The sequence below is a fragment of the Nesoenas mayeri genome (genome assembly GCF_963082525.1).
Source record: "Nesoenas mayeri genome assembly, chromosome: 2".
NCBI lineage: Eukaryota > Metazoa > Chordata > Aves > Columbiformes > Columbidae > Nesoenas > Nesoenas mayeri.
In genome coordinates this window covers 117,044,961-117,105,908 of record NC_137543.1, presented here as the reverse complement: position 1 = coordinate 117,105,908, position 60,948 = coordinate 117,044,961, and the positions used below count along the sequence as shown (strand labels likewise).

The 60,948-nt window shown below is 38.3% G+C and overlaps 3 protein-coding genes across 3 annotated transcripts; 1 reads left to right on the top strand and 2 right to left on the bottom strand.

The window, feature by feature from the left end:
* Window positions 1-993: 993 nt before the first annotated feature.
* On the bottom strand, window positions 994-8,357 carry TMEM42 (transmembrane protein 42). Its single transcript, XM_080339065.1, has 3 exons — window positions 7,847-8,357; window positions 2,395-2,541; window positions 994-1,580 (listed from the first exon to the last, which is right to left on the bottom strand). Exons 1-3 carry the CDS (start codon window positions 7,955-7,957, stop codon window positions 1,437-1,439), a joined length of 402 nt encoding a protein of 133 aa, XP_080195191.1. The 5' UTR covers window positions 7,958-8,357; the 3' UTR covers window positions 994-1,436.
* A 1,165-nt stretch (window positions 8,358-9,522) lies between these two features.
* On the bottom strand, window positions 9,523-44,352 carry KIF15 (kinesin family member 15; the record flags this gene model as incomplete). The annotated part of the gene is made up of 35 exons (XM_080340566.1): window positions 9,523-9,650; window positions 9,957-10,088; window positions 10,499-10,664; window positions 12,208-12,245; window positions 12,835-12,907; window positions 13,607-13,713; window positions 14,158-14,322; window positions 14,573-14,677; window positions 15,638-15,784; window positions 17,890-18,012; window positions 18,872-18,976; window positions 19,947-20,033; window positions 20,292-20,367; window positions 20,803-20,888; window positions 21,906-22,056; window positions 23,383-23,548; window positions 24,117-24,222; window positions 24,968-25,075; window positions 25,973-26,167; window positions 26,478-26,619; window positions 28,979-29,120; window positions 29,546-29,723; window positions 31,080-31,289; window positions 32,286-32,377; window positions 34,075-34,198; window positions 34,923-35,045; window positions 36,449-36,574; window positions 36,686-36,895; window positions 37,583-37,762; window positions 38,153-38,250; window positions 39,184-39,221; window positions 40,349-40,425; window positions 41,515-41,698; window positions 42,982-43,024; window positions 44,334-44,352. 35 exons carry the CDS (start codon window positions 44,350-44,352, stop codon window positions 9,588-9,590), a joined length of 4,185 nt encoding a protein of 1,394 aa, XP_080196692.1. The 3' UTR covers window positions 9,523-9,587.
* A 477-nt stretch (window positions 44,353-44,829) lies between these two features.
* Window positions 44,830-57,373, top strand: KIAA1143. Its single transcript, XM_080339370.1, has 3 exons — window positions 44,830-44,978; window positions 47,199-47,346; window positions 54,166-57,373. The coding sequence occupies exons 1-3, from the start codon at window positions 44,871-44,873 to the stop codon at window positions 54,375-54,377; spliced, it is 468 nt and encodes a 155-aa protein (XP_080195496.1). The 5' UTR covers window positions 44,830-44,870; the 3' UTR covers window positions 54,378-57,373.
* Window positions 57,374-60,948: the final 3,575 nt, after the last annotated feature.

Sequence of the window (60,948 nt, the reverse complement as noted above, 5' to 3'; positions counted from 1 at the left end):
GCTCGTCCCTTGGAGGGGAGGACTCTTGGGCATATGGTGTGGAGAGGCAAAGGCTTCGCCCCTCTTGGGACATGGCTGCCAGATGTGATGAGCTAGGGTGCTGTCCTTCTGGGGGCACTGTCTTTTCATCTTTCTGATACAAAGAAGGAAAAGGCATGAACCCAACTCCAGTGGCATTTCCAGCCGTGAGTCTAGTTTTGCGCTTCTGCTGGACACGGCACAGATCTGCCAGTCACGACAAATCTGACAGGTTCACAGAAATGTGTCCTTAGGTTTTCTGTGCATGCCACAGCCGTGATTCATTTTCTGTGGTTACAAGGAGACAGAGACAAGCTGGCAAGCCCAGAGCAAACAAGTGATATCACCAGCATGATGCATACATCTATAGGCATCATTATATTTGTTGATTAGGGACGCAATTAAAAAATTCCCAAGTAAAACAAGATGTGCGGGCAGGGGCAAGAAGTCAATACCTTAGAAGTGATGATTCCTGACACACGCGCCGTGTCGACAGGCATCTCATCCTGAACACAGAGTAATCACTGACCCAAAATTTAGTATGTGTGGGTAATAGTGATATGGTTGGTTACATCACACAAATGGGAATTGGCATCATCCAGAGCTGTACGAAAAATGTTGTCTGAGAAACTCAATTCTACCAAATGTTGAAGCAATTGCCAACTTAAGTGGGGCAGGGGGGATGTGCTGAACATGGACACTCTCAGTGAAAGCAGCTGTTCATAAGCAGTCTGTTGTATTCTCCCAAAATTACAATGGTGATCAAAACCCCATCCTGGTTAAGAGTTTAAAGGAAAGAACAGAAACCTTAGAGTGAGTAACATGTCAGGAACAGGAAAGTGGGAATTATAACAGTCAGATACAAATGGCAAGTTAAAAGGTGTGTGTGACTGATACGGGAAGCTGAAGGAATTAATGAAAGGCCCCACAGCCTTAAAGGCAGCAAGAGCTCCAGGGCCATTTAAAGAGGCAGAGAGGAACATCAGGAACAGCAGAGCAGAAATATCAGCTGCCTTCAGTGTCTACTTCTGATTGCTCTTCTATTTCGGGACAGGTCCTCTGATGGAAAAGTACTGATGCATAGGCACCTTCCACAGCCACCATGTTTACTTTTAGCCTTCCCCAAACCGAGAAAGCTCTGCAGCCACAGGGTGTGAAGAGGAGGAGCAGCTGATAAGCCTCTGGCCCTGATCTCCAAAATACTGACTCAGAGCAGACCAGCTCCCTCCGAGGCTGTCACTGCCACCACACCACCAGCCTGCTGGGACAGACGCTATCAGCGTGACTTTGCAAATTCAGCAGGTGAACGGGGCTCAGCAGGTCCATGGCTGGTGCATTCAGAGCTGGCTGGGGCCCAGGGCCACTGTCATGAGGCAGCAATGAGGGGTGCCACTGTGCCATGCCCCCTCCCGCAGCCATCACGCCGCCTTCTTCTCCGCCGGGAGCTGGGCTGGCCAGGGCGCAGCGGTGTGCAGCAGCACGAGGCCGCAGAGCGTCACAGCGAGGCCGACCCACCACAGAGGCGTCCACGTCTCCCCGAAGAGAAGCTTGCCCAGGATGGCCTGAAAGGAAAAGACAAAGTTTTGTTAGGCCAAGTTGCCCCAAAGCCTCCTGCACTATCAGAGCTGCAGGGACTTCTGCTGGGGGAGCCGGCCCTGGAAAAAACTCCTGCTAGGACCACCAAGAGAAATGGCTGCTGCAGGTGATGCCAAAGACAACCTGCTCTACAATCCAGCCGGGAAGCACAGCCATATTGCAGACCCAAACCAGGATTCTGGCAGGTGCAAATGTGTTTTGCTGCCTTCCAGCACCTCTCAGGAGCCACATGTCCAGTCAACTGGGTGACTCCAGTTGATAAAAAATGGCCCCAGTGTCTTAGGTTTTGTACACCACCATGAGCTGGCTATGAGTTGTTGGAGCACAGGAACAAAAGTGGACAGCTGCCAAGAGTGGAAAGTGAGCAGAAAAAACCTGCAGGTCAAAATGCTCTTGCTGTCACTAGAGGTAATGCATCTTCACACCCAGATAGGGTGGCTTTGGCTTGTCACAGGTGAGGTGTTGCGATGAAAAAGCAAAACGAAGCAAAGCTCCCAGCTCTGGCTCTCACTGGCAATTAGAAAAGTTCAGTAAACTGTACAGCTGCTGCAAAGCACTGCACTGGGCAGCAGCACCCTTCCTCCTGCACCAGAAATAATCCTACAGCCTCTGCCAGGAACAACAAGCAGAGCAGCTGAGGCCTGACACAATCATTTCACATCCGCCTGTATTTGTACCTCTTCCTTTACAGCCAGCGATGCTGGTCACGCATCCAGCTTGACTGTTCCCCCATCGCTGTGCTCCTCCAGGCTTCAGCACCTGGGGAAGGGATCTACTCACCGAAAAGATGAAGTTGGAGGCCGTCGTTGTCACAGAGGCAGCGGCTGAGGAGGAGGAGAGTCGCAGGGCTTTTGCAAAGACCGTCCACATCACCGCGTTGCACACAAACACCAAACCAACCCCGCCAACGCGAAGCAGCACAGGCGTCTGTAGGACAAAAGGGAAAAACCCGTGTGTTTTCACTGACCGTTCATCCACCTCCCCTATTTCACAGGCATTTTGGAGCAAAACCTAATGGCTGGTATTACACGAAGATGAACATATTAAATCGCAGAAGGAAACAGAAGTGAAGATGCTTCTGCGAGAAGCTCCTGGATGGAGCATGACCCTGGCACGTCCTGCTGTGAGTCCAGGCTCAGACTATGAGCCGGGAAGTTGTGGGACAGTGTACAGCAGCTGCCAGAAGCCAAACTCCAGAAAGCTCTCAAGCTCTAGATGTGGTCCACACACAATCCAGTGAAATGCCCTTTGCTCATCACTAGGTGTATGGAAAATGGCAGAATTTAGCCCTGCCAGAGAGGTTGTCAAAGCTGTATGTGTTGGCACTGCCTGTGGTACAAGACCTGTTGGTTGTGAATCTGGGCTGAGACCAGTGTGGTCCCAAAACACTGGTCCTCACCACCTCCCATGACCTGGCCTGCCTTACTGCTGCAGCGACAGCAGAGCAGGGTCCTCTGGGACAAAAGTGAGAGCTGAGGGGCTTCGTGCCTTTACTTTGCAAGCTCGCTGCAGAGCAGATTTACTGAGAGCTCACAGGCGGAACGATTCACAAACACTCAGGGAGCACGGGAGGGCAAGGGAAAGCAAGGCTTTATCTAAGCCCATAGTGATCATGCCTTCACGGTCCGTCACCTCTCTCAGTCCGTGGTGAAATCCATCTTGAAGCAGACAGAAAAGTAGGTGTGAAGCTACCAAGAAGCACAGCTGAGAGGTGGCACCTGCCCTGCAGGAACGGCTGCACCGCAGCCCCCTGCCAGCAATCCAAGTCAATGGAGGCCACCAATCGTGCTCTGCTCCCACTCAGAAGAAGAAATCATAGAATCAGAGAATGTCCTGAGTTGGAAGGGACCCACAAGGATCGTCGAGTCCAACTCCTGTCCCTGCAAATGACAACCCCACAGTTCACACCAAGTGTCTGAGGGTGTTGTCTAGACTTACTAAGTAATCCCTCAAGTCCTGAGTCTAAGTCATTTATAAAGATATTGAAGAGTGCTGGCGCTAAGATGGATCCCGGCGGAACCCCGCTACTGACTGGTTGCCAGCCCAACATAACCACATTTACTAGAACCCTTTGAGCCGGGCCCATCAGCCAATTGCTCACCCACTGTACTGTGTGTTTACCCAGTTGTGTGCTGGACATCTTGTCCAGGAGAATACAGAATACTGTGAGAAACAGTATCAAAGGCTTTACTGAAATCCAAAAAGATCACACCAACAGGCTTCCCTGGCCAACTACGTAGATAACCTTGTCACAGAATTAAATTAAGTTTGTTAAGCAGGACTTTCCCCTCATGAACCTGTGCTGGCTGGAACCAATGGCTGTGTTGTCTTTCAGGTGTTTTTCAATAACTCCCAGAACAATCTTATCCATAATTTTGCCAGGCACAGAAGTGAGACTGAAAAAAATTATTAACCACAAGCTAGGGCAAGCCACAGGGATTTCTGAAGCAAGTGATACAAGGTTAATAGGAAAAGAAAAGGAAAAGGGAAAAGAAAAGGAAAGGAAAGGAAAAGGGAAAGCAAAAGGAAAAGGAAAATACTGTAAAGCAAATCCCTGCTTGATGGCTGGCACGAGCTCTCAGAGGCTAACCCCTTCCCAGTTATGGTGTTTAATCTCATTTTGCCCCACTTGTGGCAAAAGCCTCCAAACTATCAGGACAACAGTAAACAATCAAAACCAGTTCCCATCAGTGAAGCACTTTGCTTTCCAACTGCTGCCATGGCAAACTCTGCAGAGAGGGGCAAGAAGGACATCTATCCCCCACTTGCTACTGGCCTTCTATAGAAGAAACCTGCTCCCATGTTAGAGCTCGTGGGATGAGGTTTGCCTCCCAGCTTCACCCTCTGCCTGTGTGACCAGGCAGTTTTACCTTGCTCAGGGCAGCTGGGTACATCCACATATGCCTCTAGTGGGTTGGCAGACTTGGGAGTCAGGAGATGAGAGGGGAAAACAATTTTCTGTGTTTCACCTAAATTCAGTATATTATTTCTGGATCAGAAAGAGCTTACTGAGGTACTCTGCTAGGAAAAAAGGGCTTAAGAAAAAGAGATCTTGCCACTGTTGTTAGCCACCCGCCCAAAGGTATAGAGAGGATGGAGCCCAGGCTCTTCTCCAACGTGCATTGGGAAATAAGAAGATGCAGCAAATGAAGATTAGAACAAGTGAAGTCTTGATCTGAAACAAGGGGAAAAAAATGTGATCGAACAGAGGTCATGTGCTCTCAAACCTTGGAGATATTAAAAATGTGACCAGAGAAGGTCACAAGCAACCTGTTGCAGAGCAGCGGTTGGACTAGAGACCTCTGGAGGTCCTGCCCAACCAGAATTAGTCCATCAGTCTACCAGTGCTGGAGCAAAGCTGGTTCTCACCATCACAGCAGCTGAGCTATCTTGAAAAGTGACCCTGAAACCATGGGTTCTTCTTCTATTGCAGAGCCAGGGAAATCAGCTGCAGTGAGCTCGGGAGATGGCATATGCCCAGAAGGAAGGTTTTCCAAAGAGAGGTCAAGTCCCTCTGTGTCCTGGGCAGAGGGGCAGTCATCGCAGTGGCACGTCAGTAGAGAGATAGGAACACCCCCAGGTGTTCCCCACAAGGAAGGAGGGAGGTATAAATTCCTCTCCTGCCAAGGGCTCAGCCAAGTCAGTCCAGTGAGTCAAGTATTACTGTTCTGATTGCTTTTCTAAGAGATTAATTTCAGTGTACATTTCAGATAATCTAGAATCACTCCTGAAGTGGCAGAAGTAATTTTAGATGAAGTTGGGCAGGGGAGAGAGGAAAGCAAAGGAAAACTTTTGTTCGAGTGAAATGACCCCTCCTGGTTAAGGCCACTCTCAGGCTGGACTGCCATGACACATCCTTCTGGCCAGGAAATCCATCTTTGTTCCACTGTTGAGCATCCTGTTACCCTACGTCATAACCTCTTAGAAGCGTCAATACACTTTTAACATTTGCTGCTGCATTCCACACTGCAAAAGTGTTGGCTGCTCTCTTAAGACTTATTTTTGTATTTCTGTTGTTCTTCCTCAAGCACAAAATTCCTTGAAACTCTGTCACCTTGTAGCTGCTCTGCAGACAGGCCTTTGTAGCGAGGATGCAGGATTCAAAGAGCGAGCCCTCCGAAACACTTAAGTGCAATTTAAACTACTAAGATGATTACGGCATTTACTTAGAACTGTTAGTTTTCAAAACCATTAGTTTTACAGTTAAACTGATTTAGTTCACAATTATCACCTAGAATGGACTTGAAGGAAGTAACTGGAGGAACCAATTTGTTCCAAAAAAAAGAAGAACACAGAACCAGAGCATAGCTGAGGTTGGAAGGGACCTCTGGAGATTATCTAGTCCAGCCCCCAGCTCCTAAAGCAGGTTGTCCAGGTCTGTGTCCAGACAGCTTTTGAATATCTCCAAGGATGGAGACTCCACCACCTCTCTGGGCAACCTGTACCCTCATCATGAAAAAGTTTCCTGATATTCAGGGGAAACCGTCCAGGTTTCAGTTTGTGCCCATCGCCTCTGGTCCTCTCACTGGGCACCACTGGAAAGAGCCTGGCTCTGTCCTTTGTGCATCCTCCCTTCAGGTATTTATACACATGGATGAGATCCCTCTGAGCCTTCTTTGGAACAGGCTGCCCAGGGAGAAGGTTGGGTTAACATCCCTGGAGCCGTTTCAAAGGCATATAGATGAGTTTTTCAGGGATGTGGCTTAGTGCTAGAGTTAGGTTATGGTTGGACTTGATGATCTTGAGGGTGTCTTGCAACCTAAATTATTCTATGACTCTTCTCCATGCTGAACAGTCCCAGTTCTCTCAGCCTCTCCTCACAGAAGAGATGCTCTGGTCTCTTCATCAGCTTCGTGGCACTTTGCTGGACTCTTTCCAGCAGCTCCATCTCTTTCCTGTACTGGGGAGCCCAGCACTGGACACAGCGCTCCAGGTGTGGCCTAACTAACTATTGCTGAGTAGAGGGAAAAGATCACCTCCCTTGACCTGCTTGGCAACACTCCACCTCAATGACATGACACTTTGTCACAGCACCTTAAAAAAAAAAAAAAAAAGTGGCCCAAAAAACCCCCAAAGAATGGGCAATATTTCTATGAATTTCAAAGGAGAAAGATTATGCAGAAAATATGTCAACATTTTCAGTAATTCCATGCTCTGCTTTTCTGGCAGTAGAAAGCACAATCTTTTTGGGTAGGATTGGGAACAGTATCAGGATTTTTTAAATTCTCCTTCCTGCTACCTTTTCTGATGTATCAGAAAGGATCAACAGAATGGGCAAGTACTGAGTTTTCACTTTTTTAACCATCTCTAATAACCACAAAAGTTGATTTTCTTTTTTCCCTGATGCAAGGATGGATTTTTTTTCAGATCCATTTTCTCTTGTGGATTCTCCTTTGGGTTTCAAATCCAAATGTACATTTGCCATTTGAACATCAACCCCTGCTCTATACCTAAATGAGTCTCCCCGATGCGTTTTTATGACACGTGTGTGCTGTCTGCCTCAGCATCTCCCCATTCACAGCCCCTGTGCAAGAATTCACCTCTCCAGGTGAGGAGAACATTGTTGCATGAGGTGAAGGGCCAGCAGTCCATTGTAACTTTCAGCACAATGAGGTTTGAGAAACACAACTGAGCTAAGGATCCTTCACAAACACCCAAGAACTCACCAGATGAGCACATGGGCTCAGCAGCACAATGGAAATCAACCACTCCACCTCTTTGCTCGTTACGAGTGAAAAAGAGAACAAGAGAGGGAGCAGGGCAGCATTATTAGCAAAGCGGAGGGCCAACAACAAGCTTTTGATACTTAAGTGTACTGACATCCTGCTTTTAAAACAGAGCTGACATAAAACCACTGTGAAGGCACTTTCAGAGTCAGAATTGGCTTCAGGCGTTCCCATACCACGCTTGGTTTCTTCTGTTTCATATACCAGCAGACTCACTCCAGTCTGCTCGCTGTCTGTTTACATTAACACCGCACATTAGTCAGCCCTGCAGCAGCTACAAGGCCAGGCTGCCTCGACAGGTGACTCACGGCTGGGCTCTCCGAGACCGCCTCAGTTTCCCAGCAAACCCCTCCGAAGGCAGGTGCAGGGCGGTCCCCGGAAGGGCACCGGGGAGAACCCGCCTGTTTCTTCCCCATCACGGAGGCAACACGCAGCGAAGCCGCCCACAGAACACGCGTTAACTCACACGGAAGCCGCTTCCCTGCTCTGATTTCCCCGTTCCTTACCCAGCCTCCGGCCGCCTCCCCGCCTGGCCCCAGCGCCAGCTTCGCCGCGGCGGCCGCCGCCGCCCCCAGCAGCCCCGCGGCCGCCGCTGCCGCTCCGCCGCCCGCCCGCATCCCCGGGCCCCGCCGCGTCCCGCCGCCTTCCGCCTGCGCGGGGCGGGCGGGACGGGAAGGGGCGGCCCTGCTGGGCTGCGGTGCTGGAGGAGGGGGAGAAAAGGAAATGCATCTCTGCAATGTTCATTTATATACAAAAGCTTTATTTTAAAAAAAAAAAAAAAAAAGAGTATGAGGACAAGAGGTCCTGTTGTAGACAGAACACAGAGTAAGGTTCACGGGTGAGCAAACAGGGATCGAGCCTCCCCTTCCCGGGAGCGGCAGAAACCCCTGTCTGCGTGGAAATAGTCCAAGAACAGTCACACAAACAGGCTGAGGAACATTTATAAATGCAGAAGATGTCAATAACAACAACGACAGCAAGCCAACAGGAAACAAAAGCTTTGTGGTCCAAGGCAAACCCCTCTAAACTGCTATTACAGTAATTGTTAATTACTTCTGATTTCTATTGTTGTCTACAGAAAAAAAACAACTCTCCAATTTAAGGGTTTTTTATGTCTATACTCCACAAAGTGGAAACACATCCACACAATTAGGTAACTTTAAAAGTCCTACATAATCTGGGGGAAAATCTGCTTTCCCTCAGCTGAGTACTGAAATACACACTAGGAATATGCTGCAGTTAACACCTTTCTCTTCATTCCCTTTCGCCCCATCGCTTGCAGGCAAAAGTAGTACTGTCCAAAGTAGCCAAAAAAAGAATTATGGCATTACTGACAGTAAAAAAAAAAGGGGGGGCTAAACTCACGAGTGTGTTATATTAGTATATAAGCCAATGTTTTTGTGTCCCACTAAAGAAGTTCCAGTTATTTGCAGTAAATCTTAAGTGCGATTACATAAACTTATGGTGTACTCGTAAAATGTCCTGCATATTTTCAGATCTTGTTTGTTAACATTTCTAACTTGAGTTTGATAAGAAAATGATTGCAAAATACTTTGAAAAAATTTCCTATGATGCCAATGTAGAAGTCTGCTATAAATTTATACTGGGGAAAAAAATGTTTAAAAAGCATGTTAATTTCAAACAGAGAAAGACTACAAAGCCAGAATATATTTATAGTACTATTTACAAGTCTATTACTAAATTCACATTCATGCTTTATGAACAAACTTCAATATTAAAATTATTTTTAAGCAATCCAGTAAAATTGCCCTATGTTTTAGCTAAAACAAAACAAAAAACAAACAAAAACAAACACACTAACTCAAAGAAATTGTGCTTTTAGAAATTTGGCTCTGGTGGAAAATGTAGCGTTTCAGAAGAGGCTGAAACCTGAACAAAAGCACAAAAGGAAACAAGAACGCAAGTGTGTTCCCAGTGAGAAAGCTTTTCCTTAGCAAGGTACCAAAGGGTAAAAAAGTTTCAAGGAAGTATCTTCCAGCACCTACACAAAATCAGTTTTTAAAACGTTATAGGAAGGCGTTAATATTTCATTGAAAGCTGCCAACTTAGCTGGAATAAAAATTCTTCACTAAAGATATTGCCAGTAAAAAAATCCAGAAACTACTTAATTATTACAGGACTACAGCAAAAGTCAAGTTTGATACCTGGCTTTTGCTTATTCTGTACACTTTAAAAAGATGGCTCTGCAGTTTCATTTGTGTCATTATAGTTGATCATTCTGTCTACCTATGTCACATTTTTTTTTGATTCCTTCAAAAAAGCATTTTCAATTCGTAGTTTTTCAGTCTCCTGTAAAACAGAAAAAACACGCGTGTATTAAGGAAATCATACTCACTTCTTTCGTATTTCTAATTAAGTGGTATCTACACTTGTTCAAGTATTTTATACACTATGTACCTGAGGAAATAAAACAGGGTGATTCTTGTCTGGGGCCTGTGAGGAGGCAGACCAGCCATGACCACCAAACTACACAAAATCAGAAATATCTACTAATACTCTCCAACAGAAGAGCAAGAATTTTAGTTTCCATTCTCAAAGCTTATCTCTCTTCTATGTCAGGCCATTACTCCATCTGTATTCCACTCGGCAACTTACCTCAGTAAGTTTAGCGTAATCTTTCTTCAGTTTCACAAGATACTGAATCTTCTGGTTTAGGTTTTGATGACCAAGTAATTTCCCATTCTCCTCGGTAAGAGAGTTAACTCGCTTCCTCAGCAAGTCCATTTCCTGTAATAGATACATTGTGTACCTCTTAACTGCAGCCCCTCCTCCTTCTAGAAGAAATAGCTTCTTTACAACTATTGACATGCTAAGATTTAAGTTTGTTGTAACATATGATGCAAGAGTTTGTTCATTCAGGACACACATATTTATCTTATGTCTCCTTAAGTACTACACTAGATCCCTCTAAAGGACAAAAGCATCATTTGATTTGTACTACAAATTGCAACAGTGATTTCCATACCAAGAGTTCCACTAGTGCAGGAAACAGCGTTACAAATATCACTAAACTGCAAGACAAAACATTTTCAGAGGCAGTCTTTGATCACTGATTAATTCAGATTATCCAATTAGCAACAGCTCTACCTCTGCTGAATAAGATTCTGCTGTAAAGACAACAAAAAAAATTATAGAACCTTTCCAATTCTGTCTCTCTCTTCATACATTTCCTCCAGTTTTGATCTAATTTCTTCTTTTTCATCAAATGCTTTCAGCTCCAAAGCTCTTGTTCGTTCCATCTCCAGAGTCATTTCAAGACAAGTATTCTCTTTGATTTTGAGGGTGTTTTTGGTCTCTTCTAATCTGCCAATACAAAAGCATCATATAATATTAAACCCCAACATAAATGGCATACAACTGAATTAGTAAGTCAGCCTTGGACATGTAGGCAGCCTCTTCTAAAAACATCCTTTAAAGACAATTTATTTTCCCTAGAACTCAGTGCTAACAAAAGGAAAAACTACATTCTGCTTCACAGCTTGTTTGATGCAATATCTTAATTGGTTGGTGTTTTGGAGTTGCTCTTCTTTTTGGAAGCATGCTGTTTCCATACAAGTCCACTCATGAAAGAAAACAGAAGCTTCACCTACAAGAACACTCAGAATTCATCTAAGGCAGGTAAATGTGCCAGATGAATTCTGCTTCTCTTCCAGTTTCTCCTAAATTGCTTGTTTGTATATGACTTTTCCCCAACAGCCTTGTTGCTCAGAAACATCTCTGAACAGCTCAGAGGTGACCTGAGCCTGTTTGGCCCAGTTACAGAAGGACCACCACTTCAGATAAGGTCTTGTCTGCTGAAAATGTTTTAACTCTATCACGCTCACAGAATATTAAACCATGCCAAACTTAGCAGTCTGTCTACTGATCATAGGAACCTTAGTAATTTTGCATGTCTATTCAAATATGACAAAAATATTTCAATTTATGCAATCTTCTTTTTTTTTTCACTGAAGTCTAGTGTTAAAGACCCCCTAAATGAAAACAGTATTCGCTTGCTGCATTTCTCAAGACATTTTCTTGGTGACAAAAGTGTCTTTTTCCTTTTTGTACAATATTTGTTTGTATAAGACACTGTGGCACTGTTATAAAGTGTATTTCAGAGACCAGACAGGTATGAAAACCCCAATGAACTGAACAGCAAAATAACCCCTAATTAAGTATTGGGTTTCCGGAGAACTTAGTTATTTTAAAAGTAATTTATATTATGTGCATAAAAACGGTTTTCATCCTTAAAAAAAGTTATTTACATTTAATGGAACGCTTTCTACATAAGTAACACAAATATTAGGAGATTCAGCCACTGTGAATCCTGAAGCAATACAGATTAGGAGAAGAATAACAGGAGCAACATTTTCTCTAACAATAAACAATGCTTATTATTCAAGTTGAAGAACAAAAACTAAAACAAATATAGCATAAAACCCTCAAATAATTAGATTAAGTTTAAAATTATAAAATATTTATGATATTAATAAAGAACAGTATTTAAATTAATTCAGATACAGAATGTACTTAGAATCAACTGCATATAAAATAATCCAAAAATGATAATTTTCAATAATTCAACATGTCCCTTCCAATTTAAGATTCTTATGGTTCTACCTATTTCAGAGCATTTTCCTGATAAAATGCTGCCCTTTTATAAAATAATAGATAGTAATAGATGCTACTACCATCTACTGATGAGAAAGAGTAAGAACTCAATGTGTCTTGCAGAAGTGTAAACATTTCCAAATTACATCTTCTATAGTTTTAGATCTTGGACTTCTATTGTTAAATATACCTTTTTTTCGTATTAATGAGTTCAATACAAGCCTCCAGTTCAATGAACAATATTTAAACTTACTCTGCTTTGATTTTCAGCATCTCCTCCATTGCTTTGCTCTGTAAAAGTTCAAAAATATTAAATTCTTAATGTTTAATGTTTTGATACATATATTTAAAATTATTTGTCACTTAACTGGTGCTATGTATCTCATTCCAGATCCTACCCTAATCTTCCTACTGCCCGGTAACCCTCATCTCTAACATTCACTGTAAGTTCATCTCTTTGCTATATGCACACATTTCTAATTTCACACCAGTACAAATGACCCACGGCGATATCTCTGCCCATTCGTACACAGCAGAGCAAAGGGTTGTAACAGGGGGTTGTTCTTCTCTTTGGGAGATCTGTGGCAAGCTCTGCTGCAGCTTTGGCAGAGCCTTGACATCAGTAAGTGACACAACCTTCACTTTCCAACTCTGTGGAGATGAGTCAGGTTTAGGGATCTGAATTGGCTTTTGCTTATTGTGCATTCTGACACCCAGTTCATTGCTGTTAGACCAAGACAGAAACCTTAAGTTTCAGGGTCTGTGTCTGTTAGAATTCACTACAAATCAGTGTTTGTTTCACTGCCATGAAACAGAAGAAAATATGTTAATGCCTCACAGTGGGGAAACAGCAACTAACATGAGAAGGGTAATAATATACCTTGGCCAGTCGTTCTTCAGCAATCTCCTCCTCTTTCTCTTTGAGATACTGAACATCAGGATGTTTCTGATCACTAGGAAATCCAAGAATAAGGAAAGTTTCTCACAAACAGAAGAAACCAGTTGTAAAAACATCATCTTATCCAGATCAAACCAGTAAGTGTGTGTAGCTGTCTTGATACATGGTCATACTCAGAATACTAAACATCATGAAACAACTCTGGAAGGGTTTAAACTTTTATATTCCAAGAACATCACATTTACCTTTGTTAGAGTATAGAGAAACTAATGTTTTAATGCAGACAATTAGAAATGTAACAACTATGCAACTCTATGTTAGACAGGTTCAGGACTGAGGTAAATGTTTTGTTGTTTAATGATGTTCACATGCAGACTGCAGAAAGTAACTCCTTCCTACAAGATTGTTGTTCAGTAGTCTTGCCAAGTTAAGGAAAAAGATTGGGGTTTCCTATCTACTGAATCCATAACTGCATGAGTGATATGGCAATACATAATATACAGAAATGGCTATCTGCGTATTTTACATTCTATTTCCATTTCCTTTATAAGAGCTTGGTATATTCAAGAATTTGTGATTTAAAGGCAATAAACTTACAAGCCAGTAAGCAACTTTCATAGAAAAGGCTGAGTCAATCTCTAATTATATGATCAATATGCAAGATTGTATTTGCAATAAAAACTGAAAATTTATTTACCTTAAGGTAACGTGCTTCCAGTCAATACAGTTTTTTGTTTGTTTTATTTTACTTTACCTGTTCTTGCTCAGTCTCTGAGCTTCTACAAGGCTCTGTAAGTTCCTGTTGTTCTCCACCAATATCTGCATTTCCAGACGCATGTTCTCCAACTCATTTAATTGTTCCTAAGCCAGTGAAATCAGAAACATTGTATTTGAAGACCAAATTGCAATTCCTGTTTTCATTTCCAGTTGAGTGTATTTTTGAGTAAAACAGAACACAAAACTATTTCTCAGGAAACAACCACAGTTCTCTGGCAAAGATCTACATCACTGTTCCATTTACAGTTTTATTAGAAACTTGATTTAGATTAAGTCAGAACAGTTTCATCAGCAGAAATAACATTACCATTTGACAATAATGAATACGAAACAACTCAGTCCTTGGAAAAATGAGACATATGGACATGTCAAGCAAGTTGCTGCTATTTGCTGCCAGCTTAGGTAAAGAGAAGACCAAGAACTGCCTTCCTGCTTTAATGAACAGACTTCTAAGCAGAGCTCATTAAAAATCTGAATTCTGTCTTATTTTAACCTTACAAATTGCCTGTAGAGATTAATGCACAGTACCTTCAGCCTTAAAATTTCATCATTTTTAGCTCTTCGTTCTTCATTCAGTTCATGTACAAGGTGCTCCAGGTTTATTGCAGAAGCCCTCCGATCAGCTATTTCTTGCTCATGAGTTTCCAAGAGCTTTACCAAGTTCACATCAAAATTGGGGGGAGTTTTTGGACACTGGCAAGTTAAAAGAAACAAACCCCACAAACTCTTAGTAAAGAACTGTTTCCCATAAGTGTTGGTTACATGTTTTATTACTTATTTGGAGACATATGTTAAATTCCTGGCAGACAGATCATCAATAATACATTTCTCAATACATTGTCATTTCTGGTCCCAGCTTGAAGTCATGCTGTAAAGTTTATTAGTCCTTTTCAACGAGTTTTAACAGTTATTGCAATGAAAATGTTTCTTTCAAATGCTATACCTGAGGAAATGTTACTGAAGATGAGTCCACAAAGCAATCTATTTGCTTCATTTTTAGTTCATATTCATTCTTCCTCTTCTCCAGTTCTTCTGTCATTTTGTGCAACTATTAGAAACCCCAATTAGAATTAAATTAGCTCATAATACACACAAAATATTAAAGAAAAGAACAGCCAGATCTATTTTGAGCAAGCTTTCATACACAAGTTATATTAGATTACCTTAGACTTCACTTTCATAATTTTATATATTTATGTTATAACTGTTAGTGGTTCAATAGTTGCATGTAACAAGCATTTTCTGAAAGTCTATATACACTATATACTGTACAGTCAATCTGAATTTTGCTCTTGTTTGTATTTTATTTTTTTGCCTTGCTAACACAATTTACCTTTCAAAGGGCTTGCTAGGACAAAAACTATTATGAACTTTCCTGGCAAACATTATTGATCAAAACATGATTTGAAACAAACCAAGATTTGACTGGTATAGATATAATCAGTTTCCTCAAAGATAATATACTAACATTACAAAAATACTCTTCTTTTAAAAAAAACTTATGAAAGTTTTTGCCAATACAAATATATTACTTAGCCCCATGACAGTTGTGACAACTGAAAATAAAATTTAGACAAAGGCTTAACATAGCTATTTGGTCAGCAAAAGCTCCAAATCACTCGCAGATTGCATATCTTAGAGCTCAAAAATTATCTCTGTTACATAATTATAGTTTGTGGATAAGTAAGCAGAGGAAAAAGTAATCCCCTAGGTTACACTGCTGATAACCTTAGGTTCCTCTGTTATTATAGGTACTGATAATTTTACTCTGCTTTTAGAGTACGTATTTTTGTATCTCTAGACAAAGTATTGAAGAGTTATCTAGCCTTTGTTCAGAAATTTTGAACTACTACTACTACTTTGCTTTTACGGGAAGAAGCACTGTTTTTCACCAAGAGTACTGTGTACAACATGCTCTAAAATTCCAAGTAAAACCTTTTCCACAAGCTACAGTTAACCACATCTCCCTCCCAAGGAGCTAATTATCAGAAGAATTTCCTTGTTTTACCTGTTCCTTGAGTTCCTGGATTAGAGCTTCTTTCTTCGTTATGTCTTCCTGGGCACACTGAAGCAATGAATCATGTTTCTTAGAGGCCTCTGTCAGACTTATCAGCTGCTCAGTGGTATGATGCAAGTCTTCACACAAAAGGTCTCTCTATTTTAAATCATTGGATGAATAAAGAAAAAAAATGTCAAAGTTATTACTCTAAAGAAATTGTTTAGAGATGTTTTGGCATTGTTGCTAAGATTGCTAACAGCTACAAGCATGTCCCCTTCCCTTCCACTTATATAAATTTTTCATTTTAGCATGTTTTCCATGTCCATTGTCTTGGTTGCAGAACAAAAATGAGAATTTTTCCACAGTGTAGCTACAGCTGATACTTGTGGGAGATACTTGGAATCAACCACCGTTTTAAAGCATAAGGTATACTTAAAAAGAGATACAATTCTTTAAATAAATTCAGAAAAGAATGCATAGATTCTAACCTATGCTGAATTAGTGATTACAGCTTTTTTTAGTACACTGCTATTCTGTAGATACCTCTGGATTTATTCTAGGATTGAGACTCCCACTCTGATAGGACATCAAACCTACACAAGGTGTGTTAAAATAAAAAGTACCATTTCTCCTTCTAGGTTAAGTATCACCTTGTATTAGTTCTTGTCCAGTAAAGAAAGCATGAAGGAAATTAATAACTGATGTACAAAGTCAAAGGAGGAACACTATGATTATCAGGAGCCACACCCACAAACACCATACCCACAAACACCACCAATCCATTTGGCAGGCAACTCAATTTAGGATTCCAGAATGTCAAATTTAGATATGACCATGTCCTGGTTTTGCTAAAAACAAGACCAGTTTATCTTTTAATGAATTTTCCTTTCAGCTAAGTTCTTCTAAATAACTGTACTTTTCTGAATTTGGCTGCATGTTTTTTCAGAGACTCTTCGTTCTGGAGCTGGTAACAGTAGCAGTGGTATGCAGAAAAGGCCCAGGTTTAGACTTATTGCTACGGCAGCTAAGTTCACTGACAAATTTTGCACATCTCATAAGTGAGAGGGATGTATTTGCAAGGAGCGGCGAACAGAACAGGTGACTAAAACTGACCAACTGAGTATTCCATCTCATATACATCATACACTCTATAAAAGCGGGAGATCATGAGGGTCTCAATCTCTTCAGCTGTGGCCGGTATCTGAAGTGGACCCTGCCTGTCATGTCTGAGATCCCAGGCCTGGATCCAGACCCTGCATCCCTGAATTCAGTTCCGGTTTGCTGTAGAGTCCAGCCCAGGACTTCCAGGTGCCTGCCCTGCAGCTGCTGGAGAGGCCCTGGCTCCCTTGCTGTCCTGCCCAGGGAAATTCAAGACTGGTTTTGTATATTTTGTATTATTTTCTCCATTTATTAGTAGCATTAGTAAAGCATTTTTAACTTTCCCAACTTGCAAGTCTCTCTCCCTTGTCCTCCTATTACCTTTCCTTACTGGGGAGGGTGGGGGGTTAACAGAGAGCATCTGCCATGGTTTATTGTCATCCTGCAGTAAACGGTGGCAGATCATGAATGAAGAGAGGGGAAATTTATTTCAGAATGTTTTTTGAGAAGCAAACGCTACTCTGGAAGACTTTATTCGTGCTATTTGATTGGACTACACATACGTAATGTGGCAGATGATCTTGTAGCAATTACTTGTAAGGAGATAATAGTGGTTTAGACTGATGAACATGTTCACCAAAATAATAGTAAGAGCAGTAACAGGAAAGACAAAGTTACAGAAAGATACAGTTTTAAAAAGCAAAACTGCAGTTGGATCAGTCATGCATCCTAAATCTGTTTCCAGCAGGTGGAGCTTTCAGTTAAAATTACGAGTAAAGACAAGATGTTACTGAATATAGTAGCAGTGGTAGAAGAGATAATATTAAATATAATATATTCTTCTACCTATTTTAATTTCTCAGCTGCATCTTCTAATTTTACCATTACATTTAGCTGATGGCTCCTTAGTGGCCTTAACAAAATTAAACCAGGCTTTTAGCATAGGCTTTTCTGAAGTAGCTTATAAAATATTTATGTCAAGTAATGTGATAATTTAACAGAATTTGTCAGGTATCTCATGAAAAATTCCTCTAAGAGCAGCTTAACTAGCTTTAGTTTGAACTAAAATGAGGTTAAATTTTACACAAGTACTTTAAGCAAAACCACATCCGATTGGTCTGTTGAACAAGTAATAGTAATATACCAACACTAAATGTTTTTACCTCAATATTATCAGCTATTTGTTTTCTCTCCAAAGCTTCTCTCAGTTCTTCAATCTTCTTTTCTTGATCCTCTATGATTACTTTGCTTTCTTCTTTTGCAGCCAGAACAAGATTATACTTGCACTACGAAAAGGATTAAATTAAATTTTAGAATATTTTAGGAAAATATTTTATCAAAGAAAGCGGGCGAACCTAATACAACTAACTGTATATCACAAATCTTATTATGACAACTACAAACATTTAAAATCTCAGTGTCAATGACTAAAATCAGAATGATATACCATAGTTGCTGAATTGTACAAACTATGTTACTAGAAATGAGTTGTCAGAACAATAGGAAACGATTATTAATTTAATATGTATTAGCCACCACAACACATATTAACCACTACCACAATTATTCAAAAAACCAGATAACTACATGTAGAAATCTGTCTCATCAACAGATGAGATGTCTGTAGGACCTTTTGAATTCATAGTTCATACATTTACAGTACCTAGAGCATTCTGTTGGATGCAGATTGCAAACCAGACCTATTTTAATAAAGACATATCATATATATTAATTGTTATTCAAACTTCTAGTTTTAGTTCTTTGTTTTCAGATGTAGAACATATTAATATCAGCAACATAAAAATTCACTTCCTCAAAAATTAATTTACAATTCAGCTTCAGTTGTTGAGGTCTTAAATTGCCAATTTCTGAGAATATCTAAGTGTGACTGTCAGCTGAGTGTAGTTTACAGGATGTGAACAGGTCCCTTTAGAGACACTGCTCTTTACCCACCCCGTGGAAAGAGTTCAGTTTTCAAGACAGCCTTAGGCATAAAATGTTCAGAAGATTTCCACATGTCAAAACAAAGAAGTTTCTTTCTAAAATGCTACAGCAAGTTACACTGTTCAAGACCCATGATAAGACATGTCGTTGCCTTCCATTTCTGAAAAACTATGCCATGTCCTTCAAAATGACAGAACATACATTTATATCCTCGAGCTCTCTTGTCAGCCCATCTATGGATTCAGTTTTGTGATTAATTGAAGACCTCAGCTCCTGGATCTGTCTCATCAAGTCAGTTACAACTTCCTGGAAAAAAAAAAAAAAAAGTAGTAAATCCTGATACATTAGATATATATACACTCTACACATTTTACTACTGGACTTTTTTTGGTGTTTAATTTCTCAATCCCAAATTTCAAACAGCTATTTGAAAATGGGGCCTCAATATGCGCATGTAAAGGAATAACAGGAAATTTGCTGTTAAATCACTGGCTTTTGTTCTAAGCACATACATAAAGAATTAAATAACCTGCTGCGTTCATTTGAAGACTAGTCCTCTGATTTAGTCTCAAGCTGTAATGGGTTTCTAATAGAAGTACTATATCTTGAGGTTACATTTGTTTGTAATGGAAAAAGGCATATTCAAGAAACACCAGTGCACTGACAATATCAGATTCTTCTGACCTTATACATGACAATTTTTTTGGTTTAGCATGGAAAAAGCAAGAATTATCAATGCATCATGCTGGATAATAAACACACTGTGATTTCTTATGCCTGTTTTACATACAGTGTAAATGCTTGTACTACAGAAACTTTTGCTATTTAAGCTTTCAGAACACCAGAGTAGTCTTGTCATGCAAAAGTGCTTTCATTTTATTAATAAAGACAGTCACAGTCACATTAATATATCACCTTTCTTACCTTTTCTATTAGCCCATTACGACATGACACTGACTGGAAGGCCCTATTAATCTCAGGGGAATTATGCACCATTTATGCATTGAATGTTTTGTCCAATAGACAGCTTTACCTGGATTGGTTTTTTATTTAAACTTCAGTTATCTTGTGTTTTCTCTGAGTGCACAACCAGTTTCCTGCTATTCTGCAAACTCCATGCCGGTAAAAGGTAGAATTTATTTTACCTAGATACACAGCATGATTGCATAGAATCACAAAATTACTAAGTATCACAGAAATGGTCCTGGCTTTCAACTCTACCACAAAACATAGTTACCTGCAAAACCAGGTATCAGTAACAGAAATAAGCACAAACCTTATCTGCATCATTTGTCTTCTTCAAAGAAACAATAAACTCTTGAGCAGCAGCCAGCTCCTGTTCCAATTTCTGCAGTTTTGCTTCCTAGAAGAAATAATAATTGCGAAGGGGAGATTTAATTACTTTTAAAATATGATTTGTAAAGCACAAAGCCATGAAAAAATATGGGAGGAACGAAGTTGTTTACCTTACCATAAAAATTAAGCAGTAGTTTAACAAAACAATCTGAAACTTGAGTGCTCTATATTTATTTTGCTGATAGTCTACGAACAGTCAGTTCACCAGTAAAATTGCTATTAATCCGCAAACACATGATTTAGTCATCAAATTCTGTTGTTGTACCTGCTGCTCACATCGTGTCACCATTTCAGAGGATGGTTTCTCCACTTGACCTTTTCCAAGTACTTTCAAGAGCTCCCTGGAGAAGAAAACATATTTCTCATGAGAAATATAATCAGAACATAAGAGAGCTTTAGCAAGAATCAAGTCACATAAGTTTATTCTTATTTGCACTTAATTTTTGAAGAGTTCTTTAACTATTAACTTCTCAGTGCTATACAAAAGACTAATGGTTTAGTCACTAGCCATACACTGCTATCAGTAGTGGAACTTTATCTTTGATATGAAAAAAGTATACTTGTAATAAAATTACATTTGTCGTGTTAATTGCGTACATTAAAATGAAGTGTTGCTCTAAGTTGGATAAAATAAAAAAGCTCATTATGTAATCACCTCCACCCAGCTGGGGAAAAATACCTCTACAAACAGGATCCTCCTGCAAATACAAAACCTAGCATAGGACACTACCAATGAAGTCAGACAAAAATAAACCCCACCACTCATTAGAACTTACTTTGAATTGTTTTCTTTGTCTTCTTGTAATTGTAATGTTAGTTTTTCATTATGTTCTTTTTCTGTTTTCAGGAGTTTCAAAAGGTTCTAGAATATCAAAATATACGCTGTTATAATGAGTTACAATGTAAGGTCTTTAGAATAATTTAAACCAAAATTAAATCTAAACTCTTAAGATGACTAAAAAAAACCCCAAAAAAACCTTAGATGGAAACAAAGATCTTTAGCTTTGTCCCAGACAAGTTCAAAAGTGAACTCTTATTTATATTAAGCAATCAGATCTTTTTACTGGCCATCAATAATGATTTCATACAGCTACAAAGTTCTTCCATATCCAAGGCTTCAAAAGGGGGAAAATAAGAGTTTTCAACTGTATACTTATCTGGGGAGACTTTTCAAATTCTAACCAGGAGTTCAAGATATTGGACTATAAGGAAAGGAATTTAAAAGACTAATTTTCATCCTGTCGGTATTCCTTTAAACACCAAAAAGGAAAACTTACAGCAAACTTGCTGAGCAGGCACGGTGTACACTGCAGAAAAGCAGGCAAAATCATTTGCAAAAGCCCTTGAGCAACCTTACTGCTGTTCTGCAGTCGCTGCAGCCTGACAGGCTTTCAAGGACAGCATCAACTCAACTGCAGGACAGCGATCCACCACAAAAAGGCATAGATCACTTTAACAAGATCATATCCACTATGAACATTTTTTAGAAACTGCTCTGTAAAGACAGAATAAGTAAGCTAGTCTTAAGCTAGCACCAAGAGAAAAGGTCATCAGTATTTATTTCGGTGTCAGGATTCTTTTCCAAAGCACTTTCTTATTCCTTTACTAATTAACCCATCTCTCTCAACATTCCCATAACCATTTCTTCAGCCTAAAAACCTCCTACTTCATCATGCTATTTGGGTATTACTTGTAGCCTGCATTTGCAAAAATCTTGCAGTAAGTTTTACTTAATTTTGGGTACGTCTTCCAAATGAGATCACCAGGAAACTTGTTATTACTGTGGAATCTAGCACTGATGATACAATAACAGAATTAAACAATCTGGCTACATGAGGAACCATATAATAAAGTCCTTTAAAAGTCTTGACTGTCTTACACAAAGCTCAGTTTTCATTGTTTCAGCTTCTTGGTTTCTGTCCTTAAGTTGTTGCTTCAGTTGATCTGTCTCAAACTTTGCTACTTCTTGCAAATTGTCATAGTCATCCTGCAGGCTTGCTTTTTCTTCAAGAATCTTTTCATGTTCTAGCCTTTATAAAAACAAAAAAGCCACCCACAATATTAAGGATAAGGGCTTGTTTCACTATAAAAATACTCCAATCAATTGTATTTTATAATCTTCAGAAAATATATAGAGCACAGTTATTTTAGAAATAATTAACTGACAAATATGGTAACTTTTTAAAGTCAGAAACTGTAAAATTATGAAGGAAATTTAAGTGGCATTGTCAGATAAGGCAGAGAACTCATTCTGATCCCTAGAAATAATTTACTTCTTACAAAATTCTATAGACATTTCAGTTACTCTGTCTTAATAAAGACCTTTTTTGATTGAACTCTGCTAGAATGATCCTGAGTACCTTCATCTGCTAAGATGATATCATGCTTATTTATCCCATATAAAATGTTTATATGTTCTGGGCACATCTGTGTTATTTCTTTCTAAATTGTTACTCTGAAAACTTATTTCATTTGATCTTTCACAGAAATGAAAAGCAAAGAGGGGCAAATGAGCTGCTAAACAAGTGTTAGGATTCATGTTATTAATGGAGAATCTACAGAAAGAACATCCTCCAAAGTCACTACTTCTGCTATTACAGAAGGCAATGAAACCACAACATTCAGTTTTGATTTCAGGTTTCCAGTCTCACAATGCATCACTCGAAAAATGACTTCAGCTAAGATATGACCCTCTATAATGCACTAATGTAGTTAAACTTCCCATGAAAACAAAACAAAGCCAACCCCCAAAACAACAAACCACAAAACCAAAACCCAACAAAATAAACAAAACCCAACAACAACAAAACTCAACATAACTAAGCTACACTAATGATTAAAAAGCTCACTGGTTTTCATATCCCAATAATAATATCAGTTATTGCATACAACATACTGAGCATTTCAGGTTTCAATAGTGAAGCTTTAGTTTATTTTTATAGTTTCTTTCTGCTTGTATTTTTAGAGCAGCATCACTGCAACACCTTCTTGTGACCAGACTGAGAAGTAACACTTTCATTTTTAAGACTAAATTGCAAAAAAACAAATAAACAAACTATGCCTCTTCAGCTACTTAAGTTTTGGAGATCAGTAAGCTTACAGATATATCCTACTTAATGAGAAAATCCTATATAGCAAACCAAAACTAAGGAAACCTCTTTTTTTCTGCTAATTTCACCATGTTCTCTCTCATGGCTTTGAAATAGGTGTGGAAAGAACTGAGAAAAAAAATAATCAAAGGACATAAACACAAAATAAGAGATGTAAAGTGCAAACTCACATGCAGAAAAGAACAACTAAATCACTGGATGCATCTAGAAGGGAGGTTAAGGCATTTTACACAAGTGTCAACATACCTGACGCTGTCCAGCTGGAACTGTACGTCCATATGTCTACCAGAAAGCTGACTCATTTCTTTCTCTTGCTTTTCCCTAAAGGCACTATATTCTGATTTTACAGCAGACAGCTCCTTGTCTGCAGACTGCAGGACAATGCGCAAGTCGCAGACTTCACTTTTTAATACTGTCAAAAAACCAAACAAATATTTTACATGTTATTTGGAAAACTGCGCTAGATATAGGACTTGTAACACTACAGAACATCCTGGGAAAGTCTCACATGACTTTCCACATTTTTAGTGGAATTAACCTTGAAGGTAACACACAAAAGTAATTTGTAAATGGAAAAGGTCAATGAAACATTGACTTTAAGAACTAAGGAGTATAGACAGAATTAAAAACATTCCAGAGGATATTCACTGCATTTCCATAGACCAATATAGGACTTTCCTGTTATTTTTAGTTAGTATTTTCCTTTTAAAATACTGTATCCTGTACTCCCTTCACATTCAGACTGAAAAGAGAACCATTTTCTATATTGTATATATACTGTGCAAGATTGGGCAGAGAAAAGCTATTCTGCAAGTATTAGAGATCTTTTTCTATAAGATAAAAAAAGAAAAAAAAACAAAACCAAACCAGTGTGACTTTAACATCTTAAATCCAATTAGTTACTCAAGACGTGCTATTGTTGATTCAAAGTATTAAGACACCTCAGAACTTCACATGGAATTTCAGTGTTACGGACTTACTATCAGTCTTGCTTTGACTGTCTTGAAATTGCTTTTCAAGTGATTTTATCTGTTCAAGGAGGTCCTGACGCTCTTTACTCCAGTCATTCCTTTCAGATGAAAGAAGCTTGAGAAGAGAAGTAAAATTTTTAAATGGAAGGAAATGCAGGAGAGACTAAGTCATAGTGCTGTAAGAATAATAAAGTATTAGAGTATTTCATCAGCTGATTACAAATGCAAGATGCATTTTTCTTTAAATTTGATGTTCGACAAATCTGAAATCCATAGAAGTCAAAAAAAAAAAAAATTATTTCAATATAGCCAAAGACATTACCTTACCTAAAAAGTTCGAAAGCAACCCACAGCTTAGGAACTGAGATCTACATCTGAACAGAGCTATCAGAAATGAGACTGATCTGGGAAGAAAACAGGCCTTATTTCCTTTTTGATGTTAAATCAAACCCAGCAATTACGGAAGACTTGTGAACTGGAGAGTAAGGATATTTCAGTTCAGTTCCAACTGAGGCAAATAGTATTTTCAGCATTCCAAAGTTTAAAATTTCCTTGTGACTATTGCTGTTTTCCAGAAATCATGCAGTTGTCCAAAACTAAGCACAGACATCTTGAGTGTCTGTTTGCTTATATTTAAGATCAAGCAGGCTCAGAATCACAACATTTAAAACAAAAACCTCAAATCTGCAGTGTTAGGTTAAATGAAGACCTTATCTTCCTGCAATGCCCTGAGCTGTCACGCTATGTAAATTTTTCAAAATCAAAATGCAAGTAACACTGCAGACCTCACAGACTGTGGGAGATATCACCTTGCCGTATCTCACACTCACATATAGCCCTGTATTACATTGTACTCTCACCTCCTGTATTTGTGCAGAATGATGCTCCAGTTTATTAATATGCTGCTGAAGTTTTATATTTTTGCTTTCCTCTTCATCCAGCCTTGTCTGCATTGTGCTCAGTTGCTCCTGTGACACAACAGACGCTCAAAATTAGAACACCCATCTACCAGTTATTCTCACACACCATATGGCAGTCTGTGCATATTAAATATAAAAATATCAACTACTTTCTTTTTTCATGACCTGAACCAACAGAAAACAGAACATTCAAAAATAAACTGGTAGCTCAAGTAGCCGATTTCTCCTATTGCTAAATAAACTGTCAAAACACAAGAAAGTCCATCAGGGAATACAAGGACTGAATCCAATAAACATTTAGTTTTCAGACTCATCTTTATCTTGGAGAAATAAGACTTTTAAAAAGAAGTTATTAGAAATATACACTAGCAAAATTCCTTGCAGGATCTCTGCACCATGGTAAGCATCAAATAAGGGTTTTGGGTGTCATACCATGGTTTTACATGCACTCAAGTTAATTCCAGCTTCTAGAGGGTAGTTCAGGTAGCTTTGTAGCACTCTTAATGTGACAAAAGACCTTCCCTGCCCTTTAGGTTAGATATAAGACAATTAAGGTATTTAATGGTGGACAAGCAATATGTGGCAGGTTTCTTCAAATAATGAAGTTTATATTTTAAGCTTGGGTAGTGTTCCACATGTAGCTGTCACCAGAGACTTAAAAATAAATTTCCTCAGAAACAAGTTATCAGGTTAAAAAAGTTTAAATGTCCTATGTTTCTTAAACTACTTACAATAATAAACTCTCAAATCCCTATCAGTATTTTCATTGTAAGTCCTCTTAAGTGCAATGTATAGTTAGGGAATTGTTTAGTGAAGCCTTAAGAGCTTCAGTTTCCCACGCAAATTATAATATATCTGGGTGGGTTGGCGAGGAAGTATTTCATGTCAAAACCTTCGTTATTATAAAGTTACACATACACTTCAGTTTTTATCCAGAACAATCACCTGTGCCACTTTAAGCTCCTCAGCAATGGCCTCATATGCTTGTTCATTCATCTCTGGGGGAACTGGCTCTTTCAAAATGTCATCCATCACTTCAGAACACTGAAAATCTTCAGAATGGTAATCCAAGATTTCTGGGCTTATTCGCGGCACAAGGCGAGATCTTAGCTGGTAAGCTTTTGTTGGAGTGGTTATGTTCTGTTATAAAGATGACAAAGCAGTCTTTATTTTAACTGTAAAATGGAACTAAGACTTTGGCTGGTATTGTACTTCACAATTCTATAAGCAGAATAATGAAATAAAATGCTCAAAGTGGTTAGTTCTAAGTCACTACACTTTTTCAGATTTTTACTGATTACAGTAGCAGACATTCAGTAAGTATTTCAGAACAAAAAAGCAGCATATCTGCTTTATCACATATGGATTACATGTCAGAACACTAGTTACGTTAATGATCATACAACTCAGGAGTAAGTATGCCTGGTTTTAAATAAACTTATCCTCATACCTTCAGAGTTTCTCTATGTAGTTTATGTAACTGAGAGACTTCTCGGCGCTTGTGTGCTTTGGTTGCTTCCAGAATGTTTTCAAGATGCTGGTTTGCTTTCCGAAGGGATTGAAGCTCCGACTGCAGTTCCATGTGCTCTTTCCTGTTTAGGAAGCATTTTACTACTGTCAAAAATCACTCCATCAGTTTGCCCTCCCACCAGTATGAATAAACTGCACTACTGCCAATGAGCAAACTGAAGATGAACTTTCACCCAAACACTGAAATACATTATTTTGAGAAGAAAGCCACCGGCGCTGTATTAAAAAGTTAAAAAAACCCCGCAGCTAAGAAGCTTATTTGTGCTTGCATAATGAAGCAAGCAGATGGATAACTAAAAGTGTCAGAAAAAAATCCATTACACGGTATGAAATAAGCTGAGAGCTCTGCAATTCCTTTTATGAGAAAGTGATATCATCCATACCAATACGGTTTTAAGCTTTAAAAATGTTATCCAGTTATATGAGAAGTCTGAACTGGTGCTTGGCAGGATTAAAGAAAATGCTTTAAAGATTTTTTTTTGGAAGTGCTTCTCTGTTAAGATTACTTTGCCCTCTAAGAGTACTTTAACTGAAATCCAACAGTTGAGCAGAAATTTAGGAAGAATTTTCATTATGTATTTTGCAGAGCTACATGCTGTTACTCTGATAGTTGGCCTTACTGACATAATTGTAGGGTCAAAGTCTACAGACAAAAGGAAATATACTATTTCATCTTTTGGCAGTTTAATGCTATCACTTTTCCCTCGTGTTTTTAGAGTTTTCAACAAAAGTTATGGATTAGAATAGAACTTTAGTTCTGACTGCTATTGAACAACAGAAAAATACGCATACATTGATTTTGTGAAATTGTTACATTTTACTCTACTTATTCAGATACAGAATATCATTACACTTGCATGTAAAATGAAGCATTTTGTTACTCTGAAACTGAAAACGAGTTTAAAATTTAGTGAAATCAAGAGGTGAATCCAGAGGCTCAAAAAGATGCTTCTGTTTGACTGCAATCCACGAAGAAAGTGACAATAAAACGCATACCTACTATCAGGAAAGCAAAACATGCACAAAACATGTGATACATGAAACAGGAATATGCCAAATTGGCAGGAAAATAATACACGAGGATATAAACAAACTATTGTAACTAATGATACAGGACAACAGATGGGTTGCTGAATTGATAAACTCAGTAGATCGTAACGCTAACATTTAGGATGCGCATAGGATTTGTTACTCAGAAATTTAAGAATAAAAATACAAAGTCATAAAATTGCACGAATGAGGAAAAAGAACATTACAAAGCTACTTTGCAACAACAATAACAAAAAGCGGAGAGGCAAAAATTGACATATCTTATGCCAATGCTTCTAGAATCACTCTAGATTCACCAAAATTAATAAAAATCAACATTAGGTAGAACAAAAAAGTAAATACAATTAAAAAAAAAAAATCAGGTCCCTTTAGCCTTCCAGATTTACATTACGTTTGATGGAAACACCATTATTTTTCTTGTATCTCCAGTAACAAGATCTGAATTTTTCAGAAATGGGGTTGATCAAGTTAAGCTGCATATTATGCACTTGCATATATTTACATGCACACACAGTAAAGATATTCCTCAGGCCTTTTGCATTATCTTGTGCTGCCCTCAAGGAGAACAATGACACCAAATTCTTTAGTACATTAGTAAGGACAAAGTAGAGTTTTATCTTGCATTTACATGCCAAAGCATATGGACATCAGTGAACTACTGATACCATGTCTTTGCTTTCATTTGAATTAAACCTCTCTTCTGATAAGTCTCAAGATAGTGGTACTATTGCCTTATTAAGTCTGTAGTGGAAAACAAACAAATGAAAACCCCAAAACCCAAACAAACCCCACCACCAAACAAAATCAGCCAACAGGTTAGCCAAAATTCTCTGGGGTGCTTGGATTCTACATTTATGGTGACTCAACTTGCAATCTTCAAGTGGTTATATGAAAAACTACTGTTGCACTAAACCAAACAAAAACCCCAAAATACGCCCCTCCAAAACCCCTCAACTCTCAGTTCCTGTCACTGCTTCCATCTGGAATATTTAGTTACTGCTCAACCTGGCAGCTAAGCCAAACTCTCTCTGTCCCATTAAACAGGTGACTATCAGAACTCCAAGATGATGTGCATTCTTCTGCATCTTAGCATAAAGAAGAGCTTTCAGAAAAACAAATCTGCAACAGTGCAGACCTGCCTTCATACTGCATCATGGTAGTTTCCTAGTCTGGGAGTAACTGAGTTGAACAGGAGCATATTCTATGGGAATGCCACTTCTCTTAATCTGGCCCTCTTTTATATCCAAAGAACATACTTACGACTGTATATTCAGGGTCTGAGACTACCTTTAAAAAAATCAATATAAATAATTATTTAAATACATTAAGACATTAAATACATTAAGACATTTCTATGCTGTTTTGTCTCACTTGGTTAGCTCTTTGAATTCTTCATATTCTTGTTTTGAACTCGCCAGTTCACTTTGAGTCTGTAGCAGGCGTGCCTTCAGCTTTTCAACAGATGCCAGAGAGTTGCCTTCCACTGATACGGTGGTAGAATATAAATGATGACCTAAAGAACAAACATACACCCTCTGAAATCAGAGTAGCTCAAATATTTTAAGTTTTACTAAAATGAAAGCATTTGTAGGCTTTTGAAGAGCACAGCAGCAATCGAGATTGAAGAAAATGGGTATTAGCAACAGTTCACGTGAAAATCAGCAGAATAATTAATATTACTGCAGTCTTCATAATAACTGAGGACAACAAAATATGATTACGGATGGTGTTCACAAGATGCACGAGAATTCAAATTCCCTACTGCTGTATTTCACTGAAGGCCAGTGTGAATTAAATTAAGGAAACCTGTTTTATCAGTCTTTAGGTATCACTTTGAAGAAGGCAAAAATACATCAAGACAAACATTTTCAACACTACATTGCACACAACAGAAATACAGTAAGCTTATTTAGCTGAAGAACGTTAGCATATTTTTACCTCCAGTATTTTTCTCTGCAGCTGAAGCTTCCAAAAAAGCTTTTTCTAGTTCTGCAATAGTCTGAGCATCAATTTCTTGGGTCTTTTTAACTGACTGTAAAGAACGAAGTCTTTTATTCTCCTCTCTGAGGTTATGGTTCTCCATGGCGTACTTTGCAATTCGTGGGTGTTGTTCCATCTGTGATAAGCAATATTTTTATTCAACAGCTTTTATTTTCCAGACAACGCTATGCATAACTAGCTGTTCCTCTACCACCTTACCTTTAATAAGCATTAACTTGCAACAGAAAAGGGAAAAAAAAGGTATTCCCAACAGTCGTTAAAACTGCCTCATTTTTTTTTTTTTAATTTTCGTACTCTCTTGGAATCTGCTCTTAAAAAAGACAGTGAGTTTGTATTTAGTGTGCTTATTCTTTTATTGGTAATAAAGCAGTAGCAGCTTTTCTTGCTACTCTTGACACCCCTTTTCAGTTTCAACCTTGAACTTTGGCTTTTCTTAACACTGTCCATCCATGCTATAGTAATGTTTCTATAATTCTTTAATGACTGTCCTGACCTTCCGTACTTTGCTCCCCACTTCACTTTGGAGTTCAGTTATGAGTTACAGATTCAAGCTGGTCTTCTAATATATCTACTCCTTTTTCCTGCTTGTGCTTGGACAAAATTGTTTTTACAGATCTGCCTTCTGTCTTGAGCTTCTTTGTTCTGCAAAATTGCCTCACAAGTGATACCACACCTACCAGATAACTGAATAACCTGAAGTCTCCTCTGCTGAAGCCTTAGGTATGTACTTGACTGCTTGCCTTCATCAGACAGCTCCAGGACAGCATGACCCCTGATTGGCTCATCTAACATCTGTGCTATTCTCCTTTAGAAACCTGCTGAATTACTTGCGTCCTGCTGTCTTTCCCTTTCAACAGATGTCATCCAGATTAAAGTCTCCCATAACAATGGGGATTTGTGACTTGGAGACTTCCTTGAGAGTTGCCTAAAGGAGACTTAGTCCTCTACCTCACCCAGATCAGGTGGCCTGTAGCAAGCTCCCATGACATCACCCTTACTAGCTTCTCCTCTTACACAAACTCACAAGCTCTAAACCCTTCCATAGGGAATCTATATGCTATTACTTTCATAGAAGCATAGAATGCCCTGAGTTGGAAGAGACCCACGAGGATCATCAAGTCCAACTCCTGTCCCTGCACATGACAACCCCACAGTTCACACCATGTGTCTGAGGGCATTGTCCAGTCTCTTCTTGAACACTGTCAGGCTTGGGGCCGTGACACCTCCCTGGGGAGCCTGTTCAGTGCTCCACCACCTTCTGGGGGAAGAACCTTTTCCTAATGTCCAACCTAAACCTCTGCTGGCACATCTTCCTGCCATTCCCTCAAGTGCTTCTGTAAAGGGACCCACCACTCATCCACTTTTTTCCTGCCTGTCTTTCCTAAGAAGCCCGTATCCACTCACCACAGAAGCCCATCGCATGAGCTATTCTCACAATAACTCTTCTAGAAGGGAAAAACTAGAGACTTACCTGTTCTCTGAGCATCTGCAATTCCTCTCTCAATTCACTGAGAAGATCATTCTGCTCTTTTGGCAATAAACTTCCACCAGACTCCTTATGTAATCTCTCCAAGCGAACGATATGGTCTTCACGGAATTTGACTATCATTTTATTGGACTGAATGAATTTCTCCTTCTTGGCACACAGATCTTCTAGTTGAGCAATTTTTTCTAATAAATTCTTAGAAAGTACATACACAAATTGGTGGAAAGTGAGTTACACTAGATTAATTTTTAAGGTGCACGTATTACATACACACAAATGATGCAAAACTCAGTTAACAATTTTGTGAACACATTCATTTCAAGCAGACCTGTAGAGAGCAACAATTCGTATCAAGAAGCCAAATTACATGCTCTATTGCAAAAACTTTACTTGGAAGCTCCAATATGATCCTGTACATTAAATATTCAGTTAAGCACATTAGATGCACCTCTAGAGTTTCAGGTCATTTTCTTCCCACCCCCACTCCAGCGCCCGGCCCCCCCCCCAAAAAAAAATCTATTTTGCATGATTCAGCCCTGCACCATGACATGAAGTAATGCACAATAAAATGGGGATGGCTGTGAGGTTTGCTTCAAAAAACACACTGTTGACCCAGACACTCAAAGATGCACTCAGAACTGTGTAAAACAGAAGTTTCACAGAATCACAGAATGTCAGGGATTGGAAGTGACCTCAAAAGATCATCCAGTCCAATCCCCCCGCTGGAGCAGGAACACCTAGATGAGGCTACACAGGAAGGTGTCCAGGCGGGTTTTGAATGTCTCCAGAGAAGGAGGCTTCACTAGCCCCACGGGCAGTCTGTTCCAGTGCTCTGTTACCCTCACTGAGAAGTTCCTTTTCAAATTTAAGTGGAACTTCTTGTGTTCCAGTTTGAACTCATTACCCCTTGTCCTACCATTGATTGTCAAGTTTGTTGTTCTGTTCAAAGTTTTTATTAGAAAATTCAGATAAAACCCTTAAAACTAAACATACTATGAAAGCTATCCTATGGCTTGTCTGATTTTGAAAGATTTTTTTTAATGTCATTTAACTAGTTCCATTATTATGAAGCTTTATCTTTAGACAGAGTATTTTTATTCAAAAACAAAGAAAAATCATTAGGAGTCAGCTTCAATATGGTCTCATCAGATAGTACACAGAATGCACTTAAAAATATTAATGCTTTCTTACCTTCTTTTCACCTTCTGATTTCTCCCAGAACAACATTGCTTCAAGAAAGTTGTTCATGTAATTTATGCTGTTCTTCCCTTCATTGACAGTACCTGTAGGGTAAGTCAATAAAACGAGTGCCATATTTATTAACATATCAGTTAACCAAGTTTTCCTAAATACATAACATGACAGTTATGTAAAGAAAATTTAAATAAATTATTTTAACAGCATAATTCCTCTAAAATCATATGCCGTACCCATAGCAAAGATGTTTAGACTGTAATTCTTAGTCGCCTGCAAGTTCTGATAAAGAGCAGAGTCAATATACATAATTGTATAATTAACAAAGTTGTTCAAGCATTAAACAGCTTTGCGATGAACTTTTAATAAAATTAAAGAATCAGTTTGTTCAGCTGAATGTATCTATAAACTGCAAAACCCCTCTGAAATTAATTTGATAACACTAAACCATTTATTGCATTATTAGTTTGTACATATTAAAGGTGGACTAACTGGTTTATGAGAAGGAAATTCAGGAAAATAAGCATGAATTAAGTGGACAATTAGTAATTTAATCTGGAAGGAAAGTGTCCACATAAGGGATTAAAAGGGTTTAACTAATCCACTTCAGAAATTAATTTAAAATAGCATTCCTGAATAGCCTCATGCAGGCAAGACTGCTTATAGAATACTAACAACCATAGTATCTAGGTGCACAATGACTATCCTATTTAATTTAATATATTAAAAAATGCCAGGATGTCTTTAAAGGGGCTTCTAAGCAGCTTTCATATTTGTGTGATCAAATATTACAAACCTGATTTAATTGCATAGACTAAACACAGCTCTAATATATTAGGTTCTGCACAAAACCTTTCTTCAGTGTTTAAGCATAATCATTTGCTTTCCCTCACAACTCAAACAACATTTTTGAGCCCTCTCTCTGTATTCACAGACAATGGTTCAGTATTAACATCATCGCCAGCTTTTTTTAACGTGTAAATGTGATGCTCATAGAGAAGTAACTTTTCGTTAGAAAAACTCATCCACAGATGAAGAGTCTTTCTAACTTCTTTAGTTAAACTTCTATTGTTGTATCTTTGATTTCTCAGCAAGGTCAGGAAAGAGTTGACTCAGGATCACAGTGAGAGTTACAAGACCAAATTTACCACCATATAATAATAAACATTATAAGGTAATGAATTTCAGTGAGAAGTATATGTAATAGAAAGCTATGCTGGTATCTATAGCACAGATACAGTGGTCTAGTGAAAAGCTTCTGGAAGAAAAGTTACATATTGATAAAAACCCCATTACCATCTTACATTGATACTGAACTTTTACTGAAAGGTAAACATCCTTCTTAGGATCTCCCTGAAAGGGCAAAAGGAGAAGAAGAAGCAAAGAAAAAAGTCCTGTCCTGAGCTTAAAAAGAATGCAGATTGAATGGGCATTGTCAATACCTTAGTGGCCTCCCTCCAATATAAATGTACAAGCAGTCACATGTAAACCTTTTGTTACTTATAAGATTAGGCAAGATAACACCTCTTTTGAACCGAAAGATTATTCTAGGTATGCTACAATAGAAGCATAGCCTCACACACAAAGAAAATAAAATCACGTTAACAATTTCTGCAAAACATTAGATACAAATACAGGCAATAGGATCCATAAGACAAATTCAACCTCTATAGGTCAGTCCTTACAACAATTTTAATTGTTCAGAAACTTAATGAATTGTATAAGGTTCCAACACTCTGGGCTAAAAGAGTAGCAAGTTCTCTCTCCCCTCACTCCCAACTCCTACCTTGTGATACAGAAACGTGACGCATAGATGGTACTGAAGTTAGTTGAGCAAGCTGGTCTTTCAACTTCTTGACCTCAGCTTGCAGTTGGCTCACATTTCCTTGCGTGTCTTCATTTACCACAGCCTTTCATAAATATGTTAAAAGAAAATTACAAAGATATACAAATTAAAAAAAAAAAAATCTTATCTTTTATAGGATAAAAGAAGAGTCAAAGATGGCAAAGCAACAAAATTACTGAGAAGTTTTCCACCTTATGAAAGGAAAAAATCATGGGAAAAGCAACATTCAATTTACCAAGAAACCAGCAAGTGCTACTTTAGCTAAAAATATTTGTTAAAAATTTAATGTTTTCTGCAGAATTTTCTCAGGAGCTTTTTAACCAACAAAGCTGAGTAGTATACATCAAGGGCAATAGTTTCCAGCTAAATGCCAACATACTTTCAAAATCCAGTGATAAGAAATTATGGTTTGGGAATTAGCATATATAAAACCTGGTTGCACTGAAATACTATTGAATCTTTTTTTTTTAATGACAATTTTAACTTTTAGTACAGATTTACTTTTTCCAATGAAGTGCTCGGAGAACAAGGAATGAACGCACACTATTATCAGCCATTACCTAGTGCCCAGCTGTTGTAGTCTATTTGTAAGCAAAAACAAGTCCTTTCCAATAATCATTTGTCAAACATTTAAAAATCCTAAATTTGCTTTCTTAAATAAGTTATAGCCATTTAAATTAGTGAAAGCACGAGATTATTTCCTTGAAGCTATCCTGTCTGCAGATGTGCAGCTTAAACACTACAAAATTCTTTGTTGCAACAATAAAGACATTGAATAACTCTCTTACCTTGTTTTTAATCAGCTTTGCTCGCTGAGCAAAATTAAGGGTGGACAGTGTTTCACCAAAACACCTGGATCCTGGATGAACATTTGCGATTATACATGTTTTTGCATTACCACCAAGGGAATCCTATTTAAAAACACAGAAGTTATCTTGTTTTGAATGTTTTTGGCTACAGCAAGAAGCCATCACCTACGAGCTACTGTGTATCACTTTGATTAAATTAAATCCCTTCTGCAGTTTGTTCAACCTCCATGCTACTTAAGTTTCTGAATTTTAATTCAAATGTGAGTTATCAAGGATGTGACTATAAATAAAGACTTTATTTGCATTTTCAAAACCCTGATTCTGTATTAATTATTAACAATTTGAGATATGTTACACCTGAACAACAGAGAGAGAGAAAAAAACAAACAACACAACAGGAAATAAAGTAATTTCATTTTAATCTTGGTCATAAGCAGATTGGTATTTGCACTATTTTGAACATCATCTACCCTGTTGATTGTTCCAACCTATTTTTTGGTGCAATTGCCAAACAAACAAAATCACAAAACAACAAATTCTTGACCAAGAATACAGAAGTAACCTCCCCCTTTTCTGTGCACATCTTCAAATATCTCTCTGCTGTTTGACAAGTAGCTCTCAAATCTCTGGAGAATTATACCTAAAAGCCTAGTACTACAAAATAGCCCACAAGCCTCAATGGCATTCTCTGTCTAGCAGAGAAAGTCATGTTTGTGGACTTCTTTGCAGTACAAACACCTAAAAATACAAAGAAATTGGAAGAGAATTGCATCTATATGAGCTACTACTTTTTTAAGTGTTTTTTTTTTTAGTTGCATTGGAAGAACATAATTCTTCAGAAGTTTATGATTCTAAGATCTACATGGAACAGGGATGGAATGATTGGGAAATTCCACTGTGATCACAATAATTCTGTGTTGTAATAAAAATACTGTATTATGTACAAGTAGTATACTATAATGCAAAAATATATTACAGATATTATTCTTTACTGTTCACAGAATTTTGAGGACCACTGGCATCCAACAAATCTTTGACTGCTTCCACCTTTGTTTTCTGTTCATCTTGAAAAGAGCCCATAATCTCTTAGGTAGGAAACTGTAAATTTATCTAATTCTTAACATCATAACACCACTTTGCATACATAGATGAATTCTGGAAGCCCTGTCAAACATTTCAGCACATCTCTAAATATTATATTGTAATACAAAGTATTTCCCAAGTTATAGGAATGAAAACATATGCTGCTTTTTCTTTAAAACTTGCAAATATGTAAAACGAGATTACGAGCATAAATTTTCTTGTATTCAGTTAACAGTAATAAATCGACTGGAAGCCTGTTTAGGTAAAAAGCTGTTTTTCGAGATTTCTTTCACCTGAGCAATATAGAAAAAATTTTCTCATGTATCCAAGTTCAGCTTTTTAGAGTAAAAAAAGCACCAATCTGAACAAGTATTTTTTTCTACAGCCCAAGTAGCACATAAAATCCAGAGGATATATATTACCCGTAATAGGAAAGTCAGCTTGGAATCCCGGTAACAAATGTGTCTCTGTTTTCCATTACCCACATCAACAAGTGCTGTGATTACTTGGCCCAGGCAACTTAGTGATCGATTTATGTTACCTGCTTCCTAAAAGAGAAAAAAAAAAAAAAAGAAAAAGAGAACAAGGGTGAACAGATATGGCGAATGGAACAGGGCAGCACATCTGAAAGGAGATGCCACAGCTATTACAGATCTAACCTTTAACCTCAGTCCTTCTGTATGGGTGTCTTTCTGTCTCTCAGATCCTGCCAAGTCTACCAGGTTGAGCAGGGAAGACCGAATGTTAACAATTTCATTGTTTTTCTCCATTGATTCCACTGTGATAGTGAAAACTGCATGTGATCTTGAGGACTCCCTGTTCATTGAGGTTGATGCTACACGACGGTTTCTCCAGCCCATAGTTAATACCTAAGCATGAAAAACACATCCAGTAATTCCAAGTATCTCAGACTGCAACCAGTATTTATATACTGGTGACAAACAGTAGTAAGCATATTTCAGTGCAATAGATTTCAAAACTCTCAAGGACCAGGACTTTTTTTAACCTTTCTTACAAGAGAAGTGAAAAAATATAGCTATGGTCAAGCTTAATAAAAGCACTAATTATAATATTCACTTCTTTCTTCCAAGAGCACCATTGCCATTTAAAAGGATAACATATCCAACACTGGTGGATGTTAGCAGTACACAAAGGGGAAAAAAAAAAATTAAAGTCACAGTAGTGCTATGTGTATGTGTCTCATTCATGGAAAAATAAACCTGACAGCTTCTTGAACATGTACATGGCCTAATTAGCAGGAGATGTAGCTTTCTGGTACTATTTCAGAGATGTATGAAGCATACATTATGGAAAAGATTACTGTAATTGCAATTCATCCATTCCAAACTCCAAAACTATAAGATTTCTTACATGTGTGGGATAGTCAGGAAGAATTGCCTAGAAACAGCTTTTTATGCTGTTTTTTTGAGGATGGAGATAGAAGAAGAGGGTGTCACAGACACTGTGCAAAAAATATGTGCTTTAATCAAAGAACAATATTTACCAAATAAGCATCAAGATAAATAGCCCAAATATTAAAAAGTGACAAAAATTACCTGGTATGCTTCAGCAGCAGATGACAACACCTGTTCAACGGCACCATCAACAAAGACTCCCTTCTTGATGTGTTCTCTGAGAAAGAGTCCAGCTGAAGCAGAATCTAGCAAGTCAAATATCTGTTCATTGTAGATTTCAATAAACGAGCATTTGCAGAGAAAACTCTTTCCACTGCCAGCCTGAAAAACACAGTAATTTACACTATAAACAGATTGATTTTGTTAAGTCTGCCATTGTATGGCAGAGAGGCTCTTTTTATACATATCTAAAGCTGCTAGTTTGCATACATATTCCACATACTATACATTTCTGATGCCCAGTTGACAGCCAACACCCAGAAACCTAGATGCATTTTTAGACTCAAAATATAAGCACGCTTGTGTCTGAAGAAAGCATACTGTAATTTGGTAAAGTACTAGATGCAAGCACTTCTCATTAAAAAATCTGATGCAAAATGGCAATAATCCTGGAAACTTAACTGCTACATACCCAGGTTATCAAGCAGCCTTAGCTAATCTTTAATGTGAGACATTACTTTCACTGCAATAGTAAGTATAAAATAAAGGTACCTTTTCTTTTTCACGTTCAATTAGAAAAAATAAGTATTCAAAGCTCCGTGGAATTACGCCTCTCAGACTGTGAGTGAAATTATCAGAATCAGATGGTCCTAAAGAGATTTTTTATTAAAAAAAAATGATTAGTACTACTCAAGAATAATGGTTGATCTTTTTAAGATGTCATTACAAAAGACTTCAGCAACCTGGTTTTAGTCAGTTTATAATAAAATCACAGATGAACTGTAATAAAATCCACACTGAAGATCTAAGATAATATTCCATAATGGGATTTATTTATAGTCTAAATGATGCTTTTCAAAGTTTGTTTTACCTGTCCATAGGTTACCCAAGTCTAAAATAGTGTAAACTACATGGACTTGCATAGAAAACATGTAGAGATATGCAGGTAGGTCAATACAGCTACCTTAACCCGGGTTTGAAGAACCAGAAAGATGGGTTGAGTTTGTCCCTGTGTTTAGTTTATTTCTATGTAGCGCTCAAAAATGTCAGCCAAGCTGGTGTTGGTTATTTCAGTAACTTTCTAATATCAAGTACAATACTAATGCATTGAAAATCACCACTGTATGAAGAACAAGATTACAAGGGGACCCCTTCATGTACAGAGAGCCTTACTTGGGTAAGAAGTAGTTATTTTGAAAACCTTACTATATTATAATATGGAAGATCCTTGCATACTAACATATTTTTCTACACATGCAAAGGATATCAGCCAAATAGGGAAACCAGTAAAATACTCATTTTTGGAAAATCTGCTAAAAGCTCTTGATTTAATTGAAAAGCTACTGTCATGTTAAAAACAGAAAAAAAATCTACATCTTAAAAAAATAGAGTACTCATACTTCACTCTTTTGATATAAAGTAAGAACTGCACTGAGTGCTACAACATTTCTTAAACCCTAGATTTACGTGCAGGAAGACAAATCTAAATCACCCCTGATGTTTGAGCAAGATGACTTTTCAACTCAAGCCAAAAAAAACATTTAGAAACCACTGAAAGATTAAGCTCTCTCTCATACACTCACCCATCATAGTAAAGGTTTTTCCTGATCCAGTCTGGCCACTAATGGAAAAAAAAAAAAAAAAAAAAGTCAGATAAAGTTTTATTCTGGCTCTGAATTTTTCAATAATCTGTTTTAAGAACTCACAGTTTAAAGCAAACAAAAAAAATTCTAAATGGAAGATAAAAAGAGACAGAATATGCAAGTTGAGAAATCAGTCAGCTAAAAAGGCATAAAAACAGAACAGCAAATTTGACCATAAAATTCTGTTTGATAAGTCACCTTTTCTCTCCCCCGCCACCCACCATTTTCTTCCTTACTTTTGTTGGAAAAGGAAATAGCAGAACTTAGCATTAAAGTTAAGTCTTTCAAATATATACATTAAATTAATTTTTGGCTCAGTCTTTTGGGTTTTGTGTCACTGAGTAGTGAACATACACCCAAAATGATGAAAATACTTTTAAGTTGAAAGTATCTTTTTTAATCACCATTATTAATCATGCCAGAGGAACTTCAGGGCAACTTCATTTTTCCACATTTGTCTATCGTAACAAAGTAGACTTCCCTTCACGGTTTTGAAAATACAGTGATAAATTAAAAATCCACATAAAGTTTTGAATAGATCAGTCCTTCAAGTTAGCATTTTTGACCAAAGTGCTTATTCAGTTTTCAAAATGAAAAAATATCGAGAGTTAATATAATAATATTTAATGCTATTACTCATGGATATATTTCTACCTTGAAAACATTTTGAAAGTTAAAATTATCATTCATGAGCTCTCGTATGAGCAGCTAAGACTCACTAAAGAGTTGAGGTGGCCAAATGTCAAGTCAAAGCAATTTTTGTTCCATTTTACTGTGAACATATTGAAAACAACTAGCTTTCTCTTTAACGGTACAAGAAAATTTCTAGTGCTCAGACAAATGACAGGAAAAATGAAATGAGTTTACAATCTACATGATTGGTCTTAAGTATTAGAAGCATAGCACCTATAAACAGATTCCTCCAAGAGGAATAGGAAGTCCTTTTAAATATTGCAAGAATATTCCCTCTGTTGTGCCCCACTAAGGAAGCATTTTCAAGGCTTACGGTAACATTAAGCAGGCTCTGGGCTTAAAACCACAACAACTCGTCAACACAATCTCCTCAAGTGTTGCAACTGGTATGAAAGACCATTAAATGACTTACTATGCAAAGATGGTTCCATTGTAGCCATTCATACAAGATTCAACCACAGATTTGGCCACACTTGAGAACACGGACTCCTGGGGACAATGGAAATACAAGGCACTTGACACCAGGCATTTAATTATCTCTTCCATCAGGGTTATGCCTATGCCTAACTTTTTAATGTATAGAATAGACACATTTTTTAAGGTTAGACAGGTATCATGAGTCCTGGTGTTCTCAGAGCAAAAAGATACATTGTAATTCTTTGTGACATAAAACACTCCCTCTGAAAAAGTTTTATTCCTTGTTAATCACTGAAAGAAAAATAATGAAATCCAGCATCATAGTAATGGCTTTCACATATATATTATATTAATTTTGGTCCTGTGTTTTTGATTCTTAAGTGGTTTATACCATCAGTAGGTCAAAGCTGAGCCTATGACACTCATCAAATCTAGTTAACTTTCAATATTTGCCACTTCAGATTGGTATATTCAACAAATCTGCACAACTGTTAGCCTCATCTATTTTCATGAATTTGTCTTAGACCTGCAAGAAGAGCCTTAATACAAATAACAGCCTACAGTGGGTGGGTTTTTTGGGGAGTTTTGGGGTGTTTTTTTTAGCATAAGTTAAATGGAATTGAAGTCTTAGAGGAATTAAAACTGTATTCAGAATTTCAAACACAATATTATAAAAATTAAATTGAAGGATTTTCCTTCCAGTATTACCTTTCCCAGATGAACAATGCATGTTTAAAAGACAAATGGAAGGAAATATAACAAATAGAAAATCAACTCAGAAATTCCTAACATACCAGTCACATCTTTAATATTAGCTACTAACTGCCAGCTACTTTTCCATGTTTGTCTCAATAGAGGGATTTATCTTCTGTCTATTGTGTTACTAAAGTAGTTAAAAACAGAAGCTTCAATTTTAACAAAAACTTTAATTAATTAAATTAATGGATTAAAAAATACATTACAACTATCAGAGTGCAGAATTTAGTGCAACATTTATATCCTATAACTACATATCTATGTATGCATACATTGTGTACGTACAATCTGACCACTGCAAAAAAACAAGACTTAAGGCATTACATCTCTAGAAAGGTTTAGTGTAGCAGTTGCCAAAATTCAGGGGAAAACTGCAATACCATTTGAGATTCTGGAAGTTATTACCTGTGTTGTTTCCATATTTGCAACATAATCAAAAGTGAAGATCTTTGGCTCAGGCTTCGAATGCAGACGGATGGTATTTGATGAAAGAACAGATAAACACAAGCCTTGATCTCCATCGGTTAACACAGTTCCCTCTGAAGGGGGACGTACTCTCACGTAAACTTTGATAGCATCACCTTCAACACTAAATAAATATTTATGCATTAGATTACTTCAAAATAGATTTATCGGCTGTTTGATAAAATTAAAACACAAAAACCAGATTAAGCATGTGAAGTCACTTAAAGGTGTCTCCTGGAAATAAAGTACTTCCAGCTGTACACATCAATCCATTACAAGCCAGATTTATTAAAGGTAACAATGTGACAGATTTAAAAAACACAGAACATGAAGTTACTGGCATTTATTGCTGTTAAATGTAATTTCAGCTCTAAAAAAACATATTTCACAGGAACTTTGTAGCTATAAAACCAGTGTTGTAATAAAGGCTGCAGTAGTTCCTAAGACTATGAGCTTCAAGTATCCTTCTTACTACTGCAAGTTATAAAGACTTTACAAATGGATCAGATGATGTCACAATCCACCAAGAAAATTACTAGCATTTTTCTTTGCTGCTCTCAAGAAAGGAAAGAAAAATCAATTATTGATCCATGAGTCCAATAAAGTATAGCAACACTTGCATCTAAAAACTGCCTATCTTATTTCATCATATTTATTAGTGGATGCACCAGTAAATCTAGCTTGAGTAAGTAACTGTGTATAACTATTACAATAAGACTTTGAGGAGTTCTGGCATAAATACCAAGGTACTGATATAACATTCAAGAATTAAATTACATGAAGTGGCAGCAAATTTGGATTTACTAGGCTTCATCCTTTCCCAAAAGGCAGTTACAGCACAAGGGTGTTATAAATGCTCTTGACTTTTTACTTTTGGTAAACAAGAGAAAGAAATAAAATAGTTTTAAAAGCAGGGAATGGACTTCATGACTGAAACGCAGGGGTGGGGAGTGGCAGAGAAAAGGGCTAAAAAAGAAAAGGAAGTAGCTGGGAAAGAGAAGATGTTACACCGAATTTAAGACACACCACACAAACTTGCCAAATATTTTTTTGTCAGATAGTATTATTCTGAGTTTGCTTAGGACTTCTTCACAGAACTGAAGTTCCTCATGGAATATCTCTTCAGAGAAATTCTATAGTCCAGCTACAGAGTTAATGAACAAATGAGAATTTACTGCATGGCAGCATTCCAAGGGGAAACTGATGCCTCAGAACAACACTTTTATTAAGATAGCTCTTTTTTAAAAAAAAAAAGGTATGGAAGTTAGGAGAAAAAGGTAATAATTCTGTGCAGAAAAACACTGAAAGAAAAAACTTTAAATTATTTTACAAAGTTAGACTAGATTTTGTTTGCACTTTTTGTACAACGTGATTATTAATATATGGGAGTGGCCAATACTACTTTACCTAGGTGAGTTCACCGAAGGCAATGCAGAGTCACGTAAATCTCCTGTAAAATAAAAGTGAAATAAAACCACACAAAAATGAAACAAGATAAAATTATTGCTAAAAAAACCCTATTTAAATAGAAAATCCTGTAAGCAGTACTGAAGGAGATAAATGGAGAGCCTTATCAATATCTGTTTCATGTTTGAATCAGTTACTAAATATTTTTGTGCAGTTCTATCTTCCTTTGACAGAAAGTTTGCAGTTTCTTGCACAGGCAGAGAAAGCTGCAGTCCAACAATGTTAGCATGCACACAATTGTAAATGTATCCGCAATGAGTAGTCTCTTAAATTAACGTATATATGGCTTTGCAAGTGTTTTGGAGAATTAGGAACATAAATGTTAATAGCATAATATCTTCCTGTTATATTTGAAAAATTGCTAACTCACTGCAAATAAAACAACACAGCATGAAACAGTTTTACTGATGTGACTACAAACACCCAATTTCCTAAAGCTGCAAACTGAGTAGCTATGTTACTTTCACCTTTGTGAAGTAATATTGAGCACTCTGTAATACTTTATGTATTGGTGCTCTCGTGTATGTATGAGCAGCAATTGCACAGCTTCACATTTCAAGGAGAAGGCACATACTACCTCATAAGTAGATATATGACTTAATTTTTTACTTACGAGTGAATCTTACATGAAATCTTTTACATACGTTGGTCAAAGTATTAAGTAAGTAACATAAGCAATTAAAAAGCTAAGCTACAATGAAAGATCATTTACTAAAATATTCCAGTAATAAAGACCTTACAAAGTCTCTAAAAGTGCACAGGTTCTATTGTAGGATTCCTTTCAAACTAGGATTAATAAGGATGTGCAAAGGCACTGACCTTCTCATTAACACTCATGCTGCATAAATATCCCGCTGCTGTGCGAGCTTATCTGCTGCGATTCACACAATAACATTTGAGGGACATGCTAACTTTTAATTCAGTTATTTATTCTTCGAATGCGCGAGGTAAACGAGCTGGGACAGGAGAAGCAGCTCATTTTAAAACTGAAGTGAAGCAGCTATTTGCACAACCCGTATCTTAGGAAACGACCGACTCTCAGCTGACTGTTCTTAGCTCCTGTTTTAAAGCGTTCGTAAGGGACTAGTTACAAACATCAAAACTCGATATTTAGAGAAAACGAATCGATAAAGGCCGGGCGGCTGAAAGTAACAGCGGCCATAGCTCCACCGGGCCCTGACTGAGCCGCCCCCGCGCCCGCCCGCTCCCGGCACCGGGCGGGAAACATCCCTCAGCCCCTTCGCAGCCGCAAAAGCCCCGCGGCCGCCTCTCCTCCCCTCCCCTCACCTCACCTCTCATGCCGGGAGCCATGATTCTCACCGGCCCTGCGGACACCGGCGCCTTCCCCCCCACACCGGCCGCCGCTCCAAAATGGCGGAACGTTTGAATTTGGCGCTAAGAGCCGCAGGCGGTGTAGCCCCGCCCCCTCCCCCCCTCCGAAGCCTGAGTGGGCGCGGCCCTCCGCTCTATATCCGCCTCCCCCGCCATTGGCTGAAAGTGCACTCGCCCTCTTCACGTGACGGGGAGAATCATAGAACAGAATCATAAAATCATTTCAGTTGGAAGAGACCCTCAGGATCACCGAGTCCAACCATAACCTAACTCTAGCACTAAACTGTGTCCCTAGGAACCTTGTCTAAACGCCTTTTAAACCCCTTCAGGGATGGTGACTCCAGCACTTCCCCGGGTAGCCTGTTCCGATGCGGAAGTTGCGGAAGCAGGGAGGCGCCTTAGTTCTGTCCCACTAGGGCTGCCGTCCCCTGGTGCCCGCTCAGCCCGGAAGTGCGCGGGGGGAAGGCGGCAGCGCGGCCTGGTCGCGGGTGGCGGCCATGAGCAAAAGGAACCAGGTCTCCTACGTGCGGCCGGCCGAGCCCGCCTTTCTCAGCCGCTTCAAGCGGCAGGTCGGGTATCGGGAGGGGCCCACGGTGGAAACCAAGGTAACGGCCTGGCCCCGCGCTGGGGCAGCGCGGCCTTCCCCGCCCCGGGCTACTGCTGGCTTGTGCCGGGGCCCTGCTTTTCCTTTCCGACCGCCGCGGCCGCTCCAAGGGGCCTCCCCCGGCCTGGTGCCCGCTTCCCGTCCAGGGACCTAAAATGAAACGGGGAGACGGTGGGGAAGCAGCACTTCAGGCTGTGCCTCTATAGGGTAACGGGAAACAGGAGTTACCCGCTTGAAATTAACGGAAACTGTCTCTGTAATTTGTTTTTGCTTCTGTGATGGAAATTCTGCAAGGTTTTTGACATTGTCTCTCACAACATCCTCATAGGCAAGCTCAGGATGGTGAGGTGGATTGAGAACTGGCTGGATGGCAGAGCTCAGAGGGTTGTGATCAATGGTGCGGAGTCTGGTTGGAGGCCTGTAGATACCGCGGTTCCCCAGGGGTCAGTGTTGGGTCCAGTCCTGTTCAACCTGTTAATCAGTGATCTGGATGAAGAGACTGAGTGTACCCCCATCAAGTTTGCTGATTATACCAAACTGAGAGGAAAGGTTGACACATTAGGAGGCTGCACTCCCATCCAGTGAGACCTGGACAGGCTGGGGGACTGGACAGGGAAGAACCTAATGAAGTTTAACAAGGGCAAGTGTAGGGTCCTGCAACTGGAGAGGAATAACCCTAGGCACCAGTACAGGTTGGGGGCAGACCTGCTGGAAAGCAGCATTGCAGAGAAGGACCTGGGACTGCCCTCTTGACTACTGTGCTGCCCAAATGATATGATGAGGGGCAACAGGCACAGACAAGTATAGGAGGTTCCATTTAAACATGAGGAGAAACTTTAATTTGAGGGTGCTGGAATGCTAGAACAGGCTGCCCAGAGAGGCTGTGGAGTCTCCTTCTCTGGAGACATTCAAAGCCCACCTGGACACATTCCTGTGCAATTTGCTCTGGTGAACCTGCTTTAGCAGGTGGTTGGACTAGATGATCTCCAGAGGTCCATTCCAACCCCAGCCACTCTGTGATTGAAAACAAGAACAAAAATTCTAGTGCCTCTCCCTGTCGTTGTTTTTAATAATTGTAGCTGTGGTCATCGTGGCACTCTTTGCAGAGCAGCCAGTGCTGACCTCTTAGTGCCGAAGTGGACAGTGGGGACAAGGTGGGGAAGCAGTAATGATGTCCCAAGTTTAACTGGCCTTACAGAGCCCAGGCAGGAATTAAAAAAAAAAAAAAAAAGTAACAAAATATGTTGGAAAGAAGTTAACATCATCTTAACATAAGTCAGCAGACAAACTCTGGTGTGATGGCCAGGAAAGCAGGACAGGGGCAGTAGGGTTTGAGCCAGCTTGTTAGAAGGCAGCCTTTTCTGAAGGTGTTCTTTTTTTCTATGTTTCCAATGTGCTTTTGTGTGTATTTCCTGCCAACTAAGGTTTTACAGGGTGCCTTAAGAAAGAGGCTTATCATTGTTTGTGACAAGCTGGAATCTGAGATAAAAGTATGCCTTTAGTAAATTTAGTACAAACTGTTTCACTTCCAGAGGAAAATTGCATTTTGTCTATCTATTTTTAACTCAAGTAGATTATAGTAATACTACCTATACTTTTTCTTATAAGATGAAGTTTTCAGTTCCCTAGGAACTGCCAACTTTATTGCCAAACTTTATGTTGTTGCACTGAGGTTTCCATGCCAGCAAGTTTATTTGTGTAAAATTTTATTCAGAATTATTTTTCTGTCTCCGAACACAAGTTTTAGAGAGTGGAAACAAGGACATGGTCTTCCTTGTGTCAGTTATGCTCACAGTGATTTTGTTAGGCAGCTTTAAAAGCAAAGCCACCCTTTCCCTTTGCATTGCTTTGAGAACAGCATAGAAGACTCGAGTTTGGACCCATGCATTTAAGATTTTCTCAGTGTTGCATGAAAAGCAGTGCGTGTATAGTAAAGATGATGAACAAAGGGATTAATTTCTTACTTTCCAGGTTCCTGCTGTTTTGGTCTTTAATTGAAAGAGGCCATACTGTGTTGGGGTTTTGTTTTTTTCCTAGGGGACACAATGTTTCAAGGATAGAACTGTTGTGCGATTTGGACAAAGAGTGTTGAGAGGGCCTGACACTGAGCTGTCTCCTCACTAACTTTACTGTAGAAGTGACACCAAAGAGTACTCGCCCACCCTTAGTTGTTGTCATTTAATGTGGTGATTAGAATTGTTTTTATTTCTCTCTTATCTAGAGGGAGCAGCTTCCACTTGCAGATGATGATAGTGACAACGAAGATGAGCAGCCTCAAGTAGTAACACTGAAAAAAGGGGACTTGACTGCTGAGGAAGCAATGAAAATTAAACAGCAAATCAAAGAGGCCTTAAAGTCAAATGAATCAGGTGAATTTCAGTATACTAATTTCTTGCTTTGTTCAGCCGAAGAGAGGTAACCCATACAAGGGAGCTTGCTATTTACTCAGTTGTTTACTGCTTAACGCTACCTTTGATTAGTTGTTTTGAATTCTTCTGCTAAGTAATTTGGACTTGTGATTCCTAACCTTAAGTTGTTGAGTACATAATCAAGCTGTCTGGCTTTTTTGTAATGTTGTAGTTCTGTGCTTCTTGATGGTGCATGATCCTACCTCCAAATACCACCTTAAATTTTTGTTTTGTTATGGTGTGTGTATCTCTGTCCTAGTACACAGTCTTTTGGCATCACTTGTGATAATTTTTGAACTCATTAGTTCAGTCAAATTTGACAGTGGAGTGGGTGTCTAAAAGGTAGTCATATGAGTTCAATGAAGAAAGTGTCTGGGCAGAATGAGAAAACTCAGGTTAGTGCTTCAGTGGAAAGAATGGCAGGAGTGTAAGCTTGTTAATTTGTTCACTTGACTGACTGGTCCAGCCCCAGTACGTGTTGTGACTTGCAAATAAATTAAGCAAAACTGATTGGATTAGTTGAAAATAACAGATGATACAATAGTGCCAATAAGCAGCAAGGTATAGAAAAGAAGTGTTTATTTGCTACAAAGAATTAGGAGGCTTTACCTTACTTAACATTCAAGAATAGAGATACAGAAGTGGTGTGGGAGAGGTTGCTGCAGTTAGACAATAAAGACATAAAACTACACTTGGTGAATACAGTTAAGAAATTCTGCCAGTGTTCATCATTCAGGTATGGTTGACATAAATGCTTTGAGAGTCCAAAGCCTTCCATCATCACACAGGGTGTGATGAAAAGTAACTTTACTTTTATTTTTTGCTGACAGACTTGATGGATTAAACATAGATAGCACAGTCTCTAGTGGACATATCTTTATAATTAAGAATAAAGAACTGAAACCTCAGAAGTATAAAATCAAAAGGTAATTCATAGAACTTGTGGAACTTTTCCTCCTTTTGCCATTGTGGCTGTTTACAAAGGCTGTAAATTGAGTTTAGAGCAGATTAAGAGTCTAGCACGTGACTATCAATATAGCATCCTTAGCTTCTAGCTTCTGTCTTTTTCTGCTGTTTGTATTGGAAAATTCAGGTTTGTGTTGTCCCTATGTAGAAGTATGTTTTAAAATTTAAATGGTAGAAATGGTATAAACGTAGAAGTCAAATAACAGTAGTGGGAGAAAACACATTGAGAATCTTAAAGTTTTGAAAAGCAGATTGTTGAAAAAGTCTTAATTTTTATAATGTAGATTAGCTTGAAACTACTTAAATCTACATTTTATTTGTTTTTGCAGGTATGTATAGATTTTTTGTGTGTAACCAGGTGGAGAACTGAGAGCTGTGTTTACAGAATTTTAGTTCTCTGAGAAAATGTGTTCAGGTTCCCACTTACTTCCTCATCTGTTGTTATTGAAGCCCAAGCATGTGCAATTTCTAAAGTTGTCACGTGATTTCTTTTCAAAACTGGAATCACCCTCTTGGTATTGGGACAAATTTCAACCTGTTGGGTTGAACAGCATGATTCTTTCTGAGCATTCATTTCGTTTTCATATAAGCAACTTGAATTTTGCATGATCACGGTAGGAGGAAAAGTGATTTTGTAAGGTTGGGCAAAAAGAAGTAATTATCTATGAGAATCTATTGAGGTGGAGTCCATGCTGTGAAAAAAGGTCCAAAAGAGCTAGGAGCCGAATACACAGTATGAAATGGAAATGTATTTGAATATAGTAACTGAACTTCTTTGGTGGAAAAAGACATTCCTAAGACACAATTGTATGTAGTGAGGATAGTAGTATTGAGTTCCTGTGGGACTTGGGTACCCCTGCTTATTACCCCTTCAGCCCCTGAGTAATAACTTGCATTTGAGGGAAAAGTCCACAGTAGTAGGCAAGAGTGTTGAATCACTGTACTCTGGGGACTGCTGCTCTCTCTGCTCCGTTTTTGTGTAAACATTCATGTGCCTTTGCTGTTAATATGAGGTCTCAGCTTCATTTTCCTTAGTTTGGCTTATGGGAATAAACAGGGTAAGTGCTCCTATGTTCCTCTGCTATGGAGAGGACCCAGTGTGAAATTTTCAATTAAAGTGTTGGTGACTGTGCTACAGCTTGCTGAAGGCTTCTTTTGAGTCTTGTCCATCTTTGTACTGTCAGTTTGACTTCTAGATTTAGATTCTCATTTCTAATCAGAAGCAGGTATTCAGACAGATCTTTACTTCCAGTTTAATAAAGAGAATTTTGAATAATGTGTTAATTTCCCCCCCTTTTTTTTTTGACAATTGTCAATTCTGAAAATGGGAAATATAAATAAAGTTTGATGCTGCGATTTGATTACCTTTCTTGTTGGTTTTATCTCAGAGTTGAAAGTGAAATTGACGGGTACTAGACCATAATGTATAGCCCCAAATCACATAATGAGTGAAATTATGTTAAGCTGAAAAGGTAACAGGGAAGTAAATTTCCCAACTGATAATCTTCCTTTTCACCATGTTGAAATCAATCTTGAGGCGCTTTAGTAGTTTGTAAGTGATGGGCTGCTAACTATATGTTGTGAACAGAAACTGTTACTTTTTCAAAACATAGTAAGCACTCAGCACAGAGGTTCTGCCCTCTCCTCTTTTATAGCTGTAGTGATTGTCTGCATTTGAATGTCCTTGTCTTCAGGCTTTGGTTCGGGTTATTAGTCTATGATTTTCCGTATCTCATTTACATTCTTTCTCCTTTGTTTTCTCCTACAACCAGTTTGACACAGCTATGCTTTTAATTTTTTTTTTTTTATTTTTTTGATTTCAGGTGCCAGCAGTTCCTGTGAATTGCATTTTCTTTTACAGATGAATAACACTTTTGCATTCATTTGGCAAAAAAAGCGCTGATTAATGTTGTAGCTGCACTTAGTTGCATCCTAGGGCAGAAATTTAGTGAAGCTTATACATTGGCTTTTGCAAGTGTAGTCAAAGGGATTTTTTTTCTAGGACTGAACCTTTCCTATATGAGAAAATGCCCTTCCATATTGGAAGATTTTTATTCATGGAGGACTGACTTACAGGCTTTTTCAGAAGAGTAATTTTTTGATCAACAGTCATTTTGCCTAATATTGTTATGCAGTATTTTATAAATCATTACTGTTCGTTCAGAGACAAAGAATGGTCTTATGAGAAATTAAATTTGCACAAAAGATGGCAATTACTGCAAGATACTTTATCCCAGCATTCATTATAGTCTATGGAATTGATTTTCTACTGCTTTTCTAGTTGATCTGGCCTCTGGGACACTCTGATACATGCAGATGACCAGATTTGGCAGGAAGTGTCCTTGCTCATTCAAAGTATTTTAATATCCAGAAAAAAGGCCTTTTTATCTTCATGATACCAGTGTTTTGAATTCCTGCAGTAAACGCTTGCAACGGTGTGCATAGAAATGGGTGGCCAGAAAGCATTAGAAGGAGCACCTGAAACGGTTGACCTGAACCTTAGAAAGCATGAAGAAATTTGCCGGGTTATCATAAATTTTTCCCAACCTTTACCACTGAATAGAAATACATCCTGAAATACTGTTTGTGCTGCTCCTCCTGCTGTTCCTGCCAGTTTAGTGGCGTTGATGTTGTCTGTTGTTGCCTCATTGACCCGTGCAGGCAGAAACTGCTGAAAAATGGTGCTGCTAACTACACAAATGGCTACTAAATAAAAAAATACCGTAAACTGAAGAGCAGTGTTTATTTTTCAGACTCTCTTTTCTACTTCTTTTGTAATATATAGCTTGCAATTAAAAAAGAATAAACCAAATCTGAATTTGTGGCTTCTTAAATTGGTGTCACTTGCAAAGTGAGTTTTCAGCTCAACATCTGGTTGTGCACCTCTTATTCAACCAGTGTAAAGGCAGCAATGATTAGAACAATCAGAATTTGAACTGCTAGTATAGTTCTTTGACTCTCTTATCAGAAATGGGTTTTATTATTCCTCCTGTAGTGCTTTTATGTTGGTTGTATTTTACTTTGTGTGTTTCCGTGTGTTTATCAGGAATTCTACTTTCCCTAGTTTGTAATACTGATACAGTCTTTTATCAGAACTTGTTTTAAAAACTTCGAACGCTGAGGTTGTTTCTTCAGTATCTTCTTTGCACTGCTTAATACAAGTCTGCTTTTAGAGGTCATCAATAAAATAAACAGCTGATACGTAAGAGTCTGGTAAAATTAGAAATTATGAGGTGAAGTTTTTACCAGCTGGAAAAGACAGTCATAACAAATCAACACAGATTTCTTGAGCTGCTGCATCAAATTCTTTCAAAAAGGGTTAGTCTGTCCTCCCTCTTCCCACAAGTTCCTCAGGTAAGGCAAGGTCTGCTGTGTTTCTTCATCTGCTTCACTCTTTGTCAAGCACTGCCAGCACCTCATAGCTGCCTGAATTTGGCCTGGGCTTCCTGTTGAAAGGAATGTCCTTGAGCATATAATGAAATTTTGACAGTGTTTAACCAGGCTAAGAGCTAAAATCTTTTTTCGTTTGATGCAGTGATCTGCAAATTGCGTTGAGGCCCTGAAGGTCAGAGCTAAGCCAGTTGTCATTTTGGTGGAGGTTTTGAGTTTTGCTTGGTTTATGCACTTTGCTTATTAAGAGTTTAAATTTGTATTTCAAAGATACCTATCAGTATCTCCATCTGGTAGACAAGATGAAATAATTTTGTGCAGTTCACAGTGTGGACAGCAGGAAACTTGGGGGTAAAATGAAAATTTCTGACTTCCATTTTTACGTGGAATATGAGTACATAGTTGTTTATCTGATTTATTTTGTAGATATACGTTCATTAGGTTTTTAGGGGTTTGGTTTTTCAATTTACCGTGCTAAGAATATGTAGTAATTGCTCTTTAAAAGAGTGTCCAGTGAGATTTTTTTGATGCTCCTTGTGCTTATGCTGGTTGCCTTGAAGTCCTATTTCCACAGCTGTACTGATGCTGTCTACAGTTTGTGTGCTGACTGGCTCAAGTATATAGACAGCTGGGTCTGCTTGTAAGTGAAATTTTTTATAGATGCCTTTTTTTTTTTCCAGAATTTGGCTTATATCATGTGCCTTGGATCTTGTTTAAGTTAGAAGATCTGGGTTTCCAAAATAAACCTTGTAGTTAAACAACAATTAGTAAGGGGAATTATATTAACTTCAGAGCCTAAAAATGGAGGCAGTTATGTGGAAAAATACTTTGAAATTTGAGTTTTTAATTCAGCTTCTGAGAAAAATGGTACATAGTGCATTTTGATTGGTTGGGTGTGATATGTTTTCAGAAATAGTTATTTTTCTCTGCCAGAATTTCTCATAGGCACTTCCTAAGCTTCTGTATCCCATGTACAGCATCTAACCACCTCAGCTTTCCATGCAGAAATCACAACTGATCCACTGACAAGTATGCTTATCAGATATACAGTTTAATATTGCTGGTAGTTTATTCTAACCATAATGCTTTTCTGATGTACCAGTACTGCAATATTTTCCCAAAACCTGGTTAGTTATTTTCTGCATAGTAGTATTCTATCATAACTACTGCACAAGTATGCTTTTTGTAGAAGTCATTGACAGAATTGGTGCTTACTTTTTTTAAGCCTGATTTCTTCTTAAAAATGGTCTATGAAACTTAAAGAGTAATAAGTGAAGTTTCCTAATGAGATTGATGGGCTTAATTTGTACCACACAACCCTTAAGACACCAGATGTATAATAATACTTGTATTGTTTGGAGTATGCACTGAAGAGTGTTTCAACCAGCCCTGTGCATGATAACACTAAAATGTTAGTTTTCTGCCATAATGCATATGAATTGAGGAAAGAATTCCTGCTAAAGACAAAAGATATTTATTTGCTATAATTAAATAGCGCATAATCTTGTCAAACTCATGTATATTGTTAGGAAATTTCAGTTGAATAATGAATTTCACAAAAGTACTTCAGGAAAAATATCTTGTGCAGAACCTATGGTTCTTTAACATCCTGTCACATATAAATTATAATAATTGCAAACTACCAAAACATGAGCCTTTGTGTCTGATTCGTGACTTTACAGTTACACTCTTTTTTTTCCAGAAATATTGTCTTGATGCTGTTTCTTGTGCAACAGCCTATCCTCCTCTGCCTGATAATCCTGGAACAGACTTACCTTGTTTTTAAAATTGTTATTTGCTCTATTACAAGCAGAGGAGCAGGATTAGTCAGTTGCAATAGTTTTGTTATTTTTGCAAATACAAAAAAACCCTACAACTTTCATTCTATATGATAATAAAAGGCAGGTTTATGGCTGTGTTATATTTTTAGCTGTCTCAGCAGGATAGGGTGTATTAGAAGAAAAAGAAAAGCTTTGTCTTGTATATGTGCCATTTTGTTCTTTAGAGAGGTACCATAATTCTGAAATAAGTGCATTTGTTGTCATGGATTTTACAAATGGTGAAGTGGAATTAGAAGATTCTGTAAAGTTGTCCTCTCCATTTTGATAAGTGGATGTGGCTGGATTGTGTGGGAAAAGCTCTATTGCTCACAGTCTCTTCTAGGTAAAAGCTCTGGTTAGTGAGAACCCATTTCTAGCAGGAACTGCAAGAGAACTGTCTTCAAGGGCTGGTTGCCGTGGAACAGATGTGTGTGCATGAAGGACATTCATTGATACAGGCTTTGTAGCTGAAAAGTACATTTTCATGGTTGTTGTATTCTATTGGAGGTCTCGCTGATCTTGTTTCTGTGGAAAAAGACAATAGTGAAGGTCTGTATGTGTGTGTGAACATGTGCAGATGAGTTTTGATTTTACTCTGTTATAGATGGGGAACCAGAACCTGCTGATGGAAAAATTATGTTCAAGAAACCAGCCAAACGTTCATCAGAGAAAGTTTTGGACTTCAATGTAAGTTCAAGCAAGAAGATGAAAGAGGCAAAGAAAACTAGGAGAGAAGCAACTACTTCTCCGAGTACAGCTAAGCAAATAAAAAACAGCAGTCTTCTCTCATTTGATGATGAGGAAAATGATGATTAGGTGTTATATTTTTTTCTATTGTACTTATCCTTCTATGGATGTAAGATTGAGTGTTTTCCTAGAAATTTAAGCATGGTGTCCGAGTCTTTTCTTAGTTAGTTATAGTCCAGCTACAGGAACTTAGTATAGAACTAGCAAGACATAAGTCTTTGCAGTTCAGATAGAACTGTGTGAATAGCATGTCATGTATTTATTTTAAAAGACAATTTAACCATGTATGTAAAAGTTATTTGAGGTCGCAGATTAGTAGCAAAATATACCTGTACATATTCAGCTTATATAAATTTTCAATCAATACATTTTAAAATGTCCTCCATTACTAAAAATGTATTTCCTCTCTATTTACTGGCCTAAGTTGGCAGTTGTGTGTTTTTTACCTGTTATTGTTGGCTTGACATTCAAAAGAGAGAGACTTCATTGCTGTGCAACAGGCTGAACTTTTCTGTCTCATAGCTTAACACAAGTTTGCACTAACATTGGCATGTGTGATTTGGCAGATCAGCTCTATGCAGAGCCCTAACAGTAAAGAAGCCTGCACTTGCTACAGTTATGTGATCTTAATCCTGTGAATGTAATCTAAAAAGTATCAAATTCATTTGAATTGTTTGTGCTAACAAGATTTAAAAAAAAAATATAAAAATTGTGGTTGATTGTATCAACTAATGCAAAAGAAAGATGCCTAAACCCTTGGAGATTGTTCAGTTTTGTTATCACACTGATGGAGTTTGTGGTTTGATGGTGGGGTTGTTTTTAAGTATATATTTGTTCCAATTGGCTACATATGTGTTCCTAATTATTTGGGATATCAAACATCTTATTTAAAAAAAATCAGTTTAATCTTTAAGCTGTGGAAAAGTGTTATTTTCTCCAAATAGGAAACTGTAAACAGGAAATTTAAGTCAAGAAATGTTATAGCTGTGATACAAAGTTTTAAAATTTTTCAGTGACCCATGTACAGTACACTGAAAGTCACCATTTCTGTACCATTTATGTAACAGGATGTGCTGACATTCAAAATAACACTGTGAGCTGATGGAATTGGGGAGAACAAGGTGGTAGAAGTGGGACTAGTAGCTTTGAAATGACGTGGAAGCATGGGCTATTCTGTAACCATATTTAAGCACGACCTGACACTGCTGCAGAATTATAGGGTACAAGGCAAGGAAACCAGTTCTGCTGCTGCGTGACAGGACATTCAAAATTATTTGGGCTGTAAAGCTTCATTGAGGAGCAAATTAGAAGTTGCTGTGTGAAACGGCTGGTTTTAGTTTGTTAATCTGGTATTAAACAATAAATTATGTTTTCTATAAGTGGCCTAGAGATATTTTAATGAAAATTTCAATGCATAAAATGGGATTTTCTGTCACCCAATGATGAAGCCTCTTATGACTGCTACCTGTCTCTGTACATACCAGCTTCCTGGAGCATAAGATCAGATGCAAGTCTGCATACTATTTCACACTAATTCTGTGAGTGCATGTTACCCTGATTTTCAAAATGAATCGATCTGTTGTCCTTTCAGAAAATTAAAACCAGACCTATAAATGCATATTTAAGTCTTCCTATAGCACCAGTCTGATACTACAACTGCCAGCGAGGTGCAGTGTGACAACCTGATTATTCCCATGAGGTCATGTTACATTTGTAAATATTAATACATAATTTGTATGGATTTTGCATATCTAAAGAAGAAAACCAAACGTAGGAAAAAGAAATACAGAATCAAAGGTTCCCAGGAATTGCTCTTTTGGTTTATTTTATATACTACAAACTTGTTTGAATCTATTTTATATATATATATATATATATATATATATACACACATACCCCTGTGAGAAATCTTATAGCATTACAGTATACTGAAGGAATATTTGGACATATTTCAACAACTGCCTAAATACTCTTGACTTGCTCAGACTCATCTGAAAGAATGAATTAACCATCGACTGCTTACTTCAACTTTTCTGGTTCTGTTCATCAGCACAAAAATATACTTACATTTTTCTTGCACAGCCGGAAAGCTTTTCACTTAAGCTGCAAGGCAGTTTAGGAGACGTGGCTATAAAGAGATAAATGTTTGCCAAGGATCAGAGGGAACTTGGATTTACCTTAAAATTAGAAGGGGCCTCCCAAATATGCAGCTGATTTGGCATGTTCAAAATAAGATTGAGGTCTTGTTTGAATGTGGTTATTAACTGCATTTAAACAAAAATTTCTGTCTCTAGTGAAAGACTTGTGAGACTAAAGTCCAGTAAAAAGAGGGTTACCTCAAAATATTGTTTGCAGTACTTTTGCTTAATCATGCTCCTTGCCTTGCAACTTCATGACAGATGTCTGCAATGCAAGTAGATTAATTGGATTTACATGGAAATAATACAATGACAGGCATGTTGTTCATCAGGCAACACAGCAGGGCAATGAGAGGTGAATACGAAACACAGTTTATTTCCTTGATTCTGACTCCAATTCATAGTGCTCTGACCAGTAGGAGACCTTTGTATTCATTGTATTTCACTCCCACTTCACCTAACAATAACTAATTGGATATATTTATTAAGAGGTGTGAGTGATGCACAAAAGCATTTTAGTCAAGTAGTCATGTGAAAATTCAGTGTTCTTAGTGTGAAACACCAGGAAAATTACACACTCCATCAACTCCCTGTGAAACCTGTGACTAAAGGGAACAATTACTTGTTCATTTAGGAAAGAAACGTGCAACTGTCTTAAGCAATCACCTGCCTTAAGCAATGGGCCATGGAAAAAAATAATCATCACAAGAACTTTCTAATAGAAGGGAACCCAAAGTGCGTACATGGATCTTTGGGCTAGAGCTGGAATGGACAGTTGTCCTGGCTTTTTCTTTCTCCCTGCACTCCCCCCCCCCCCCAGTAATTTTCCCCTCCTTTAGTGGGGAATGTATATGTATTTTTTTCTGGTGGAGCTTCCTCAGCTGAGCGTGAGAGAAGCACCGTGGAGGAGCAACGTGAAAGTAGCTGAGGCTGGTTACCTAATATAGGAATCTTGTACAGTGTTTATTAATAAAACCTTTGATATTTCCAAGCTTGTGAAGACTCCAAAACATTTATTTCTGGTGGTGTTAGTTCTTGCTCTTCTCAGCTGAGCAGTCAGCTGGAAAAAACGTGGTGAACTGTAGTAGCATGGATGCTTATAGTGGAGGCTTTTTATGTTGCAAAGGTGCTTGAATGTCACTGGGAAAGGTGAGATGCTCTGGTACCTCTCTTTTAAACAATCAGGATCTTTCTCTAAATGATAGGAATTAAGGTGAATCATTAAGAATGCTGCATTATTGAGACAGAAATTGCAAAGACACAGGATGGCATGAGCAAGAAAATGCACACATGGGCAGGTGGTCCGAGAGTTTCTATCCTTGCTTATATTTCTAGTCTGTCTGATAAGGTTAATTTTTCTCAAATAAAACCAAATTTGTTGGACTGCAAATAGTTATTTCCTTGACCTAAACAGGAAGAGATGCATCAGAATTCTATTCTGATTTTTGTGTCTGGCACTTTTGTAGGAAGTATAACTTGGAGTATCAAAGGCTGTGTTTTGAAGACACTGAACACAAGAAGCCTGTATTTAGCTCTTCCAATTACACCTTTTTTTTAAATTTCATCACAGGACTTAATGTCTTTTTTTTTTTTTTTTTTTTTTTTTTACAGTGCTTCGGTATATAATCCTATTAGGGAGCTGCAGATTTATAATGAAGCAGGAAGTAGCAATGTCATCGTTTCAGCTGATTGTTTCCCTCGTGCTGTAGTGTATTAACAAAGTAATGCTTCACTTGGCTGTGTAGAGCCAATTGCGTTTTCAAGGACATCAGGCGTGCCTGAAGATGAGTCATTACCTTTGCTACAGCACACGAGGTATGATATGCAGCCTCAGCAAGTGTTTGTCCATTGAAGTTCGTTAATAACCTATAGCTCTCTCCCGTGGCAAGGTGCCATAAATCAGTCCTTTGTGCATTCCACAAACAGGCTGGTGTATCAACTGCCTCTTCAGTATCATCCCTTTATTCCCATTCCTTGAGCCAGGTGTTAATCCGCAGAGATTTTTCATGTTGTAGACCTCTCTGTCCACCCTGCTTCCTTGAGAGCATTCCAGAGGCAGCAGCCACAAGAGTAGCCATTAAAACCAGGGGAGAAACACCACAGGGTTGTACATGAGAGACTGCAACCTCCTGTAGACTTCTTCGAGATTTTGAGAACCTGCAAAATCTCAGAGCCAGCTGCTGGGAAGTAACTTCCTCCTGGGGAAAATGGATGGGACCAGACAGGAATTCTACAGTGTTTACCCCACTATCACTTCTTATTTGGAGGCAAAGCAACAGCTTTGGAGGTAAAGCAACAGCTGGCAAAGGCAGCTTTTCCTTTGTCAGGAGATGTAAAGTGCCTTTGGTGCCATTCCAATCCATATGGCAAAGGATTCCTTTTCCTTGACTCCCGTGGCACACCTCAGTGCAATGCCTGATGAGTTAAGGCCACGGGCAAGGGGGAGCTATTATACCTTGTAATAGGCAGAAGTTACTAGAGAAAGGCGTTGTCAAGCCTCTGTGGGGTAACGGTGATCACTGCACACTTTTGATTTCGATATCATGAAAGAGTTGTTCCCTTAGGGACAACACAGTAACAACGAACTTTAAAAGGGCAGATTATAAAACTACGAGGAAAATGGTTAACAGCAGGCTGAAGGGCAAAGAGAAGTACTTAAAAACCATAGAGATCTGCCTGGAGGCTATTTAAGAACATTGTATTAGAGGCACAGATGGTTTGTATACCTCTGAGCAAAAACAGCGTTCGAGGAAGAATGAAACTCACAGGGTTACGTGGGAGAAAAGCGTGAGTACAGAAAGGTTGAAAACGCATCCCTTAAAAATGCCGACTGTCTGCATGACAGACAAGGAAACGTTATCAAGAGAGTGGAAAGAGCTGGAAAGTGTCAATGCTGTAAGAAAAATATTACAGCAGCTGCTGAATATGGATCCCCAGGATGAAACACCAAAAAGAGTGATTTTAATACGGTCCTGAGCAGTTTGCCTTTGAAGAACGGGCTACTCCAGATAAGAATTCACCAGAAAAACAAGGATGCTCTTAATCTGAGTGAACTTGCACAAACCAAAATCTCAATAAAGCCAAAGCAAGTCTGCAGTTTGAATACATGCCTAGGCCAAATTTTAGAGTAAAGGAGCCCATTCAAACATAGTTTCTCTATACTAGGACTTTAATTTCACCTTGTGTTAGATTCGGTGCCAAAAATTATGGTTTTAATCTTCGCCAGAGAAGGTGGAGATTAAAAAAAAATAAAATCAAACACTCCTAAAAAATCTAATTTTAGTAAAAGCAAAAAGCCAGCCTTTGTTCTAGTACAGCTTTGGGCTGAGTGGGAGCCTATCTGATAAGGATGTAGTGAGGTTTGTGGAGCTTTTTTGCACCAATGTGTAATTGGGCAGATTGCAGCATTTTGTTGTCACGTATCTGAGAACAGGAACACACTGATTATAAATTAGAAGGGAAACATCTCAAGTATCACAGATCTGATGATGCACGCAAAAAAAAGTGTCCTTATGAAATCAATGAAAGTTATTTTCTGGTTTAAAATCAAGTAAAGACCAGGGAGGGTTAGAAGAACTATTTTGGCAATAAGAACTTGATGCACACAGTCTCAGTGGGGCTAGGGCCCTGGCATCTAAGCTGTTTTATTCTGCCCTGTTAAATTGAAACAAACAACTCAGCTGCCCGTGTCTCTTCCCTTCTCCTGTGACATGCCAACTATTAATATCTCGAGAGAAGAGACTAAGAATTATTCCGATCAGTGTCGCAGCAGCAGCAGCTTTATAATTTAAGGGCTGCATAAAATTTATGGAGCGCTGGGAAGAGTTTAAATCAATTTTATGATTTTCATAAATTATTGCAGGCAGACTATGTTTGTGTAGAAAGCCAGTGATGTTTAAGCTGTTTATCCAATGGACAACAATATTAAAAACAGGGATTTTCAAAGGCATCTGTGGGAATTACATGTTTTGAGTTTGATGGGAGTTTGATTTGTTCCTTTGTGCTCTTTAGTATTCCACCATTATTTTTTAATAATGCCAAACTGTTTCAAATACTTGTTAAAAATCATAATTAGAGGAATGTCAAATTCAGAGCAATTTTAAAATTTCATTTAAATGTTTAATGTGCTTATAAACAGTGGGTGGATAACTTGTGATTCTATTCTAGGAGAAAAACCACTTTGGCCCTTGAAGAGTTAACCTGTTTCTTGCCACAGTGTCTTTTTGGGTTGTTGTTTATGCCCCATTACTGTGAGGAACCTTGTTCTCCCTCTGCTTGAGGCTGTAACTGCAAATTACTCCATCTGCTACAGAGAAGGAGCTGCCTGAAAAGCAGAAAGAGAAACAATACCTCGTTCCTCGCAGCATATTTCAAGATTGTATAATAAGACAAATATAATTCCATACATCACAGATACGAATAGGGCTTGAACTTCAGACAACTAACAAGGTGGAGCTGGTAAGACACAGTTCCCATTTCATCCTAATTTGAATATTATTGGT

Coding starts and splice junctions, on each gene's coding strand:
- TMEM42 (XM_080339065.1), bottom strand. CDS start 7,957: ATGCGGGCGGGCGGCGGAGCGGCAGCGGCGGCCGCGGGGCTGCTGGGG. Junction 2,542..7,846: donor GGGAGGCGGCCGGAGGCTGG/GTAAGGAACGGG, acceptor TTTGTCCTACAG/ACGCCTGTGCTGCTTCGCGT. Junction 1,581..2,394: donor CCTCCAACTTCATCTTTTCG/GTGAGTAGATCC, acceptor TTTTCCTTTCAG/GCCATCCTGGGCAAGCTTCT.
- KIAA1143 (XM_080339370.1), top strand. CDS start 44,871: ATGAGCAAAAGGAACCAGGTCTCCTACGTGCGGCCGGCCGAGCCCGCC. Junction 44,979..47,198: donor GGCCCACGGTGGAAACCAAG/GTAACGGCCTGG, acceptor TCTCTTATCTAG/AGGGAGCAGCTTCCACTTGC. Junction 47,347..54,165: donor CTTAAAGTCAAATGAATCAG/GTGAATTTCAGT, acceptor ACTCTGTTATAG/ATGGGGAACCAGAACCTGCT.